At 39.6% G+C, this 72,089-nt stretch overlaps 2 protein-coding genes across 2 annotated transcripts; both read left to right on the top strand.

Annotated features, from left to right (window-relative positions):
• Positions 1 to 12,137: 12,137 nt before the first annotated feature.
• Positions 12,138 to 12,291, top strand: LOC119808072 (thymosin beta-4-like). Its single transcript, XM_038320400.1, has one exon. It carries the CDS (start codon positions 12,157 to 12,159, stop codon positions 12,289 to 12,291), a length of 135 nt encoding a protein of 44 aa, XP_038176328.1. The 5' UTR covers positions 12,138 to 12,156.
• A 31,836-nt stretch (positions 12,292 to 44,127) lies between these two features.
• Tmem229a (transmembrane protein 229A) lies at positions 44,128 to 45,237 on the top strand. The gene has a single exon (XM_038317929.1). It carries the CDS (start codon positions 44,128 to 44,130, stop codon positions 45,235 to 45,237), a length of 1,110 nt encoding a protein of 369 aa, XP_038173857.1.
• Positions 45,238 to 72,089: the final 26,852 nt, after the last annotated feature.

Raw genomic sequence — 72,089 nt, 5'->3', positions numbered from 1 at the left:
GATCCACCCAGAGAGTCAGTCACAGCAAAGACTGCACCAAGACACCTAGACTCTCCTGGCTCCATTTGAAGGAAGAGATGGACAGGCACCAATGCAAGAATTCCTCCAACAACCTGAAAGGCAACAGTACATCATCAGAATCCAGGGATCCCAAAACAAGAAGAATTGAACACACTAAAGAAGAAATAGAAGAAATCGACCTTAAATGGAACTTTATGAAAATAATAGAGGACCTTAAACAAGAGGTGAAAAACTTCCATAAAGAAATGGAGATGACAAACAAAAAGGTAGAGAAAATGGAGAAAATGATAAATCTCTCAAAGATACCCAAGAAAAACAAGAAAAAGCAAATCAAACAAGTAAGGGAAACAGTTCAAGACTTGAAAAATGAAATGGAGGTAATGAAGAAAACACAAACCAAGGGAAGGCTGGATATGGAAATTCTGGGTAAATGAACAGGAACTACAGAGACAAGTATTACCAACAGAATACAAGAGATGGAAGAAAGAATCTCAGACTCTGAAGTTACTATAGAGGAAATAAACTCACTGGTTAATGAACAAAACAAATCCAACAAATTCTTAACACAAAACATCCAGGAAATCTGGGACACCATGAAAAGTCCAAACCTAAGAATAATAGGGATAGAAGAAGGAGAAGAATTACAACTCAAAGGCCCAGAAAACATATTCAACAAAATTATAGAAGAAAACTTTCCCAACCTAAAGAAGGATATTCCTATGAAGATACAAGAAGCCTACAGAACACCAAATAGACTGGATCAAAAGAAAGCATCCTCGTGCCATATAATAATCAAAATACAAAACATACAGAATAAAGAACAAATATTAAGAACTGCAAAAGAAAAAGGTCAAGTAACATATAAAGGGAAAACTATCAGAATTACACCTGACTTCTCAATGGAAACCATAAAAGCCAGGAGGTCTTGGATAGATGTGCTGCAGACCCTAAGAGAACATGGATGTAAGCCCAAACTACTATACCCAGCAAAGCTTGCATTCACCATCGATGGAAAAAACAAGATATTCCAGGACAAAAACAGATTTAAACAATACGTAGTCACAAACCCAGCCTTACAGAAAATACTAGAAGGAAAATCACAAACCAAGGAAGCCAACAACACCCATAATTACACAAGCATCTGACAACCCTCCACCAGCACAACTCAAAGAAGGGAAACACACAAACTCTACCACCCAAATAATAATAATAATAATAATAATAATAATAATCATCATCATCAGAGTTAACAACCACTGGTCATTAATATCATTTAATATCAATGGACTCAATTCACCTATAAAAAGTCACAGGTTAAGAGAATGGATACGAAATCAGGATCCAACATTCTGCTGTTTACAAGAAACATACCTCAAACTCAAAGACAGACACTACCTCAGAGTAAAGGGATGGGCAAAGGTTTTCCAATCAAATAGACCAAAGAAACAAGCGGGTGTGGCTATACTAATATCTAACAAAATTAGTTTTAAACTAAAATCAATCAGAAGAGATGGAGATGGACACTTTGTACTCATATCAGGAACAATTCATCAGAAGGAAGTCTCTATCCTGAATATCTATGCCCCTAATATAAAAGCACCCACATATGTAAAAGAAACATTACTAGAACTCAAAGCATACATCAAACCCCACACTCTAATAGTAGGAGATCTCAACACTCCGCTCCTACCAATGGACAGGTCAACCAGACAGAAATTTAACAGAGAAATAAGAGAACTATCAGATGTAATGAACCAAGTGGACTTAACAGACATCTATAGAACATTCCACCTAAACAGAAAAGAATATACCTTTTTCTCAGCATCACATGGAATCTTCTCAAAAATTGATCACGTAATTGGTAACAAAGCAAACATCCATAGATACAAAAAATTGTAGTAACCACCTGTGTACTATTGGATCACCAAGAAATAAAGCTGGAATTCAACAACAATTCTAACCCTAGAAAGCCTACAATCTCATGGAAATTGAACAGTCAACTACTGAACCACCCCTGGGTCAAGGAAGAAATAAAGAAAGAAATTAAAGTCTTCCTTGAATTCAGTGAAAATAAAGACACATCATACCTAAACCTGTGGGACACTATGAAAGCAGTGCTAAGAGGAAAGTTCATAGCACTACGTGCCCACATAAAGAAAATGGAGAAAGCACACATTAGAGACTTAATAGCACAGCTGAAAGCTCTAGAAAAAAAAAAGAAGCAGAGTTTACCCTGGAGGAGAAGAAGATGGAAATAATAAAAATAAGGGATGAAAACAACAAAATAGAAACACAGAAAACAATCCAAAGAATCAATGAAACAAAAAGCTGGTTCCTGGAGAAAATCAACAAAATTGACAAACCCCTAGCCAAACTAATCAAACGGCAGAGAAAGAACATGCAAATTAACAAAATCAGAAATGAAAAGGGGACATAACCACAGACACAGAGGAAATTCAGAGAATAATTAGATGTTACTACAAAAACCTGTATGCTACAAAATTGGAAAATGTGAAAGAAATGGACACTTTTTAAAGTAAGTACCATATACCAAAATTAAATCAAGCCCAAGTGAACAATTTAAATAGACCTGTAAGTCACGAAAAATTAGAAGCTGTCATCAGAAACCTCCCTACCAAAAAAAGCACTGGACCAGATAGATGGTTTCAATGCAGAATTCTACCAGAACTTCCAAGGAGAGCTAATACCTGTATTGCAAACTGTGTTTCACAAAATAGAAACAGAAGAGTCATTGCCAAACTCCTTTTATGAAGCTATAGTCACCCTGATACCAAAACCACACAAAGACTTAAACAAGAAAAAGAATTACAGACCAATCTCACTCATGAACATCGATGCAAAAATTCTCCATAAAATACTGGTAAACCAAATCCAAGAACACATCCAAAAAATTATACATTATGATCAAGTAGGCTTCATCCCAGAGAGGCAGGGCTGGTTCAACATATGAAAATCTATATGATGTAATCCATCATATAAATAAATGGAAAAAACATATGATCATTTCATTAGATGCTGAAAAAGCATTTGACAAAATTCAACACCCCTTTATGATAAAGGTCTTGGAGAGATTAGGGATACAAGGTTCATTCCCAAATATAATAAAAACAATATACAGCAAGCTGACAGCTAACATTAAATTAAATGGAGAGAAACTCAAATCCATTCAACTAAAATCAGGAACAAGACAAGGCTGTCCACTCTCTCCATACCTCTTCAATATAGTGCTTGAAATTCTAGCAATAGCAATAAAACAGCATAAGGGGATCAAGGGATATTCAAATTGGAAAGAAAGAAGCCAAACTTTCGTTATTTGCAGATGATATAATAGTGTACATAAGCAACCCCAAAAACTCTACCAAAGAATTCCTACAGCTGGAAAACACCTTTAGTAATGTGGCAGGATACAAGATCAACTCCAAAACATCAGTTGCCCTCTTATACACAAAGGATAAAGAAGCAGAGAGAAAAATCAGAGAAGCAACACCTTTCACAATAGTCATAAATAGCATAAAATATCTTCGGATAACTCTAACCAAGGAAGTAAAAGATCTATTTGAAAAGAACTTTAAGTCTTTGAAGAAAGAAATTGAAGAGCATGCCAGAAAATGGAAGGATCTCCCTTGCTCTTGGAATGGGAGGATCAACATAGTAAAAATGGCAATTCTACCAAAAGCAATCTATAGAGTCAATGCAATCCCCATCAAAATCCCAACAAAATTATTCACAGACCTTGAGAGAACAATAATCAACTTGATATGGGAAAACAAAAAAACCCAGAATAGCCAAAACAATCCTATACAACAAAGGTACTTCCGGAGGCAAAAAATTCATGACTTCAAAATCTATTACAGAGCTACAGTAATGTAAACAGCTTGGTATTGGCACAAAAACAGAGATGTTGACCAATAGAATCGAATAGAAGACCCAGATTTTAACCCACAAACCCATGAACACCTGATTTTCAACAAAGGCGCTAAAAGTATACAATGAAAGAAAGAAAGCATTTTTAACAAATGGTGCTGGCATAACTGGATGTCAACCTGTAGAAGAATGAAAGTAGATCCATATCTGTAACCATGCACAAAACTCAAGTCCAAATGGATTAAAGACCTCAATATTAATCTGACCACACTGAACCTGATAGAGGAGAAAGTGGGAAGTACTCTACAACATATGGGCATGGGAGACCACTTCCTACATATAACCCCAGTAGCACAGACAATAAGGGCAACATTGAATAATTGGGACCTCCTAAAACTGAGAAGCTTTTGTAAAGCAAAGGACACTGTCATTAAGACAAAAAGGCAACCTACTGACTGGGACAAGATTTTCACCAACCCCGTAACAGACAAAGGTCTGATTTCCAAAATATATAAAGAACTCAAGAAACTAGACTTTAAAATGATAATTAACCCAATTACATAATGGGGTACTGATCTGAACAGAGAATTCTCAACTTAAGAAGTTCAAATGGACAAAAGACACTTAAGGTCATGCTCAACCTCCTTAGCGATCAGGGAAATGCAAATCAAAACAACTTTGAGATACCATCTTACACCTGTTAGAATGGCTAAAATTAAAACCACTAATGATAGCCTATGCTGGAGAGGATGTGGAGTAAGGGGTACACTCATCCATTGCTGGTGGGAATGCAAACTTGTGTAACCACTTTGGAAATCAGTGTGGCAGTTTCTCAGGAAATTCGGGATCCAGGATCCAGCAATACCACTCTTGGGAATATACCCAAGAGATGCCCAATCATACTACAAAAGCATTTGTTCAACTATGTTCATAGCAGCATTATTTGTAATAGCCAGAACCTGGAAACAACCTCAATGCCCCTCAATGGAAGAATGAATAAAGAAAGTGTAGAATATGTACGTATTAGAGTTCTACTCAGCTTTAAAAAACAATGACATCTTGAATTTTGCATGCAAATGGATGGAAATTGAAAACACTATCCTGAGTGAGGTAACCCAGATCCAAAAAGATGAATATGGTATGTACTCAATCATAAGTGGATTCTAGCCAAAAATAAAGGACATTGAGCCTATAATTTGTGACCCTAGAGGAGCTAAATAAGAAGGTGAACCCAAGGAAAAACATCTAGTTATCATCCTGGATATTGGAGGCAGACAAGATTGTCAGGCAACTTGGGGGTGGGGGTTGGGTGGCGGTAAGGGGAGATGGGGAGACAAAAGTGAGAAGGGGAGGATGAGGAGAGCTTGGGGTGGGACGGTTGGGATGGAGGAAGGGTGGATATGGGAGCAGGGAAGTATATATCTTAATTGAGGGAGCCATTTTAGGGTTGGCAAGAGTCTTGACTCTAGAGGTGTTCTCAGGTGTCCATGGAGATGTCCCCAGCTAGATCCTTGGGCAGCTGAGGAGAGGGAGCCTGAAATGGCCCTTTCCTATAACCATCCTGATGAATATCTTGCATGTCACCATAGAAGCTTCATCTGGCAATGGATGAAGCTAGAGACAGAGACCCACATTGGAGCACTGGACTGAGCTCCCAAGGTACAAATGAGGAGCAGAAGGAGGGAGAACATGAGCAAGGAAATCAGGACCATGAGGGGTGTGCCCACCCACTGAGATGGTGGGGATGATCTACTGGGAGCTCACCAAGGCCAGCTAAGCTGGGACTGATATAGTATGTGATCAAACTGTACTCTCTGAACGTGGCTGACAAGGAGGGCTGACTGAGAAGCCAAGGACAATGGCACTGGATTTTGATCCTACTGCATGTACTAGCTTTGTGGGAGCCTAGTCTGTTTGGATGTTCACCTTCCTAGACATAGATGGAGGGGGGAAGGACCTTGGACTTCCCACAGGGCAGGGAATCTTGACTGCTCTTTGGACTGGAGAGGGAGGGGAAAGCGAATGGGAGGAGGGGGATGGGGGGGAGGGAAATGGGAACAGGGGAGGAGGTGGAAATTTTTAATTAAAAATAAATAAATTTTTTAAAAAAGAAAAAAGAGCACTGGCCTTGCAGGCAAAAAGCCTATGATTCCATCCTAGCACTGTTTAAACAAGAAATAAGCTTAAAATGTTCCAGAGATGGCTAAAAAGATGACTGACTCTTAGACACAATGGTTTCCTATTGTGTCAGTAAAATGCCTGAAACTGTCTGAGAAATTCTGCCATTCAAGAATTCTGTACTCACTCAGATATTTCATTACCCAAGAGATTATGACAAAGAACTTTCTGGGCTATAGCACTAACAAACTGACCTCCCAAAGTTGTGTGAGCTCCTAGTCAGGTATCACTACAAAGAGTCTGGTAAGAGCACACCACAAGTGATTTCCTTGGTGATAAAAGCTAACCACAATCATAAATAGAAGCTGAAGTTATAAAACTGGTAACTTGCAAAGACTAAAGAGTGTTATTGGATAAAAGACAAACTCTTCAATACTTTTTAATTTTTCTAGCCATTTGCACACAATAGCATCAGGTAGTTGATGTAGGAGGTCCTTCTATCTCTCTGTTGCTTTCATTGGTTAATTAACTAGGAAAAGTGCTTGGCCTGATAGGTCAGAACATAAGTAGGCAGGGAAGACAGAACAGAATTGTGGGAGAAAGAAAACAGAGTCAGGCAGTCGCCATGAAGCTCCTGCCCAAGATGGACGTAGGTTAGAATCTTCCAGGTAAGCTACCACCTCATGGTGCTACACACATTAATAGAAATGGGTTAATCAAGATGCGAGAGTTAGCCAGTAAGAGGCTAGAGCTAATGGGCCAGGCAGTGTTTAAATGAATACAATTTATGTGTTGCTATTTTGGGTGTAAAGCTAGCCATGCGGGAGCAGGGCGGGACAAAAAGCAGGCCTGCTCACATCATCAATTCAGGTAGTTTTCTGGTGTATTACTGGAGAAACAGTAGACTTTTTCATACATTTATTTTATACAAAAATTACAGTCTGTGGTAGGGCAGAAGAATGACCCCTCTAATGAATCCCACATTTGGTGAATAGTATCTCAAATAGAAAGCTAGACTTTGTGCATGCAGTTATTACTAAGACATGGTTATTCTGGTTAACCCAGATGGACGGCATATAATCACAATGTTTCTAAAAGACAAAGAGGGTCCAAAGGCAGAGGACCAGAGGGACACAGCACAGGAAGAGTGGCTAGCGTGATGAAGCATGGATGGGTCTGAGGATGGAGGATGCTCACTACATGTAGCAGCTTTAGAAATGGAGAAGTACAGGGAAGTAGATTCTCCCTGGAGACTCCAAGCAGAAACTGCATTGACACTGACTTTTTCTGCTGTGAAAATTCTGTCATCTAGAAGTATATGATAGAAATATTAAAGTCACAAGTGTATGATGATTTGTGACAGCATAGAAAGAAAACTCACACACTTAAGCAAGAATGAAACATTGTGATATTCTATTATATTAATGTGCAGTCTTTTCATAGCAGTTCTTATAAAGAAAAATTTAAAGATTAGCAAAAGCACATTTTTAAATCTTTGTTCCTTCTATTTTGAAAGTTGAAGAGTGATGGGTACATGAGCTTTTCCTTCCTAATTTTCTTTCTAATTCATAGAGTTTCTTTTGAAGTCTCTCCCTAGGCTAATCGTGACCTGCTCTCAATAGCAGAAAGTGTCATGATTTAATGCCTTACAATACTTCCAGGAACTATTTTTTACACTGAGTAGGGGTTATTTTGCTGTTGTTTATTTGTCAAACACACACATGCCAAAAGATTCTTAGCTGTGCCAGTAACTTAAACATTTTTTATCTTTTAATTTGCATCGCCTCTGCTTTACTATGCTATGAAACCATCTTTGCTCTGTTACTTTAGGATATTTCTATGTTTTTATCAACAAGGTTCTTCTGATTTTAAATCTTAATAGGATGGTCTATAATCAAACCCCTTAGTCTCAAAGACCTGGTACATCTATCACATTTCTCTTTTTGCCAATTATTCATTGTCAGACATCACACCATGTATAAGGAAGAAAACAAACCAAGGCTTAAAATACCTGAGTCTAAGACCCACCTGAGTGACCAACTCCTGCTTGTGTTACTTTGGGAAAGTCACAACATGAGGATAGAGCATGCATAATCATTACACAATAAGAGGATTATCAAGATCAGTGTCTTCCAGATTCCAAGGTCTATGATGACCACCAAGGCAGGTCTATACTCATGGAGGAGAAAACTCTCAGTCACACCAAAGCTAAACCAAGACAGCTAACCCATCACCAGATCCTGGAATCACCCATGACTTAGCAATAATGTGTTCAAGTTCTCACTTTTCTTTTTCAGGAAGATTTTGCTTCTGTTGTTTGACTCAGACATCTACAATTCTCTCCAAAACCAGACAAGAGTCAGAACGCATCTCTAACATGGTCAGGAGTCAAAGAGGACACATTCCATTTGCTGATCCATTACAGATCATTTATCCATTCATTTCCCCTGGCTCACATTTTTGAAAGTACCAAGAACATATCACCCCACTGACTTTATATTGCCAGTGAATTATAATGCAGGATGTCATATTGCTTAACTTGTGTTCCTTAGGCATTTTTGAAGAGCTGGCTTATTAGCAAAACTGCAAATGAATTATTAAGTTCTCATGAAATAAGTTTAATGTGTTTATCAATAAGCAGAAAAGTATCCAACATGTATTTAAGCAAAACTTTTCTTTAGGAAGAAAACTTTGAAAACTAAAGATGAAAAACTATCAAAATCTACCCCTAACAAACCCTCCCAAACTTGAATATATTCCTTTCTAAAAGGGAAGACAGAATCAAAATTATTAAAAAATATCTTGGGTGGCTCAGATGACAGTAAACAGGATGTCTCTCCAGCCACACCTCTCTTGAGCATGAACCCACCAACACCCAGCTCTCTTCTCCCCCATGTCTCCCCATGCTTGCAGGAAGTAGCCAGACTTGAGCTGATGCCCCTTTATCCATACAAATATCTGGAATGTAATCCCAGCCCCTGGCCTCCATCTTTGGAAGCTCCTTTCCCTGAGCCCGTCAAACTTAGGAAAGGTCAAGACTACTCCCAGGGGCTATTTAAACTGCCCCCAGAAAATAAACAAGTGATCTTCCCTCTTCCTTTTCAGTGATAGTGTTGGCTTTTCCTCCTCGAGCCACCTGAGAGTGCAGAGGTCCAATTAAACCTGGATATCTTTTAATTTGGTTTGATTTGGTCTGATTGGAATTATTTGTATCAGCAGAGAGGCTCAGTTTTTAGGAATATTTCTAACAAAAATGAAAATCAAATCAGCAGATAAGCATCACCTTTCTGTTGACTACAAAACAAGTAAACTAGCAAACACAGTATAACCATGGCAGAGGGAAGGGATTGCTCTGAGCTTTCTTTTCATCTCTTACTCAATAGACTTCAGTAGGTTGAAAATACCATCATATATGGCCTTTTCCTTTCTAATGCTCTGTCCAGAAACACTTTCCAGGAATCTATCTGTAGTTGGCTTCTTCTTTCACTTCAGATTTAAGTTTTCAGTGACACACATTCTTGTGTATTTTCAGTTTCTACTCCAGGTACACCAATTGCTTATTCACCCACTTGCTCCCTAGACAAGTGATGGAGGAGGTTACTTTCATTGGTTAATAAAGAAACTGCCTTGGCCCTTTAATAGGACAGAAAATTAGGTAGGCGGAGTAGTCAGAACAGAATTCTGGGAGAAAGAAGGCAGACACTTCAGGCAGTCGCCATGCCTCTCCTCTCTGATTCAGACACAGGTTAACATCTCTCCTGGTAAGCGACCACCTCGTGGTGCTACACAGACTACTAAATATGGGTTAAAGCAAGATGTGAGAATTAGCCAATAAGAGGCTAAAACTAATGGGCCAGGCAATGTTTAAAAGAATACAGTTTCCGTGTAATTATTTTGGGTAAAGCTAGCTGGATGGCGGGAAGTAGCCAGCCCCGCCATTCCTTCTACAGACAAGTGCTCATTCCCATTATCTGCAGATTTCTTCTAACTACATAAACTCCTTTTACCTGTAAAGAAATTACTTGTATACCCAAAAACTGATTAAGTAAATACTTAATACAGGAACAAAAATTTAGAGATCTATCCTGTTCTCACAGTCTAGACTTTAGAGAAAGAGGCAAGGAACACAAATGATTTTTGTTCAGGAAACATGGTACAAAGTGAGTTCTTAGGAGTTTTACAATCTCTTGGGAGTCTTACCATCAGCAGACCAGAGTAAAAAACTGGAGGGTGTTGTCTTCAGCCAAACACACCCTCTTCAAAGTAGCAACCCATTCTATAGACAGAAATATCACCCTTCCACCCATCCTCCAATTTGCAGTTTACGAGTTAGATCTAATTGTCACTCATTTCTCAAATATTTGCCCTATCATCTGTCACTTCCCCCTGCAGAAACCATATGAAGAAATACTATGAAAATATCTCCTTCTCACAATAAAAGTCTAAAATATCTAGGCTCAGTCTCTGTAAATAGCTTACATGAGAATGTGTGTGTGTGTGTGTGTGTGTGTGTGTGTATTTACAAATGTAAATCCCAGTGCATTATATTTAACTGAATAGGGAATAAAATGCAAAGAAGTTTCTGCAAAATAAGCTTAGTAAGCAGGCAGTCTTGTTTTTAGTGAGCCAAATTATCTATTTATATTCCTAAGCTGCAATTAAATCATTTAAAAGATTGTTTAGCATGCAGGCAGTTTACCGATACATCAAGTCTTTTCTTGGTATCAATTTTGTTCCATTATGTCTCTATTTTTAATGAAGTCTTGATGGATTCTTTTTGATGACCCTCTTTCCTAGAAACATGAATAATTTCATCTGGCTGACTGTGTTGTTTAAAGCTCCAACATCTAGTTGCAACATTTTTGTGAATGCATTTAGATTTAGATATATGAAATTAAATGAAAGAAAAATTATTCCAATTTTTCTATCACCTTTACAGTGTTATTTCTCACTTGATTGCTGTGGGATAATGCTCTTGTACCCTGTAAAGATTTGTCACTTGTATTAGTTTAATAAAACACTGACTGGTCAATAGCTAGGCAGTAAGTATAGGTGGGGTGACCAGACTAAGAGAATTCTGGGAAGAGGAAAGACTCAGTCTGTAGTTGCAACCAAGACACAGAGAATGCAAGATGAGAAGACCTCACTGAGTAAGGTACCCAAGCCACATGGCTAAATGTAGATAATAATTATGGGTTAATTTAAATTGCAAGAGAGAGTTAATAGTAAGTCTGAGCTAGTAGGTCAGTCAGTTTATAATTAATATAAGCCTCTGTGTGTTTTGTTGGGACTTAATGACTGGGTGACTGGGCAAGACAGAAACTTCTGTTAACACTTGATATGTTAGGCAGTAACTTTGAGTATCTTACCACTGCCAGAAGCTTTTGTTACATATTCCATTTGAAATTAATTTCTTTTAGGTGATGAGCCTTTAAAAAGTTAGGGTATACATGTATTAATTTTCACATTCCTTAAATGAAAATTACTTCCCTCCTCTTGGTGGAAAGTATGGACTTTGAGTTAGATGTACTTGTATTTCTGGCCATGGTCTTCACTTGCAACCAATGCAAAGTTGAGCAAGCTGCTTAAACTCTCTGAGATCTCTAAACAGATAATAACACTCTGTAAAAATTAGCAGGCTCCTTACTTTGGCACTATTAACATTTTATACCACATATATGTTTTAAATCTGGGTTTCAAACTAGCCTTAATCTCTGTGTATATGCCTCTAACCTCCACTGTTCTGGGATTACCATACCTATTTCTTTAATGTGTGTCTTAGGATAAAACCTATGGTACTGTGCATGCTAAAAAAGTACTCTACCAAATAAGATACTTCATCAGTCCTATACCACATAATTCCTTATTGTAAAGATAGTATTATTGGATGGCATATACTTACTTGATAGTTCTACGTCTTCTGATCATGAACCAAAATTTCTCCAAATGTTAATAAAAGATCATGGAGAACTACTGTTTCATAAAATTATTGGTTGATTCTGCCAAACATTGTTTAATAAACATTTTAACATTAATATGCATTAAAATATAAGGTATTGACAATCGGCAGCGGCCTCTGAGCTGATCGGAATCTCTTTGTTCGCACTCCTCGTTCAACTCCTTCCAGCAACCATGTCTGACAAACCTGATATGGCTGAGATCGAGAAATTCAATAAGTCGAAATTGAAGAAGACAGAAATGCAAGAGAAAAATCCTCTGCCTTCAAAAGAAACGATTGAACAGGAGAAGCAAGCTGGCGAATCGTAATGAGACAAGCGCCACCAATATGCACTGTACATTCCACAAGCATTGCCTTCTTATTTTACTTCCTTTAGCTGTTTAACTTTGTAAGATGCAAAGAGGTTGGATCAAGTTTAAATGACTGTGCTGCCCCTTTCACATCAGAATCAGAACTACTGACTAGGAAGGCCTCCCCTGCCTCTCCCACCCATCTGGCTGGCTGGCTGGCAGGGAGGGAAAAGAACTTGCATGTTGGCTAGGGAAAAAGTTGGGTGGGAGGCAGTGAAATATAGAGTAAAATTCAAGATGGTCCAAGGTGTCCTACAGGATGTAAAATGTAGTTTAATCAGAGTGCCATTTTTTTGTTCAATGATTTTAATTATTGGAATGCACAATTTTTTAAATATGCAAATAAAAAGTTTTAAAACCTGAAAAAATATATAAGGTATTATCTAGAATGTTGCATGTCTGTATGTGATGTACTTAAATGTATATGTATCTTTGAATGTGTCTTTCACATTGATTTTCCATCTCATATAAAGGTGTATCAGTGATCCCAGTGCTCTCACATTCTGCTAGGTCAGTTGTCCAGCTAGCTCCAGGGATCCTTGGTCTCGGTCTCACACTGTATAACAAGAGCTTTAAACACTGTGGGGTTGGAAAGATGGCTCAGCAGTTAAGAACACTCATTGCTTTTGCAGAGGACCCAAGTTTGATTTCCAGCACCTATATATGGTAATTCCTGTAGATCTGATGTCCTCTTCTAACTTTCATGGGCACCAGGTATGCCCATGGTATACAAACATACATGTAGGCAAAACACACATCATACACATGAAATAAATCTAAACACCAAGCCATATTCCCATCCTTTATCTAGTACTTTTCCACACTGTATCAACTTCATAGTCTCTGTAATCAAGTACCTGACAGGGAAAAAGGAGAAAGGCTTTACTCTGCAAGGTTTCTGAAGACTGAAGTCCGGGAAAGCAGAGATAGCACAACAACTAAAGCAGCTTTGCCTGTGGTGATGGGAGTCTTCAAATCACGATGGTAATGAAGAAGCAGAGAGTCAAAGCAAGAAGCAAGAAAGACCATAACCCTTAAGAAATGGCACTGCTCCTTACTCTGCTGGGAACCAAGTGTATAAACACATAAGTCTATGGGAGATATTTTACATGAAACCATAATATATACATAAAACATATAACAAATTTAACCTTCTTATTAATGAATCTGGATTCACAAGATAAAACACCACCATATGGTACAGAAACAAAGAATGAGAAATCACCGAGAATCAAAAAACAGACTAATTATAAGACAGCTTTGGTCATCACTTAATGGGGAGATAATTTAGTGTTAATATGACTGCAATTATCAGCATTTAGTTATGTTTATTTTAGGACAGGTAAAACCAGAATAACTGAAAGCATGCATTATTTCAGCAAATATTAGTTTCAACACTGGTTGGTATTTTATCTTTTAGTCTCGTGAAAAGGCAGTCATATAAACTTCAAACTCAAAGCAAGACTGGTTTCTAGTGGGTGATTAAAGGGATCCCTGCAGATGTCCAAGCAGGGAAGCAAACCACGCAAAGAGATAAGAATGAATGCAAGGCCAGTACTGGTTGATTTCTTCATCCTGGATCAGATTTCCCAGAATCTAATCAGTCATTCTCAATGTATTAAAGTCCAGTACAATGTGAAAAAAGTTTTCTGGTGTGATACAGACTCCATTGCCCAAGGAAGCATAATTACATTGAAACTCAACTTAGGGTACGTATCATGTCTTCCAAGAAAATGGGTTCTAGAGAAATATTACGCTGCTAGCTTACAAGCCTAAAGGTGATTTGATCTATTATTCACCTCTGGTCCTGGTTGTGGGAACTTCAGGAAGCCTCTGGCTATTAGGGTCATTTAGATTTAAACCACCTCTGGTCTTAGCTGTAAGAGCTTGATATGACCTGGCCCAACAGATAATGCAGATCATTATCCTATTTATCATTCCCAATTCTCAGCTTTCTGGATGGAAGAACAGGTTTTTCATCTTTCCCACTGGAAAGACAATTCTGTGTGCTTAACATTCCTGGTTTCTCTGGAGATCTGTGGGCTCAAGGACCTCTGTGTTATGCTTTCAACAGCTGAAAATGTAGAACAGGCTCAGCACAGCTAGATCTGAGTTAAAATCATAGGTCTGGCATTGGTTGATCCAGGAACCTAGGTGAGTTCACAACCACTATGATTCTGTTTACTCACCTGCATATTAAGAAAGAATAATAAAAATGCCAGTGGGTGGTGGTTTATGGGGGTCTGATTTCTCACCAAGGATGGAGACATAAACAGAGAAGCAGAATGTAATCTTTGACCAGTGGCATTAATGAGAGTTACTATCTACTATCTACCTGCTGTGAGCCACTCCTCCATCTAAAAGTACGACTCTCTTAATGTTGAAAAACAAACAAGAAAGCTAAGACAGACAGAAATAAACTGGGAAAATGGTACACAGCTAAACGTATTCCCACTTTAAACAATCACCGGCACATTTCACGTGATTAAAGGTCAATGCCGTCACTTACTATTCTCTACTCTACCTTATTTTCAGTGATGAAGAATTAAAGTAAAATTTTGAAACATTTATGTAATTATTCTTTTTTATTTGAAAGTTTTCTTTTCATTTTACACACCAACCACAGTTCCCCCTCTCTCCCCTCCTCCTGATTTCCCCTCACCTTTCTTCCACCTTTCCCCTACCCAACTGCCCATTCATTCCTCAGAAAGGATAAGAGTTCCCATGGGGAGTCAACAAAGTCTGGTGTAATAGGTAGTGATGTGTCCCGCCACCCGGCTAGATTTACCCGAAATAATTACATGGAAACTGTATACATTTAAACACTGCCTGGCCCATTAGTTTCAGCCTCTTATTGGCTAACTCTCACATCTTGCTTTAACCTATATTTAGTAATCTGTGTAGCACCACAAGGTGGTGGCTTAGAAAGATTCTTAACCTGCGTCCATCTCGGAGAGGAGAGCTATGACATCTGCCTGAGGCGTCTGCTTCCTACCCAGCATCCTGTTCTGTTTACTCCGCCTACCTAATTTTCTGTCTTATCAAAGGGCTAAGGCAGTTTATTAACCAATGAAAGTAACACATAGTCAGATGACCCTCCTCCATCCCCTTTTTCTGTTTAAACAAAAAAGAAGGCTTTAACTTTAACATAGCAAAATTACATATAACAAAACAGTTGTCAAGCAAGAATTACAGTTATAATATTTATATCTATTTTATCTTTTATCATAACTAAGGAAAACTATAACTGTAACTAACCATTCTTCAACTCCATCAAAGACTCCAGAAGGATATAATATTACCTAAGTAAACAAGAAGTAAGCAACTTCCAAAACTCTAGAAATGACAGAGATATCTTGCTGCCTGGACAGTCACCCAAAGTTCATCTGTACCGTTGGGGCATCAGTCTTCAGCCTACAGGCCCACAGAATCCAGCAGACATTTTCATGAAGCAGGAAATTTCAAAGGCAGTTCAGTCACTATCTGCTGTGTCCTGCAGAATGTCTCACAGACTCTTTCATGATTCAGGAACCTCGAAAGACCATCTCAACTTTAGGCAAGTTCAGCAGTCCTCTCTCTGCGGGCTGTTTGTGTCCAGTTTATGCAACAGTTCAGGCATGAGCAGTTTCTTTCCCATATGGCTAACAACTCCATAAGGAGCCTCTTCAGTACCCATCTTCCTCTTGAAGTAGATTGGTGCTGCCATGAGCAGATGTGTCTCATTGTCATGAACAGTCCTAAGTTATTAAAACATTTAAAATGTCATATTCTGTAGTCTTTGAAAGATATGAAGAATGCCTATCTAACTGAAATATATCTCTATATATCTAGAAAATCTAACTAACATGACTATAAGCTTGATTCTTATCAATGATTATCCATTAACAAGCTATATTTCCTAATTATACATTACATTTTTAAATGAGCTACACAATCACAATACCTTAATCAATATTAGAAATACATATACATATAAAAAATTGACCTTAACTTTATACCAGTAAAACAAAATTTATATCAGTGTAAATTATTCATATCTATATCATTTCCCCCTTTAAATGTAAAAGAACAATTATAAACAATATTTGGGAATGTGGACATAGTTATTTCTCTCCAAAATGCTTCGTGCTGAATGGGGGCACTGTTATTTAGGTCTTTCATGGTGTAACCTGTGTGCCAGGTTCATTTCAGTCAGCAGTTGAGTGAAGGAATTTTCTGAAGGTGTTCACAGCAACCTTTCAGGAGGGCATGGTCTATCATACCATATTGGGATAGAAGCAATCCACAGGGTCTCATCTTCTGTGAAAACAAAAGAAGACCCTCTTTTCCAAAGCATCATGCTCTTAGATCCAAATTCTGAAGTCAAGATACCTTTAGAACATATATGCAGGTTCGGCTTGGCAGCCCATTTAATGAAACGGTTTTTTGTACTTAGCTCCTTCACAGTCAAAAAATTCAAAGAAAACACAATAATATACAGAATCCAGACTCTCTGTGAATTTTCCATTTTTACATGGCAGATAAATTTGAGGTAAGAACAACTTCCTCCCTGTATCAAGTCTGAGTAAGGTATCCATCCATAGGGAATGGCTTTCAAAAAGACAGTTTAAGCACTAGGGATAAATCCTGAACTCATTGCCAGAGGCCCCACAGACTGTTCCAGCTATACAACTGTCATCCACATTCAGAGAGCCTAGTTCAGTTCTTTTTAGGTTCCCCAGCATCAGTCCAGATTCAGTGAGTTCCCACTAGTTCAGGTAAGCTGTCTCTGTGGGTTTCCCCATTGTGATCTTGACCTCTTTGCTTATATTATTCCCCCTCCTCCTCTTCAACTAGACTCCGGGAGCTCGGCCCAGTGCTTAACTGTTGATCTCTTCATCTGCTTCTGTCAGTTACTGGATGAAGTTTCTATGACGACAATTAGGGTGGTCATCAATCTGGATACATGGCAAGGCTAGTTCAAGCACCCTCTTCATTACTGCTATAAGTCTTAGCTGGGGTCATCCTTGTGGACGCCTGGGAATATCCCTAGTGTAGGTTTCTCATTAACCTCATAATGGTTCCCTCTATTAAGATATCTCTTTCCTTGCTCTCCCTATTTGTCCCTGCCCCAACTCAACCTCATGTTCCCTCATGTTCTCCTCACCTCACCATCCTCTTCACCCTTCCCTCTCCTCCTTCCCACATGCCCAGTTATTCTTTTTCAATAAAACCTTAGGAGTCAGTTATCAGGGTAAGAACCTGAATGATCAGAGAAGTGGCAAAGAAGCAAGCAGTAACCTCCTCTCTCTTTTCCTCTCCTTCCTTGATTGAAAAAGGGCCAAGAATCTTTCTAATCCCCCCCTACTACTTCCTGTGTCTCTCTATATGTCCTCAGTCCTCCAAAACCTCGAAGGCTACTTTTTTGGTCAGCTTGTAGCTAGCTAATTCAAAGTAAACTTTATTGTCAGTCTCAGGAGTGTCAGAGTACAATTAAAATATTCCACAACAGACTAGTTCCAGCAGACTCCCTTCATCATTGAGCATCTATCGAAACACAGTCCAAGAATGGATTCCTGTGAGGGAAGTTCTGAGTGCTTGTAAGAAAACCCCAGGAAAACAAAACAAGAGTCTTATGACCTCAGTTTCATCAAAACATGAAATTATTCTTAGAATGTGTTTTCAGGCTCCACCCAGGTGTAGCTATTCATTACAACTGACTATTGTTACTTGTTTATGTGCTTCTAAGGAAAATCATGTGTTTGCCACATGCACCCACCCTGGTGATTATATACAGCTTGAACACACGAGAACTTTATTTAGGTGGCCTTTTATAATCCTCAGGGTATAAATTGTCTGATGCTCTGAATAAAGTTGGCTAGTGGCTTAGACTTTAGTCTGCCCCAGTTTTTAGGCTCTCCTCTCCCAGGCTCATGCTGTCAATGAGAACAACAAACAATTGAGCTGATATTGCATCAGTTACCTAACATATGTAAGTTGGTTGGATATGTCCTGTCATGTGGTAAATACTGCCATATAAGAATTAATTATTACTATCAATATTATGAAACCTTCTCTTCACTTCTCCTATTTATTCTTTTCTTTTTTCTTCCTATCAACCTCTACAACATTGTTCATCTTCTGGCCTAGTGGTTTCCAAACACAGTGTTTGTCTATTTAAGAATTTCCTCGGACTAGAATTCAACACTCTAGTTGCTAACATGAGATAGCAACAAGAAATGGAAAAATTTTGTCTTATTAATCATAACACTAAGGTGATTAAGTCAGAAATTACTTGTCATGTTTTTAAATTTATTTGTACTTGTTTGAAATTACAATAGAATTGCATGATTTCCCCCTTCGTTTTCCTCCTTCCAAACTCTCCCATGTGCTCCTCTTTTTATCTGTAAAATCCATGGCTTCCTTTTTGTTAATTGTTGCTACAAATGTGTGTGTGTGTGTGTGTGTGTGTGTGTGTGTGTGATCCCACTTTCTCTGTATCACCCTTCTTATCTTGATCTTTAGTTGAAGCACTCCTTACCCCAAATTTCTCCCTTCCCCCTTCATAGAGCCTATGTCTTACCATCTCTCTCTCTAGAGATCCTGCTCTATATATCTACCCATGATCCCTATCTTTTTTCTGACTCTTTATTCTCTTTGAGAAATGTCCTTCCATTGTACTTTTGCTCTTCATCATCTTACTTCAGTTTGTTTTACACTTCAATATGTCTTCACTGAACTATTACATGTTTAAAAAGCTAACATGAAAGAGGGAAAAGCTCACAGGACTTCTGTCCCACAAAAAATAAAACCACAGGCAGCTAAGGAATGCTGAGATCTGAAGAAATCATCTTCCCTAGGGAAGATTACATCAATCGGTTATCCAACAAAAAATGGTTAACCCTGAAAATATACATACAAGTAGCATTAGACAGGCTAAGCGGGTTGTATTTACATATTTAGGAACACACAGACATAAACACAGATACACACACACACACAGTGGAGTTATATCACATGGAATGATAACAGCCCCACCCCAAGAGCCATAGCCTCTAACACTCTAGTGTCACACATAGAAAACCTTCCGTTCAAGTATTGGTCAGTTGGTCCTAAAGATTCCCCCAAACAATATAGACTATTGCCTTTTTTCTTCATTGTCTACAAGAACTTGAGGGCAAGATTCTTTTGTTGAAGACACTACACATTTTAGACACAGGACTTGAAGGAATCTAGCTAAATCTAACAAAGAAGCCTCCTCCTTGAGGACTAGCCCTTATCCAACATTTCTGAGCAGCTGCCATGGGAGAAAAGCAATAAAATGTCCCACCCTGCCGTAAAGCCTATGAAATACCAAGACCAGCCTGGCAAGAAATTCCCAACAGTGCAATAATAAGACTTTTACAGTGTGGAATTACCAACAGCTGACTAACTAGACTGAACACTTGCTCAATAAATGGGAATTGATGAGTAATACTAAAAGCCAAGCCAAGTACATGTGGCTAGAAAAGTCATCAACCCTAGAAGAAAGCCTACTACAGCTATTTTCCTCAACCAATATAATTCCTAACTTTATTATAAATATTCACCCTTATACCCACAGATAAGGGTAGCTTTCACCTCTATTCAGAAATGCAAACTGATCATGGGTGTCCAACCCCTAGTGATTCATCTCCAAAACAAGCCCTCACCTAAGGCATATTAAGGCTCAAGGAAAGCAATGAAATGGAGAATGGAATAATTATAAGAGGTAGAGAACCAGAATGCCTACTAGGAGACAATGTTGTCTATATACAACAGGGTAGTTGCTCCCATGAATTCTTAACAATGTAGTTGCCTAAACAAGAACCGCATAATGACACCACCAGTTGACAGAAAAAAGTAGAAAGAGGAAATTTAACAAAGTCTCTATGTGTGTGCATCTAAGGGTGTGTGTGTGTGTGTGTGTGTGTGTGTGTGTACACAAGCCAGTAACAATAATAACGAAAGTCATAAATTTGAGAGAAAGTTGGAAGTAGACATGGGAGGAGTTGCAAGGTAAAGAAAGAGAGAAGTTGTGTTTCCTGTTCTAGAGGCAGTGGAACCTGGCAGAAAGGAGCCCATAAATGAAGGGGAATAAATTCTCATGTGACAGCCAACTTTATTCAGAGCATCAGACAACTTATACTCTGAGTTTTAAGAAGGTCACCTGAGTAAGAATACAATCACAAGGGCAAGTCACATGTGGCAGACACATTTTTTCATTGAGGCATGTAAGCAAGTAGTAATCACCTGCTGTAAAGAATAATCTGAAGTAAACTCACTCCTATCTGCTATACTTGAGAGGAGTATGAAAGTGTAATCCAAGAATAGTTCCAAAGTTTTGAAGAAACTAAGATCACAAGACTTGTTCTGGTTTCTTGGTGTTTTCTTCTAGGCACTCAGAAATCTCCTCACACAACTCCATTCTTAGACCATGTTCTGACAGAGTAAGAATATGTAAATACAATATTTATTCATGAAATTATCAAAATATTAAAAAGCTAAATTAAAATAAATTTAGAAATTGAAACAAAGTGCTATATGAGAAAAGAAAACTCTAGTGAAGCTATTGCACACTGAAAGCTGAGGATGCAGAGACCAAAGCCTATGCTCCCCGAGCAGGTAAATGAAAGACATAAAACAAAAAACAATTTTGTGATTTCATGTTTTAAAACTGTTGTGTTGGCAGTGTCTGTGACAGACTAAGCTGCCATGGCACTAAGTGTATGAAGTTACATGTGTGTTTTGTGCAGTAGCATGGCTTTGGTAGGGCCCACCAAAAGCATCCACTTTGCCCAGTTCCTGTTCACTTTCTCTGTGTGTGTGTGTCTGTGTGTGTTTACATATAACTTAAATGCACATATATTTACTGTTTACTGTTAAATACTATAATTGTCTATTCATTGTATCTCATTCCAGACTACAAAAACAGTAAGTCTCATGTTTTAAACTGGTATGTACTTTTAAGTCTTTTACAAAACATATATGTACTCCAACCCTGCTTTAAAATATATTAAGCTGTTCTCTACTATTGTCAGTTCTACGATTAACTTTCTATTGGAAGCAATTTTTTTCTTCTTTCTGTCTTTTACAAGTATAAATCTTACCTGTTAAGTTGAGAGCCAGTACAGCCAAGCTTGGATGCAGCTCTCCAGGCAGATTCTATACTGTATCTGATAAGCAGCCCTCAACTGTTCAGAGATCTGGGAATATGGCATTTAAATATTTAATTATTAAAAGACTTTTCATAACAAAGAGAGACAGGCAGGCTCCTAGCAGCAGCACTCTACTTCCTCCAAAGAAGACAGAAGACAAATGGGCACAAAACAATGTCCATCTGCAATTTTCCACTGGATAAAACTGCCTTTCATCTAAACTGAAGATCTCCAAACAGTGGACAGAATCACTGGAATTTACAACCTAGCTGCTCAGGTCCAGGTAGGCTTGTCTTCCTACAGATTTCTTAGCCCACAGGATATTCTGGAGCCTGACGGGCCCTGCACTGAACAGCAAAAAACAAATATGACCCTCAGTGACCATGGAGGTACTGAGGAGTAGCTCTAGGTGCCAACCAAGTAAGTTCTCTGTCTTTTCTTAATCAGTAACTCAAGTAAAATTTTATCCTTCTCAAAGATTTCTGATGCAGTTTGATAACTGAGAAGTTTTGTCCTTTAAAAGGACAGCCTCACCAAACAAATTTCAATAAGATACAAGTTAACAAAATTCTCTCTCAAGCTACCTTTCATAGTATTAAAGGTAGCTTTTTCATTTTTTCATTGTGCAAAAATGTGTTCCAGGATGTGTCCAGCACCCAGATTTCTCAGGTTCTCACACATACAAGACAATGCCCATAAATAAGCAAAAAGCAGTCTTGGGAATCCACTGTTCCAATTCCTTTAACATGTTTGCCTAACCTCCCATCTTTTTATTATAAGAAAGAGATGGGAATGTAATGGTCTGTCCTGTCCCTTTAAGAGACAAGCCCCGCCCACTCCCCCCTGCTGTTGAGATGTGTAGGTCTTCCTTCTGCTTCCAGCCTGCACTTTCTCTGCCCCTGTATCTCCTCAGAAGAGGTGGCAGTGGTCTCCTTTCCTCTCTCTATTTCCTCTCTCTCTCTCTCTCTCTCTCTCTCTCTCTCTCTCTCTCTCTCTCTCTCTCTCTCTCTCTCTTTCCCCCTTCCCTTTTACTAAATAAACTATATCCAAACTCACTCTGAATGGTGTGCCTATCCATCTCTGTCTCCCACCTGCTGCAGCTTCTCGTCGGATCAGGTTGCCCTTCGTGGCCCGCTGATGCCCCTTGGGAAACCACAGCATTTTATCTAAACCATTACACCTACTCCTCTCCTTCTCTTCCCTTTCCCTCCCTCCCTTCCTCCCTCTCCCCCCCCCCTCTCTCTCTCACACACACACACACACACACACACACACACACACACACACACACACACTTGATTTTAAAAAATGTACAAAGTAACTCCAAAGATACCTGGAAATAAGATATAATCCAATAAGGTAAAATCCAAAACCAATATGGTTGCACAGCCGATTTAGTACATTTCCTTTCCAAGTAAATGAGATTTCTATTAAGATTCCTAGGAAATTGCAGGTTTGCAGCTCCTAAGGAACAAAGGCCTTAGACAGTCGTTAACTGTGCAGGGATTCTCAAGCTGGAGTTCTGGATTCTGGATTGCTCAGAAGCCTCATCTGGCTTTCATGGTGAGCTACTTTTCTCTCCATTGTCATCCCCCCCCCCCAAATTTTGCCAGCCTCAATCTCAGTATCTGGTTTGAGGAGATAAGAATCTGTCAACCAGGAAGAAAGACTGTCCATAGCCATCTATTTACCCCTCCCCTCCTAGACTGTCCACAGTGATCCAAGCAAAAAGCAATGATACAGTCGGGTGGTGATGGTGCATGCCTTTAATCCCAGCACTCGAGAGGCAGAGGCAGGCAGATTTTTGTGAGTTCGAGGCCAGCCTGGTCTACAGAGCTAGTTCCAGGACAGGCCCCCAAACTACAGATAAACCCTGTCTTGAAAAAAAAAATAAAAAAGGAAAAAAAGAAAAGAAAAAGGCAATGATACCCCGATGCAGTCAGATGCACCTACCCTTAGGATGGTTAGATTCTAGGAAACCATCTGCCTTACTTGATGTTTTTTATTGTTGGGAAAAGACACCATGACCACAGAACTCTATAAAGAAAACATTTAATTAAGGGGACTTGCTTTTAGTTTCAGAGGTTCAGTCCATTATCATCACAACAGAGAACATGGTGGCATGCAGGCAGATGGGGTACTAGAGCTGACAGTCCTTACATGTTGACTCAGAGGCAGCAGAAAGTCAACTGATTGTCATACTAAGTGAACCCTGAGAAAAGAGACCCCAAAGCCCACCCTCACAGTGACACACTTCCTCTAACAAGGCCACAGGTCCTAAGAGTGCCACTCCCTTTGGGGGCCATTTTCTTTCAAATCACCACACTATCTAATCCTCTGCTAGCCCATAGCAACCCCACACATGAAAAAGCAGTCTGTGTTTTCCAAATGTATTTTTAAAATGTAAGAAGGCTTTACAGTCTTACTTTGGAATGAGTCCACATTCAAGGGAAATGCCTTCTTTCTAACCTAAATTCTGCCTCATAATGCACAGGCTTCTTTTACACTATACCTCAGATAATAAAAGACTACTCAGGCACCATCTTCTTCATGCTTATTTTGTTACTCTGAGATTTACTCTGGCAATTTCTCTTTTACAGGCTAATTCTAATCCCAGGTCTATAGCCTTTTATAATATTATATTAATTTCCCAACTCCTTCAATTATTATTATTCCCACTGTAAATCTTCGAACCTGTAAAAATTCCTCTCAAACTTTAACCTAAGTCCTATTCATAGTTGCAGATTTAACAGTGTATCTAACTTGAGAAAGAATGGCTCACAGCACCACCTTTGTCCCAAGCAAGGACTCATGCTTTAGCCCACCCACTGTATTTCAGATTTAAATACTCCCTGAGTTAAGAGATTCTTTCTGTTTTCAAAAGACAAAGAGAGTTTTGTGCAATTGCTCAAAAGCCACATGAATAACATGAAAACAAAGAGCTTCTCCATTACAATCTGTCCTTTATGGTTTGGGAATTTTTATTTGGTTTGCCATAATCTACCAAAATTCATCTGTGGGAAGAAGGGCATGGGAAAGAGGCAAAAGAGTGGTGGTTTTTGCTTTTTGCTCTTGAAAGGCCAGGCCCAGAAATTTAGCAAATGGGGATGGGCACAGCATCCCAGAGAATGAGTTCAGAGCAAGAAATTGCTTTGGGTTAGGTTTGAATAGAAACAAACTCAAGGATAAAACTGACCATCACAAACACTCAAAAAAAAAAAATCTGGGGTCCAAAGTGCTTAGATTCAAGAGATTCTCACCACTGAAAATCATAAAAGTGTGTCAGATGGTCATTCCCCCCCCCCCCAGACAATCTGGAAAAATATGTTCCAATGAAAGAAAATGCCTTTCAGCTGGCAGGGCGCTCTGAGAGACTGGGTTATTCTTGGTGAGCATTCCGCTGTTCTAAAAAACAAGGAAAAAAATAATGGGAAATTGGAGTTCATCAGTATTATAAACTAATTACAGGGGGGAAAGAAACAAAAAGAAATATCATTACATGCTAATAAATAATGAAAATAATTCACAAGTCCTTGAGACACTGTAATTGAAAATGATGTTTTGTTTGTTTGGTAGAGTGTCAGGGGCATGAAATCTAGAAATCTAGGCTCCAAAGCATCTTGTGCCTCACACACAGAGCAATTTTCTGTAATAAATAAGAACTGCTCCCACGATATTATAGAAGATTATTGGCCCATTGAAAGAAACAGTTGCAAATACTTCCAAAAAGAAGAAAAGGAACTAAATCTCTATGAGATGCAATGTTCCACCTCCTTCCTAATACGATAATTAGAGATTAAAACTACAGTAAAGATAGTGTGTCATGGCATCATATCACAATCATGACAGTCTAAGGAACGACCATTGGAAATGTGTACTGAAACAGGCCAATTCAGAATTGCTGGTGTGAGTACAAGTAGGCACAAGCAACGTGTTATGATGGCAACGTTCAAATCTATACACCCTTTTACCAACGCTACCTTACCCTGAAGATAGATTTCCACATAGGTGAGTGATTTATGTTCAAGGCCTTTTAATTGTAACATTTTTACCATGCCAAAAGTTTCAAAGCTATGTAAGTCTTCATTAGTAGGAGCTTATTTGGATAAGTAATAATTCATATAAGTGGCGCAATACCACTTTTAAATGAGGATGAGATCTTTATGTTCATATCTGGAAAGGCTTCCATACAAATTAAGTGGAACAAGGTAAAAAAAAACTTGTGTATGAAACTGGTAGAAGTGAGATGCTGTATGAAACTAAATTGGAGACAATAACACTTGGAATAACAATGTTAAAACTATACAAATAAATTGTCAGAAAGAAAAGGGGGTAGATGAGAGACCTATCAGAGGCATATTTGGAACCAATGACGTCAATGAACACAGAAGCACTTTTTCAACTATAACATAATATAAAATGAAAAAAAATAAGTTGGATGCACGTAGTAGTATTTGGTGGTCCTAGATCCTTGACATGAAGCATATGGTTTTTATGCTGATATTTTTATTGAAATTCAAGGATGAAATCCAAAAACTTAAGAACACCACATAAATTCCAACCTATTCATTTGTTATTTATTCTGGATTCTGTACTATTTAACCATAAACATGAAAAGGAACCAAATTCGTGTCATATAATAAATTAATTAACTATCTTAGTGCCATGACTATTGAAAGAAAGTAACTTGAAGTAAGATTTATTTTGTTTTACAGTTTAAAGGAATACAGTCCACCATCATAGGGAAAGTGCCCACTATGGTGGGGATGGGCTGAGAGTGGAGGGCTTCTTACACATGGGCAGGATGTAGAGAAACAAAATACTGGTGCTTCATTGGTATTTTTATTATGTCCTGGACTTGTATTCAGGGTGGCTCTTTTCTTATTTCTTCATGCAAACTTGTCTGAAAACAATGTCACAGACACACCCAAAGGTGTGTCTTATTAATCCTCTGTTATTTCTTAATTCAACAAGGTCAATCAAATTAGCTACCACACCTTCAACGATACCTTTTTGTAACTCAAAGTGCGCATTTAATTTCTTAATAGACCCGTGATCTCAGAGAATTCTACTGTGTGGGTCTCTTGACAAATAAAAGAACTTTTAAAACATGTATCCCAATCATAAGAAAATATTTATATGCAAATTTGCATGTTTTACATTTACCCAAATAGAGAAAAAAAATTTTGCCCCCAATACTCAAATAAGGGTGCTAAGTAAGATGCATTCATTTTGATAAGTCATTTTGATCCCCAGTGTCTGGATCCCTTTGCTGAATGGAATTCTGTAATGATGTCTAGCCTTACTGAGAAAGGCTTTCACAACTATATTTGCCACAAATGTGACCAGGAAGAAAGGGGCAAGCATCCAGGTCAGCTTATATATGCATTATATAAGCACACACATTTCCTTTCTACGTATGTTGCCTTTTCCTCCGTTCGTTCTGTGTCCCCCTCACAGTTTTCATCTACAAACTCATGCGTAGGAGTGAGGGCTATATATGAGGGTGAGAAGAAAATGTACTTTCTTCCCTAGAATTCTCCAACAAGAGGAGAGGGTGAAGAAATGGAAGTTTATCTGCATCAGTGGTTATTAAAGTAAAATGTGGGGGGATAGGAAAAATACATATAATATTTTATGCCCATATTATTAGACTGCATTTATATATCAATGAAAGCTAAGAACTATCTTAGCAGCAGCTCATTTAAATTAATATAAGTTTCCAAAGATGAATGATGTCCTATGTACTTGTGGTTCAAATGAGTGACTGATATGGCTCTCCTGAACATGACATATTTTTAAAAGTCCAAAATGGTAATAAAAGAAACAAGTAAGGAACTCAGTGACACATCAACAACTTTGGGCAAATGGAGCAAGTCATGAAGGACATGTCAACGGGAATAGGATGTAGAGAATAGAGAAGCGTTTCCCAAGCAGGAGAAATGCAAAATAAGTTTTGAAGGTAGAAGACATGAACATGGAAAAATGGTGATCTTCTGAATGCCACTGTCAAGCTAACGCCCTTGCATTTCTGCTTATACGGGTGATTAAAAAAATCATTAGGAGACTTTTTGAAAGACTTTTTGAAAGAGACAGTAATGAAATCTTGAAAGCAGCTGTTTAGGGAAGTTGCACTGATAGCATGGTCAATGACAGATGCAAAGTGTAGAAGTCAGTCCTGGGAACACAATTTAAATCATTTGTTATTGGGACTGTCTTTTGTGGGAGTGATGAAGATTCAGATGAAGGCAGTAGCATGAAAATGTAAAATGTATTTAAAGAGACATTGAACAATAAAAATAGACGAAACATAGTAGCCTCTGACTATTAAAGAAGCATTAAGGAGTCAAGGCTGAGAGAACAAACCGAGTCTGGGGAACATCTCCCTTGGTCTTCCTGAGGGTGCAAATACACACAGTGCTTTCTTTCTGTCTCAGTTTGTGATATCCAGTAGCTCATGGTTGCTATTCACTCATACACCTCCCCTCCTACACTGAGCTGCTGAAAGTAAATAGCATGCTTTGCTTGTGGCATATCCAGTACAAAAATTGTTTACATATATGCAAAAATTAAAGGAAAACGAGTGAAGGAAGGTAAGGGTGTATCTGTTTTAGAGTAAGTAAGTAGGGGATTTTATACATGTTAGAAGCTACAGTTTATGATTTAAATGGAAGATTTCTATTTCCACCTTCAGAGAGACCTTTTCTAAGATTACCTTTACTCAGTTGACTCAATACAACCCATGGCAATACGCACTACCATGTATACATTCTCAACACTAGGACTCAACTGAAAAATTACCTCTCAACCATGACTCCCAGATCTCATCAGATACAGATGCTACTTCTCTAGAATTACTGTTTCCAGTAAGAGTTTTGGAGGGCTATCTATTAACAGCAAACGCGGATTTAAGAGGTGTAACTTTGATCTTTCAGTGAAACATTAAAGAATGATTTCTGGGTGATAAACCATGACAGTGGACCACTTGCCCCTTCAAAGTTCAAAACAGCGAAGCCTGCTAGGGATCAGCTGAACAGATTCTAGAGTATCTATTGGAACAAAGGAATGCTACTCAGTCACTACCAGTGATACTATCAAATGCAAAGATGCTGCTAAACTATAAATATGTAACAAGAGCCAATTACAAATTTTATAGTGATGTGCACCATGCCTTCCTTTTGTTAATGCCATAACATGGCATAAAATTTTATATGAAAATATTAACCATAATTTTAAGTTGTTTTATTATGAGTAATACTTGCTTATTTTACTTTCCACTTTTATTTATTTATGCTTCTTCAGTAGACAACTATATTATTTGCAATATCTTTATCTTCAACAGAAGAGGAAATAGGTTTAATTGTATTTAGTTTGTTATGTTAACACACAACCTTACATGAAAATGTTCAATAGTTATTGAATAAATAAACATATATTAACTATGCATTCACATTTAACTATGATAAATTCAATAGAATTTGTGGTATACATATATGTTATATAATAATAAATACATATTATTGAAAGCAGGAGTTGTAGTAGTCATAACCACAGAAGGGAGGGATGTGTCACTAACACAGCCTGCCTCTGAAGAAGCAAGATCCCATAGTCAGACCAAATTACAGCCATAGAAAGAAAGGCAGCTTGTCACCAGGTAGCCAGAAAGAGCCAAGAGCTCAGCCAAGGGAAGTAGGTCATATACTGTCTCAACAGCTTCACCCTTACCTGAGGATCTAAGATATCTAGACTAGAGGCCCACAAGACTGACTCAGCTTCCTTAATCTGCCTTCAGGAATTTTAGGGAAAGCAAAACAAAACAAAACAAAAAAACAGAACAAACAAGAAAAAAAACCAAACAAACAAACACCTCTCACCTGTGAGTACCTGCTGTGTAGGCTGAATGCCTGTCCTGTCCCTAAAAACCTCATACACTGAAATCCTAATCCCCAAGGTGATGGTGCTAACTGGTGGGACTTTTGGGAGGGGATTAGTTCATAAGGTGGAGTTCTTATTAGGATGTGTACTTTACAAATGAGACCTAGATTAGTCTCTCATCTCTGCAACACAAACACACACACACACACACACACACACACATACACACCAGGGAAGAACAACAAAGACATAAGGTTCCTGAAGCTAAAATAGATCCTCAATGGATAACAAATTGTCTAGTATCCTGATGCAAACCTTCTAACCTTCCAAACTATGAAAAAAAATAAATAAATGTCTATAGCTCATCAATTGCTAATAGGTCATTAATTTATAGTATTTTGTTATAGTGACTTGAATGGGTCAAGATAGTCTCAGTCATCAAACAGGTTGTTGCAAACAGCCAAAGTGGGCATGTGGCACCTTAAACACAATGGAAGGATTCTAAAGAGTGACAAAGTGGTCTAAAGTGAGTTGCCTTTGGATCCTGAGAAAGAATTTTATCACTAACACTGTGTGTGAATCATATGATCAGCAAATCATAGTTTCTGTTTCACTTGATAATTACAAATTTTGAAACAAAAACAATGTCATCAAGATAAAGGATCAAATGAAAGGATTGAAAAAACAATAAATGCAATACGTAGGTGTTAGAATGTGAAGTGTGTTGATTTTATTCCTGGTGACTAATGGAAGGAAGTTTTACCATAAAGTCAACCTCCAGAGTAGACTAGACACAGTACTGCAGGAGAGCAGATGTTCAGTTTGTTAGTTCAGCTTCATTGGAAGGAACAAGTAAATCCTACTCATCCCTACCTACCTCCGCAGCAGACATGACAAGAGACAAGGGACCAAATAAAGATGAACTCCAGCCAGCTCAGATTCTGGCTTGCTGTGCATATCAGGGAAGTTGTCTGTTGGGTTCTTGTTTATGTGGAAAAGACCTGGCAAACCTCATGGGTTGGCATGAAATCAGCTCTTTCCAGTTCTCCACGCCTACAGCGCTATACATATCACCAGCCGCAATGTACCATCTTGTTTGCAATGATTAAAAACTAACACTTCAGCTTAAACTACAATCCTAGTGAGAAAGAGCTCAGTGCTGGGCTCTGCTTCACCTTCAGCTCACAGCACAACACTAGCATTCTGTACTACAAATATGTGAAATACAACCATGGGTCTCACACATAGAAGACAACAAAAATATCATGGTTTAGGCATGCTGGCATTTTAAAGGAAGCTAAATGATCTTAAAGGCAACACCAGAGCTAAGGTCCCAGAAAGCATGCATTGCTTCTGCCCATCCCAGTGCAGACAGAGGTTCTTTCCAGATTCCTTTTATTCCCATTCTGGCCAGAATGCAGCAAGCAGCACAAGTGTCTTCCATCCTCACCGTGAAATAGCATCATCTGTTTCAGAAAGGAAGGATGAGGTATGTTCCCAGATTTGGGTGGACTCTGTTACAAGATAATGTCTGATTCTTGGACTCAGATTCCAAAGAGAATGCTTTTACAAGCTGTTTTCAGTCTCTAGAAGTGTTCACCCCCAACTTCTTTTTCATACGTAACCCCTCAAAACTTCTATGTTCACCAATCTCCACTATTCCTACCAAAAGATGAGTATGAGCTTTTGAATTGTTGTTTCAATGGTTAGACTCTCTGGCTGTTCTCCTACACGTAATATATTTGCATGATTTTTCCTATGTAATCTTTCTTTGATCACTTAGTCCAGTGAATGTTCGAAGGGCAGAAGGGAAATTTCTCCAGGGCAGAAGGGAAATTTCTCCCAGCCATAAGGTTTCCCCCATTGCCACAAGTCAACAAATGAGTGTGGGCTAAAACTGTTGAAGTTATAAACCCAATCAAACCTCTTTTCAAGTATTAACTCAGGCATTTATTTAGTCAAGCAGCAGAAATATATAGGACACTATGTAGTAATTTACAAATTGTGTAGTCATTTACAAGGTTGTAAGAAAATCCTTAAGGAAGGAGAATTAGTTAAATAATTAAGTGAAAGTGTAGGGAAAATACTTGAAATGCCAATGGAGATGGCTGATTAAAATAAAATACATGATAGTCAAGGGGGGTGATTTGGGAAGGGTGACAAGTTGTCAAATTATTACTCCTTGGAGGAACAAGAAACAGAGCTGATACCTGTTTTCACTGAATCTGCAGACCGCAGTTCATTCAGGGTGTCTTGAGTGTAAGGTGCAGAGCGGCACAAATGAGATTTGATGTCTGCTTGGAAGTGGCTTCGCAACTTTATTTATGTTATTAGCTATAAAGTGTTGATGAAATGACTTTTTTGACCTTGGGTTCTAGAGAAAAGGTGTGTGAAATATATAAATGATAATATTCAATAAGTCGTATCGTTTAATGCATGGTGTGGTTTGTCTTTGATAAATTTCTGCTAGTGGATAAATCTTTCATTGACAGAGGAAAAGAAGCACTTTTTGTTCAGAATTGTATGCTTCCCTTGAAACTTATAATGGATAAGCCTGGAGGGAAAAGTGGCCCGAGCAGCTCAAGGCAAGGGACTGACATAGATTTTTAAACAAAAAGATGCTAACCTGGATAACATAGCACTCAGTCGCCATTATTCTCCAACCTGAGACAGTCGCCATGAAGCCAGCCACCTGGTCAGACATGCTGAATCTTTCCCGGTAAGCCACCACCTAGTGGTGCTACACACATTACTAGAAATGGGTTAAAGCAAGATATGTGAGAATTAGCTAATAAGAGGCTAAAACTAATGGGCCAGGAAGTGTTTAAAAGAATACAATTTGTGTGTTGTTATTTCAGGGCATAAGCTAGCCAGGCGGCCGGGAGCCGGGCGGGATGAAAATCAGGCCTGCCCGCAGCTCCATACTACAAAAAATAAGAAGCAAAGAGGAAGCATGAAAACAGAAAAGGTGAGGAAATCAACACATCAGTGTGGTTCTGCATTATGTAGGCTATCAGGAGGTATAGGAGCCAGTGAGATGGTTCAGTGAGGGGAAGGCGCTTGCTCGCCACTCCTGAGGACCTGGGTCCAGTCTCCAGAATATACCCAGGGAAAGAGACAACAGCTCCCTCAAGTTGTCCTCTGCCCACAAGCTGTGGTTTTGGCTCTGAGGTCCTCTTGAGCAGCAGAGCTGATGTTTTTCACCCAGTGGATCACCATTTACTGCTGGACTTTGACCAAGTAACTTGAGGCCATCCTTCTCTGAGGGTGCAATAAAAGAAAAAAGCAATATACCTGGCACTTGAAAACTCTGGGGTTTGCCTCTGTGGCCTAATGTCCCGTAACAACCTCAGTTGCAATTCCTTTCTATGTCTCTTTAAACTACAGTTTTGTCAATAAATCGTCAATCACTACAAAACCAGTAGATTAACACCCTCTTACACCATAAACTACCACATCAGCCGCAAGTCAGCTGTTCCAACCCAACACAAACTAAATAGGAAACCAGTAACATGGGCTGAGGAGATTGTTCAGTGGGTAAAACACAGGCATCCTAAGACTGAGAACCAAATTTCTGATCCCCCAAACCCATATTACATGCTTGTAAGACTTTCAACCCTCCTGCAACTCCAGAGCTCGGGATACAATGACAGAGAGGGTTAAGAGGCAATGCTGGGTTGTAGACTAACTGGAGCAGTTAACCCTGAACTCAAGAGGACTTGTCTCAATACATAAAATAAGTGAGAGACTCCTGGCATCAACTTTTGTGCCCACACACACACCATATACATGCAAAAATTAAGTACATAAATAAATAAAATTTCAAAAGTAGAAAACCAATCATTGGTAAGCTCAAAGCAAAATGAATTCAGTGTAGCCCCAGAGGAACTCACAAACCTTAAGGGCTGAGGAGACACCTCTTCATACTTGAAGGGACCCGAAGCATCACTACTGACTCAGTGTCTTGTTAAGGCTGCTGGAATTGTTTAAAAACAAATATCCATCAAGTTTAACTTCTACAGATCTTAATTGGGCTTTTTTAGCAATTTGAGATTTGGAAACCGTCCAGACCAAAAATGGTATGAATCCTGTCCCACCACATGGCCATGTTATATTTATAACCAGAGAAAAAGGAAGTGACATACAGAAAATGGAAATGGACTACAGAGACAGGGAAGAGGGTTACAGCTTGGATCTGTTCTATTTGGACATGGTTTGGATGAATGGCCACTTGGGATTAGTTAAGACCTCTCTACTTGTTACAAAAGTGGGTTACAGTTCACCACACACTCCTTCAGGCCAAACTTAAAATATGTTCAAAGACAGCTTTAGAACAACCCTAACCAACCCCAACCAACCTTTTTATTACGAACAGCACCTTTTGGTCAGCCTTATGCTTCCTAGGGCTTTCTTTCCATTTTGAGTCACTGATCAAAACTGACATCACACATCATTAATGAACTTGCTTGGTCTCAGTTCTAAGCAGCAATCATTTAACAGAAGACTTTGCAAGACAGCACTAAGGGAACAAGGCGGAGGTAGAAACAGCAACTCAAGCCCCTGCTGGACACCAGGTTTTCCCAGGTTCTTGTTGTTGGTAGTAGTAGTAGTAAGGCTTAAAGCAGGGAGAAATTTCTTCTGGGACTCTACTTGCTTTCAGAATTTTTCAGTTTCGATTACATACTACTTAACATGAGTGACTCTATTTTAATTCTGATCTGCTGGAGCCTAGCACAGAAACACAGTCTAAAACATGGTCTCGCATAATTTGCTGGACATTGCCTTCCCTTGTGGATACATTGTCAACTGGAGGAAAGTATGACCCAGGATTAAGTCTTGCCACACTCTCAGTTCCTCTCATTTTGAGTTTCAATCTAACATGCCACTCATGGGTCTAATAGTTTATTTACAATAATGTATGTCTTTGATGTTAGCTTTTTGAAAAAAAAAAAACTCAATCGCTTACTTTAAGTAAACAATCCAAAATCCATCAATGTAAAAGAGTGAGAATTTCAAAACAAAACAGAAAAAAAAAGACATTCCATTTCTATCTTCGAGTTTTGTCTTACAATCAGAGAGATCACCTGATGTTCAATAGAGGGTTGCATGCAAACACTTAACACTGATTTTCAGCCTATGGTAAATGAGAGAAACACTGTTATACTGGTGATTAAATATAATACTGAGAGTTTGTACTATGATCTTTAGCCATGGCCCCCAAATGAAATAAAATTGAATACAATGAAGAATGGGCCAAATGATCTCTCCATTCATTCAACTAAATACATTGCACACTATTTTGTAACTGAGACCCTAATATAAACATATTTATTGCTGTAAAGTAAGAGGCAGCAGTCACTGTTCAGATGCTTTTTGGTCCAGACAGAGTGCAGGCTGTCGAAAGCAGAGACTCTTAATCCCTTTCCACCTGAGAAACTCTTCTGTGACCCAGGGCACACAGATATATAAAGTACATATATAAATCAGATATTTAGTGACAGTGAATCATATGAAAAATTATTTAAAAATAATTTTAGCATACATATAAATATTAAAGATGAAATACTAATGAGAATATCTTCATTTATTTTTATATAAAAACTTAAATCTTGGATGAATTTTTGATACTGCAATACATAAGAGTATCTTCACGTTTTCCATAACTGATTGATATTTTGATTTTATAGTCGTCAATACTGGGACCCATAAATACATAGTACAAAATGTGAAAGTATGCTTATAGATATTGCAGAAGTTTTAAAAAATTCTATCCTAATCGCAAGCCCAAATTAATTTAATCATTCTCTTTTCTTTTTAAAAAAATGAAACTCAGACACAACAGTTCAAACACCAACTTTTAAAATCAAACATTCTAACACATCACAGACCAAAGATATACTAATCACATGCTAATGAATGAAGGCAAGTAAACATTCAAAGCCTTTGTTTTCTGTAACTAGGCATGAGAACCACCCTGCATTCCCGATAAACACGCTATTACTATAACTTGTATGATATAATAATGCAAAATCTCCAGGATATCATGGCATTTCAGGTAGCATTTGCTGATGTTGTGTGATGTGAGGGCACACGCAGTGCCAAGTGCATGTCGTGTGTCTAGAACAGAGGCTGCAGAGATGCTATATGAAATGACATGGGAAAGCATGAGCAGAAATAACTTGGATTGATTTCACCTCTGAGTTTGAATGTATTTATGCCTGTGTCATGTTTCAGAAAACTGTACCATTTTGTGCCCTACCCCCATGCAGTTAGGTCGCCCTAGAGGTCACAGTCCACCATCTATGAGTTTGATCTGATGCAGGGAGTGACAGTTGGCCCGTTGTCTGCTGAAGCTACTGATTGTAAAATTCTATAGCGAAGGCAGCTCCCGCCCAATCGAAGAGCAAGGCATCAGCAGAGCAGAGCAAAGAAAGCAAGTGAAAGGTCTCACTAGATAGGGAGTCTCCGCTGTGTGGCTTTAGGACAAGCTGCTGACACCAGGAACTCAGGAACTTCACATCCCAAGCCACAGAATGGACACCTTTGGTGTCGACATAAATGACAACAGAGATTTTTCTTGGAGTAAATATATTTATATATAGAATACAACTAAAATGAGAATATCCATTTCACAGAAAATAAGGAATATTTCCAGAGATATGGAGATATTAACGGCAGAAACTGAGAGGACCACATGAGCTCTTTCGCAAAAGTGGCCCAAGAAGGTAAGCAGACAGTTGTTGGGTGGACATCCTCTCGTAAGTATTATGTATGGTTACTTTGACCTTTGGACCAGGTTGTGACTCTAGAATAGTCTTTTGTAAGCCCTCCCTTAATAACCCGGCAGCTTGTATATCCCTTCGCCGTGGTTGACACAAGTTGCTTCATTTTCATATTCCTATGCCAACAACCTTTGCATTGTTTAGTGACTTGGTCATTTTCTTGGACTCTGCGAAGTCTGTACACCTGCCTTGAGATTTATCCTTGAAATATATATGAAGTCGCCCAGCTTCGGGCTGAATGGCTCCAGAAACAGTGCCATTAGTTGTCACTCATACGTGGAGAGATGAAAAGAATGGATTAGAGGGAACCAGAGGAGTTCAGAAACCTGTCCAGTGTGTGGGTGTGCCATAAAACTAAAAACACTCAGCAAAACTATAATCTAGTAAACTACAGATAGCTTAGCTTTAAAAGAATATTTCCAAAAATCTAGAAAACCTTATAACAGCAACATTTCACGTAAAGGAAATCTGTGAAGGGGCTAGGGATTTCCCTCAGTAGTAGAACATTCACCAGTCATAAACAAAGGCCTGGCGGTGAGCCAGAGCACAAAAATAGCAAGCAACAACAACCACGAACAACCCACAGAAACACATAATTCATCCTTGTTAGTTCTTCTAGTCCTCTTTAATTCTTTCTCTTAGAATTTGCAATAGTTCTTACCCATTCTAGGCTACTAGAAACCCACACATGTTTGGGTCCTCCCATCTTTTCAATAATAAACCTCTAAGACACCATAGTACATATAATAATGTTCCTAGAAATTTCCAGAAATGTATTAAAATAAAGCACTTGAGCTGTGAAGAAGACTTAACACAGCCATAGTTAAAAATAAAAGAGCATTTTTTTATTTCTATGGCATACATAATCTACCAACTAGAATTATGATGAGTAATATTATGCCAAGATCCCTTAATTTTCCAGAAATGTCATGAAAAATGTGGGCCCTACATTAATGACATATCTATACAAACATGACTTAAGTCAAAATTTCAATATAATGCCTTTTTGGTAATCTTTCCTATGTATAAAATAAAATTATATATCTCTTTGGACTTCCTTGGACTCTCTGAAATCCTAAACTTAATTAAATTCATAAGGATTTTGATTTAAAATTCCATTTTTGAAGGCTTGTCAAACTTATCAAAGTAAGATCATAGACTACTATAAAATAAAACCCAATATTTAAGAGGAAAAACCCAGAAAAGTCATATAGTTATGGGAAAGGGAACCCTCTCTTTTTATGAGAGAGGTTAAGTTTTCTTAGGTAGGAAAACATAAGATAGGAAGATTAAAACACAGAAAAAAATGATAAAACACAGAAAAAAAAAACCTATGTAGACCAACTACTCAGAAATATGTTCTTTTAAATAGAAGGAACTGAGAAATATTCTACTGAGACCAAATCAATGATTTTTTCAGGAAAATGTTAGCATCACTTCAACACATGATAAAACTCTATGCATCACTTGACTTCCAATAGCAAGACTCAATTTTTACTGAAAAAAAGTAAAACAAAACCACTCATTTCCTTCTAATAATAGCCAAGTCAATCACAACATAAATTATTTATAGGAAGCCTTCTTTATGAATGCTTCACAGCCTTCAGTCACCACCCACGGGGATTTCCTCCTCAATCACATGGCAGCTCGTGATTCCATCTCCTTTAGAAAAAAAAATGCCTTTTTGTTCCCACAACAAAAAATATCTATCCTGATATTCATAAACTTCCATAAAACATGCTTTGCTTTTCTTAAATGACATTTCCTTTGTTTCTCATTTAATTGCTATGTATTAGTGGAAATTTTAATCCTAATCAATTGTGCCCTACCATTGTGTGGACAACATTTCAAGAAATAAAGTTATTAACATAAGAAACTTGTCATACTTATTAACAGACCTAAATGCATTTACCACCTCAATATCATGTTTAGATGCCGAAGCAGGTTTTGCTTATTATTTAGCTTTACTATTTCAGTAATTAACGTGAATTGCTAATGAAAACAAAGCTAGCTATCATAAATTATATTTTGTAAAATCAAAGTAAAATTTTTATTTTCATTAAACCTCTGAGATATCTTACAGTGATCTTCCCAAAGGTCCCTCCAGATTTGCTTTGGTCTCATCACCCACATAGTACCCAGGACAAAGAACATGGATTGTTTTATTCCTTGACTTTAGTACCAAATGCTGCAGAGCATAGAGAATAGTATCAAAATAAAAGGAAATGTTTTGTTAAAGAAACAATGACAAAGATAATAAAAATGGAACCATAGGCTAGGGTGTGGCTCAGAGGTCATGTTTGCCTAATATGTTTGAGGCCCTCAGTTGGATCCCCGGCACAGAAGAAAAAGGAGGGAGAGGAAAAAGCAGGAGAGAGAGAGAGAAAGAGAAAGAGGGGGAAAAGGAGGGAGGGAAGGAAGGAAAGAAGGTAGGAAAGAAGAAAAGAAGGAAGGAAGGAAGGAAGGAAGGAAGGAAGGAAGGAAGGAAGGAAGGAAGGAAGGAATTGAAAGTCAAAGTCAGGAGACTGGGCAGGACTCACAAACTTGTGTGGTTGGCTGAGACTCAGTTACTTGTTACAAGATTAATTTACAATATATTTATATGTCATGTTTGGTTACGTATAAAGGTAGCTGTAAGCCAAATGTCACTCAGCATATCTTAGCCTAGTCAACTTCCTTTGGAATGTTTTCAGCTCTTTGCTCTCTGAACATTCTCCTTTTGATCTTCCAAAGTGTGCTGAAATCTTGGATGGTAATTTGAGAGGTCACAACAGCCTTGTACCCATGGCCACTAGGTCTCAAATGACCAGAGATCACAGTTCTCTGAGGTACCTGGGCCTTCTATTCATTCTCATGCTACTTTCTGGTCACACTGACTAATATAGTCATAGGTTTTGTGTCATTTTATAGCCAAGCTGACCAGTCCCATGAGGCATTGGCCTCACATGAACTATTATACCTATACAGATGTGTTTACTTGGGCATTTTTCTAACCTTTGAGGCCAAAAAATTTCATACCATCTACATTGAGGCATTTATTATGATAATTATTATTGTTGTTCACAGAGATTTCTGTCCTGCCCAGTCCCACATCTCTTTAGTCCCAAAGAAACACAGAGAAACCTACATTAATTATAAACTGATTGGCCTATTAGCTCAGGCTTCTTATTAATTAACTCTTATGTCTTATTCCAAAATTCTTGTCTATGTTAACCATGTGGCTTGGTACCATTATCAGTGAGGCATTCTCATCTTGCATCCTCTGCATCTGGGTGATGACTGCAGACTGAGCCTTTCCTCTTCCCAGAATTCTCCTAATCTGGTTGTCCCACCTATACTTCCTGCCTGGCTACTGGCCAATCAGTGTTTTCTTAAACACATACAAGTGACAAATCTTTACAGAGTACAAGACCATTGTCCCACAGCATATCATTATTATAATTATTGTTGTTGTTGTCGTCGACGTCATCATTGTTGTTGTTCTTGTAATTATTGTTGTTGTTGTTATTGAAATACTACTAAAATTTCTTCTCTCATGTAACATATCTCGACCACAGTTTTCCCTCCCTCTACTCCCCCCAGCTCCCTGCCACCTCTCCTTTACCCCAGTTCCATTCCTTCTCCATCTCCCATGAGAAAAGAGCAGGCCTCCAAGAGGCAACAATCAAACACAACAAAACAAAATACATTCAGACAAGGTAAAAGCCCCCACAATGAAGCAGGGCAAGGTAACTGAACAGGAGGAAAAGAGTCCCAACAGCAGGCAAAAGAGAATGACATTTGCTCTCACTGTTAGGAGTTCCACAAAACAAACAAACAAACAAAAAAACCCCAGCAAGTTAAAAGCCATAGCATATACACAAAGGACCAGGTTCAGATCCATGCAGCCAGGTGCTCTGCTTCAGTCTCTGTGAGCCAATATGAGCTCTGCTTATTTGATTTAATGGGCTGTATTTGCCTAGTGTCCTCCATCCTTTCTAACTCCTTTCTTTCATCCCCCTCCTCTTCAGGATTCCCCAAGCTGAAGGAACCTGATAGAGATCTCCAATTTAGACCCCCCCCTTCTCTCTTTCTCTCTCTCTCTGCATAATGTCTGGCTGTGAATGTCTGGATCAGCTCCCATCTGCTGCTGGAAGAAGCCTCTCTGATGGTAAGTGGACAAGGCACTTACTTGTGAGTATAGCACAATACCATTAGGAATCACTTCATTATTATTATTTTTTTTAGATCAGTTGTGTTTGGTTCTAGCCTAGGCCTCTGGGATACCCAGTCTCTGCTCTTTGCAGCAATGTAAGGTGTGTGCTCTCTCTCAAGGAGCAGACCCCTTAAAGCTTACACCCAAGCGACCTCAAGTTGATGTTATTTTACTGTAGCTTCCTGATTCTTCCATTGCGTTCCCCTCATAAACATGCCACCATCTCCTAAGAGCATGTTGAGTTTACAAATTTATTTTGGCAGCTTTGTCTCCTGGCATGAAGAAAGCCCAAAACACACAAAAGATGCTTCAAAGCATTTTGCATTTGAGGAGACACTGATGTGAGGATTTTAATTATAAAATAATCGTGGATCATTGAACCCATTCCATAGCTTTAAAATAAGAAGAAATGCTTGCAAATATAGCAGTGAGATGTTTACAACAAAAAGAAGAACAAGGAGATAAAGCAGAACAGAAGCTGGCGTCATTATCAAGGCGGCCAGCATTTCACAGGCTGGAGACTGCTCCCAAGTGTGAGTGGGTTACCGGCTGATGGAAAGGGTGAGAAAGAACACTCTGGAAGGGAAGTATCTCTTCATGCGGCCCTCAGGAGACACTAGTGTGGCTCTTCTCAGGTGAATTTCCCTTAAAAGAGCAATTATTGTAAGAAAGCCTGACCCATCAGCCCCTCTGGCTTCCTGTCTCACTAGACATCCCTTGTGCACACACCTCCAGCATTGTCATGCACTCAGCCATGAGATACTGACAGAGCCCAGCAAAAATCAGTGCCACGCTCCTCTACCTCAAGGCCTGTGAGTGCTTGTCTTCAACATTGCCCAGACAGCTTGTTTAAAGGGAATAATACCCTGACTTGATTCTCCGCAACTTATTTCTGAAGAAGACATTGAATTAAAAGAGCTGGAGGCAGTGCAGTTTTAATTGTGTTGGACCTTGTCTCATACTTACTGGCTTCGGCTTTAGTTTTAAAGCGAGCATCTCTCACATTCTAAGGCGTTATAATGGAGACCACAATGAAAATATGAAAGAAACATGGGGAAAAGCAGATATCAACTGGGTTTATAGTTTGACTTTGCATCTGCTATATCTGTATTGTATCACTTTAAGGAAAATGGGAAATTTTCAGAGAGAGGCCCAGATTTTCAGAACTCTCACACACTTGATGAAAGTCACACTACTTGACAATAGTGAACTCTCAAATTTTTACTACATACTTAAAATATATACTTATATGTGCAAAATATAAATATATATAACACACTTATATACAAGTATATATAATATACTTAAAAATTTAGCATAAACTATACTATATGTATGTAAAGCTTGCATATATTTTATTATACTAATATTTTACTGATCACATATAGCATACAAAACCAGAATTTTTTAAATGGTGAATCAAAATACTAAAAGGGGGAGTGCTGGCACATGGCAGTAATCTCAGCATTCAAGAGACTGACACAGAATTACAAGGTCAAAATCAGACCCTGTCTCTAAAAGTTATATACATCTTAGAAGCTCAGTGCTTTGATGCAAAAGACTTCCCTCCTTGCTTTGCAAGTTTTCTTGGAAATGTTAGAACAGAAGACATATATCTCTGAAGTGTAATTTGCTATTTTATAGCAATCTAAGTTTAACCTACCACTCCTGAATGGGTGGGTATATACTGTAGTGTTTTGTTGTGATGGGGTGCTTTCTCTTGACTAAGTGTCAATGGTAGAGTTAAAGAGCAGTTGCTTGGAGGCAGAATAAAGTAAGCCAAAAGCAATTTGACCTTTGTGTGAAGTACTAGGCGATCACGATATTTATTATTAATATTCATCTTAAGTATAGCAGATTGCTTCACATCAGTTCAGTCTTTCTTTTTGGCTTTTGCCGCTATTGTTTTTCGTTGTGTTTTGCTTGCTTCTGTTTTCAGTGGAGGGGTTCTCAGTATGTAGTTCCGGTGACGTGACCTCGCTCACCTTCCTGGGTACAGGGATTACAAGGAGGCGTCAACAAGGCTGGCAGGTTCTTTCCATCGTTCTACCCAGATTACACATCCTTTATAGAGAACGTGCGTCTTCCTACACTTTTTCTCTTCCTCTGGGGGTTCAGAAATCTGGGTACCCAGTCCTGTTGCAGTCCTACAGCAGCCTTGAGTCTAGTCTGCTACCTGACAGTTTTGTCCTTGGTGTGACAACTTCATCGCCATCAGAAAAAAAAAAAAAAAAAAAAAAAAAAAAAAAAAAAAAAACTCGCTAGCAAAGCTGAGGGGAAAATGCCTTCCTTGAACTTCAGACAGGGCTGATGGTCATCACTAGAAGGGTGTTTGTTCTAGTCTTGCTCTCTTAGCTAACTCACAGGCAACTTGACTACCACAGACAGTAGCTTCAATGGTTCAAATGAATAAGAAGAAAGGACAGGAACAGGGTTGCTTCAGAAATAGAAGAAAATGCTTATTCTCCAGAAGAAAAACAGCTCAATAAAGCTTTTTAGCGAGGGAACATTTGAACTCCTGACAGAGTAAAATTATCCAGTTTCTGCTTAGACAGAAACTGGGAGAGGAGGGTCGTTAATGATATAATTTATATCAAAGATACCTGAGGGAAGACAGACAGGGGAGGGAAGAGGAGGAGAGAAGATGGAGAGGAAACAGGGAGGGGGGTGAGGAACGTTAGGAGGCCGGAAGGAAGAAGCAGGAAGTGTGGGGGGAGGGGCAAAAGAGAGAAAAAGACAAGGCTTGGTGCTCTATTTCACTTTGCGTTTCTGAGATGACCTATTTCTTCAAGAAGAAAAACTCAACCCCGGTCTGTGCCAGTAGCAGCAAGCACACTGTTGAAGGGACCTCCAACCTACTGTAGCCAGGACACAGCTCACCAGGCCTGGCATTAAGTAATTTAAAAAAAAAAAAAATTCTCCTGGGCTTGACCCCTAGAAAGCTAACTTAAGGAAAGACGGATAGAGAGGATCCGGCCTGGGGGCAGCACTCAGATGCAGGCTGCTCTGGGGAAGCACGCGTGGAGTCTCCGGTTAACACTCTGTGACTGGGACACAGCTGGCTTTGCATAAGGACATTAAATATACAGTACCACAGTTTGGTCCTGGGCCCGGTCTCCGGCTGGTGGCACCTGGCCATTTGTCTCCGCCAGCCAAGGCCTGGCCCTGGTTTCCACGATACCGGGAATGCCCCACAGTTCGCCTTCACACCTGTTAGGGGGTTCTCCACTCTCGCCACCAACCCATCAGCAGCCCCCCGCAGCACTCTGCCGGGCCCGCAGAGATGGCCAGAAGGGACTTGGCGGCGCGCAGGGCCTCTCGGAGCCGACCCCTGTGAGCCCTGGCGCTGGAGGCTGGGCGGGGCGGGGGCCGTGGAAGGCGGGAGAGGTCGAGCCGGGTATGGGAAGGGCCGGGGGAAGGGCCGTCTCCGCTCGCGTAACGCTGCCGGAGCCTGCGGCAGAGGCGGCGGGGCTGAGCAGTGGAGGGGATGGAGTTGCCACCAGCCACGGCTCTCTTCCCCGCAGCCCCGGCATCACCTCCCCTCGCCCGGCCGTGCCACTCCTTAGGCCGCGCAGGGTGATCGCGGGAGCGGGTGGGCAGCAGCTCGCCCTGTACTGGAGAGGAGGGAGCGGTGGGGCTACGGCAAGGGGACTTCTAGTGTCCCGGGCGACCCGCGCGTCCCCCAAGCGCCCGGAGACCGTGATCCGAATCGAGCTACGCGCGAGCCCCCGGGGCACGGGAGAAGGTGCGGGGCTCGGCCACTCGGTCCCAAGAACCCGAGTAGCCCATGGCGGGCAGCGACGTGGCCTGTGAAGGGCCAACGAGGAGGGGAGGCGCGACCCGGAGTCCCGGGGCTCCCGGGGGGCTGCGCAGTCAGGCAGCAGCCAGTTGCCCCGAACCGTTGTCCGCTACTGATGCTCCGGCGGAACGCGGAGCGCTGCCCGCTTGGATGCGCCTCTACTTCTACGGGATGCACGGCATCACCCTGGACGTGCTGGTGTCCTCGGCCAGGCGCTTCGCCCGCAGCCTGGATCTGCGGATGTTGGGCTTCTCGTCGCCCTACCGCTGCCTCCTGCACTCGCTCACCCACTTCGCCCTGGAGCAGCTCTACCTGCAGCGGCCGCGCTGCCCCAGCGCCTTCCTCTTCAATTTCCTGCTCTACCCCTGGGCGCACGTGGGGTTGCAGACCCTGGCGGGTCAGGCACTGCTGCTCAGTCTAGGCGGCGGGCCGGGGGGCGCGGCGGCGCCGGGGGCACTCGACCTGGCGCTGCAATACGTGCTGGCGCTCTACCACGGCCAAGTGTTCCTGAAGCGCTTCCTGCGTTTGCGGTACCCGCGGCAGCTCCAGCAGCAAACCAGGGACACACTATCGGCAGCCCCGGACGCCCGAGTCCTTATGGAGGCTGGAAGCGGGCAACAAGGACCCCGGAGCCCCAAGGGCGCAGAAGGAGCCCCCAGCCAAGGTCTGCCAGACCTCCTCCGCTTCCTTTTCTTCGGAATGCACGGCTTTCTGGATGAGATCTTCTTCACCTTCTTCTTCAATGTTCTGGGGCAGGGAGACGGATCCAGCAGTGGGCACACATCGCTCTGGTCCTTCTTCATGTATGGCAGTTGTAGCTTTGTGGTTGAAAAACTCTACTTCCACCTTCACTACAGCCGTGGCTGGGGCACCTGGAAGCGGGTGCCCATTTATGTGATCTTTATCTATGCGTGGGAGTTTTCTTGGGGTCTGGGGCTTCGCATGTGTGGGGCCTGTTCCTGGGACTATTCTCACTATCCGCTCAATTTCATGGGCCTCATCACGTTGATGTATTTACCTGGTTGGCTCTTCCTTAGTGTGTACCAGGACCTACTGTCCAACGTGTTGTGGAGGGTACAGTATGTTCCAACAAACTAAGACTGGAAAATAAGAAGAAAGGAAGGAACCTGACAATTGGATGCAATTTATTTTTACACATTCACAGCGAGGTGGCTTTGTTTTCGGTCTTTTAATTTTTATACACTTTACTAAGCTCTTCCAACTTGTTTTACTTGATGTTTCAGTTTTCCAGACTGCTCAGAATCTATATGTAAAGTTTAGTACTTTGAAGTGTTACTCAAAACTAACTCAAATTGTTTAACTCATCAATAATTTAAACCTTTTCGAGGGCAAACAACTAAACCACTCTATCTTAAACATCAGAAACCGGTAATAGTCACTGAACCTCGATGAGTGATAACCGCTTATTTTTCTGTTCTTCCGTAAACGTTTTCGGATCAGAGATTAGTGATTTTTACAACTTCCTGATTTAATGAGTGGTTTGCTTTCTTTGTAATGCAATTTCATTTTGCTTTCTTGCCATGTTGACCAATGGCAGCTGAAAATCTGTGTCTTGTATGTTCTTCAGAAACTTCAGCCACAGCTCTTAAAGTGCCTCTGTCTAGTCTACATGTGAGAGGAAGACCGCAAGGGTGAAAACATCCCATGAACACATTTTTGACAAGAGCAGTCTTTTGTGTCAACTCCAACAGGTGACACTGTGTTGGTGACATTTGGTCACCGTCTTGGAAATGATTGCTTTCCAACGTTGGCTAGCCTTAAACACTATTTATGTTAACGTTACTCAGAACACATGTTATCTAAACTTTTGTAACTGTGCAATAACCTAAATGTTTGCCCTAGATGTCCCAGGGTCAAGTGAAATTATACCACCTTCAATGGTGTTCTAACTCTAAGGCCCCTTTTTCTACATGGAGCTTCAAATATAGAAACAGTATCGTGGAATAAAATAAGTCCGAATTCTCCCTCTAATTACATTAGGCCTAATTGTTTTCTCTATTTCCTGATGCATTTTCACCTTCTCTCATAGTCCCCCCCCCCCCACACACACACACACTCACACACTTTTTTTTCCTTTCAGGCCCAGAATTTGGGGTCAAGCACCTTATAAATGCATGATAGCTTTGGACAGCTTATGATTAATTAATGTCTAAAAGCTCCAAAGTTAAATGAGATGATGGAAGCCATTCTAAGAAATTATAAATTATATCTAATTGATTAATAATGTACTCTGAGGGTGTTTGTTGTTTTATTGTACTCAGAGGAGTGAGTGGAATACAGTGTAGCTCAGCCAAGGATGACTAATAACCTCTCAGCTTTCAGTACAAAGATAATTAGGAAAACTTAGAATGCGTATTAATGGGTTTTGAATTGTCCAATTGCCTGTGCTGTAAAAAGGGATGGTTTCTATTTCAAAAAGAAAAAGAAAGAAAGAAAGAAAGAAAGAAAGAAAGAAAGAAAGAAAGAAAGAAAGAAAGAAAGAAAAGTTGGCTAGGTGAATAGCAAAGAATGTATGTTTAGGTTTGATGTCAGTTGCATCGCATTTGATGCTCTAATCCATCCTGTGAGGTTGTGAGCTAAATTATAGATGTCACAGAGTCAACCCCACCTGTGAAATGGAAGAGGGCAAGCTAATTGCTCTCATCACTCACAACTTAAAAGTAAGCTCCATACTTGCCAAAGGTTTTCTCTTCGGTCCTTGACGATGCTCTGTAACAGGTCAAAGGTGTCTGAAAATACTGGGGGGGGGGGGGGATATGGAAGTAGAGACGGGAGAGTTAGGAAGATGCAGGACGAGATATTTGTAATACAAATGTGACACATGCAGGAGAACCCGAGGGAAGGGTGGCCCCACTGCACACCCCACATTCCTGTGAATGTCCACTCAGCTCCTTGGCTGCTGAAATGCTTATTACTTTGTTCCCACTCTGTCCCCATTGAACTCCAGCATAAGCTTCTATCAGAGCCACTGAGAAGCCTGCTAACCTCCTCCGGCTCAGAAATCTCCCACTTAGGAACACATGCCTTCTTATTTTCCTCTTAATTCTATGCTCATCACCGGGGTAGAGTAAGGTTTTCAGTCATTGGACTTATACAGGAAATAGTTACCCAGCCTTCAGTTATTAGTAGACACTTCTCAGGATTGTGTATACACAGTAATGAACCAAAAATCTCTGTCCTTATAAAGCTGGAAATGGACCGTATTGATTCTGTGAAAATGTACTCCTTTTTTTGTGTTTGTTTTTTGGTTTTTGCTGTTGTGGTTTTTTTCAGGACCACTGTTTCTGTAATAGGTGATGAGCAACAGGGCTTAGAACTCTCATCCATCCAGTCCCTGGAACTTAAAAATCCATTCTTCAAAAAAAGTAACAAGACTAACAGCCCCCCAGCCCCTAGCTCCACAAAGTGCTAGCTGTGAATACAGGAAGTGATTAGGCTGGGTAGTAACACCGTATATTGTCTTAGGGCTTCTCGTTTTGTGTTTGCTCAAATTCTTAAAGAAGGCATTTTGCTGTGATCTTTGACCCTTCAGGATAAGGGAACCAACAAATCATTTAACTTCATTATTATTAGTAGTTTAGAAGTGGAAATATAAGGCAGTATGGTAGATAATATTTAAATAGCATTTGCTCTCTGACAAAACTTCTCTAATATATATATATATATATATATATATATATTAGACAGATATTGAATTAAGAACACATTCTTACATTCTATGCCTTAAGTGAACATACATACAGTATATATTTTAAATACATATTTATGTATGCATACATATTCACTTAAATTTGCAACAACCTTGCTTTTATAGATGAAGGCAATAAAACTGAAGCCCAAATGGATTCAGTTAACTACTTGAGTTATACTGCCTTTAAGCATTTATATTTGAGTTAGTGGATGCTGAATTCCAATCTGTTCTTAACAGCAGCTTGATTGTGCCTCACTGGCCTCAGTGATTTGGGTCTTGTCCAGACTGTTCTTCCCTTGACTTAGAGATAACACAAACAGCTGTATAAAAGGTAGACATTGTTTGCAAAAGATTCACGTTGGGTTTTTTTTTATTATGTGGTACATAGCAAATGAATTAATATCAGGATACATAACTGACAATCAGCCTCCTTTTCCTCCATAGATAATGCCTTTATATTCAAGAAGTGCTCTGAAAGGAAGTTCCTTCTATAAACTAAGATAATATGCAACATAAAATGCAAAAATAATATGCTAAGATTCAAGGTGGGTCATGATCACAAGCTATGAATATACCTATAATCAATCACTGCTAAACATTAAATATTATATTTAGAACAGATATCATTGTAAGGACTAACCCCAGACATGAGAAAATTTGTAGCCAGGTGTGTTAGCACACAACTGTAATCCCAATACTGAAGATGCTAAAGTGGTAGGATTGTAAATTTGAGGTCACCCTAGAACACATAATGATATCTTGTCTTTACAAAAACACTACTTTTTACAAGACATACATCCTGAATTCTACTGAAGAAAAAAATATTCTTAGTAGAAAGACATTAAAGTAGCAAGTGTACTTAATATATACAATGCTGAGGTTTCTTTTTAGAAGTACTTGAAGTTTTAAGTAAATCCTATTGATTTCTGTGAATCTAAAGAGGAGTATGTGCTGTTAAATTTTCATGTTACTAATGAATACAGAAGTACAGATATCAAAGAAAAACTCCAATAAAGTTGCTAAGACACTGTGTTATTTCAAACATTTCCATGATTTGGTGTACTTGATTATTTTGTGTTCTGGTAATTGACAATTCATACTGCAACCAAGCAACACACACAATTTAGAAAGATATGAATTGTTTTGCTATTTGAGAAACATACTTAATTGGATAATCCTATCTCCTAAGAAATATTTACAAACATTTTTTATTGTTTTGAATTTGAAATAGTCTCTGTCAGTTTGGAAGCCCTTGTTCTGTCGAATGCTGAAGCAGTTTATGGGACAGCTTTGGCTTATCTGCCACTTTGAAGGTTCATAAAACATCTATATGTCTGAACATAGGCTGTACTCATGACACACTTAGTAGTAAGTCATCGTACAGAAGTATCTGACCTTGCAATAAACCCACTGTTTACATATTTTAAAAAGCATTACAACTCTTTACCATTTCAACTCTAAGAGTACTTACTAGAGCTAAGTCCTTTACCAAAGGAAAATTTTTACAAAAAAAAAAAAAAAAAGGAAAACATCATCCATCACCCCTCACCTCCCTCCATGAAACACATAAACATCTATTCTATGGTCATGGAAGGTGACAGTAAAGGATGGTTCTGTTCTACAGCCAGGACTTTTTTTCTACTCACAGAGTTGGTAGCAGAGGAAGGAACAAAAGTAGCAATTGTCTCTGTGTCTAATGAACCCATTCATTAGACTTGGCCTCGTTCTGATTTTCACACTGCGGCAGCAAACCATCACACAGGCAGTTGATTCCAGTCACAAGCAACCCAGACTGCAAAGCACTCGGGGATGTGGGAAGAGAAAGCTTTGGTGAAAACGCTTTCTCATAATGTAAGGGGAAATGTAAATATGGGTAATATTCTCTTTAATTTTAAAATGATCCTTTCAAGGTTACCAGACAGGGAGGGGAGTAAGAAGAACTCATTTTTCATATACAGAAATGATTAATTTTCTTTGTACTTCTGAAGTTTTTTAGACTGTAAAACTTCTCACAAAACAATTTCCCCAGCTGGAAATTAGCATTTGTTGACTATAATTAAGGTTATTTAAACTTTGCAAGAAGCTTTGCCACTTAAAGCACTGGATCTTTGACCCACAGGGGGAGTTTGCCTCTCTAAGGGTGATTCTATAACTCAGCTTAGATTTACTATTCCAGTTTTCATTGTATTGTGTCACAAAGATTAAGTAGAAGGGAACACTGTCACCAACAGAGGCACCAAGTCCATTCTCAACCAGTCAAGGAATGAACTGGACTTCTAAAACATTAGGAACGAATAGCCTGCCATTCATTCCATGGAGTTCATTCTTTTGTTTGGTTTTACAAAATTCTTTCACCTTCGTTGAAAATTTCCATGATTAATTTTCTTGCTACTCTCATGACTTCTATTATTTCAAATGATAGAGGGCTTTGATAATTATTGCTATTTCAGAAATTAAAAACATCTTGGCTACAAGGGTAGTAGGTTAAACTCAGGAACCCTGCATGAGTCACTGAAGTCTCTATAGGGTTAAAACAAGGGTAAGATTTGACTACTTATTCTCCCGGCCTACAGTAGAAAATTTTCTGTTAACTTACCCATCTGCACAAGAAAAAGGAATTTGGGCTGGAGAGATGGCTCAGTGGTTAAGAGCACTGGCTGCTCTTCCAGTGGTCCTGAGTTCAATTCCCAGTACCCACATGACAGCTTACAACTGTCTGTAACTCCAGTTCAAGGTCATTTGACTCTCACACCAATGAACATAATGTAATAATAATAAATTAAAAGGTAATTTAAAAAAGAAAAAGGAATTTAATAGACAGAGATATGACTCAGTAAGTAAGAGTTCTTGTCACATAAGAATGAGGACCTCAATTTAGATCCCAGTATCCACATATAAATCTGGGTATGGCCATGTGGACCTGTAAGCTTGCTGAGACTTGTTGGGCCACAAACACAACTTCAAATTCAATGATAGATCTTGTATCACTGTAATAACGTAGACAATGATTGACCAGGACACTTGGTATCCCTTTTAGCCTTCTCTCCTAAACCTATGCTCCCGCCTATGCATTCAACCCCTATCCCCAAAATGCACAGAGACCAGGAGGCCAGAGGTGTCAAAGAAACAAGTGACTAGCCAAGAACTGTTGAAAGCCAACATGCCCATTTAAAAAAATTGAGAAACCAGAGGGATCAGAAACACCAAGAGAGGTGGCCCACAGAACCAATTGACCGGATTCGTGGAGACTCACAGAGATCAGGGAGCCTATAGGACTCTGACCGAGGTCCCCTGTATATATGCTATGGCTGAGTAGCTTAGTGTTCTTGTGAGATTCCTAACAATGGGAGTTGAGGCGGTCTCTGACTCTTTTGCCTACTTATGGGACCTTTTCCTCCTCCTGGATTGCCTCATCCAGCCTTGATGGATGGTCTGTGCCTGGTCTTATCATGGCTTGTTATGCCATGTTTGTTTGATGTCCCTGGGAAGTCTGCTCTTTTCTGAGGAGAGATGGGGTTGTGGATCTAGGGGAAGGTAGAGGGTAGGAATAGAGACTTGGGAGAGGAAAGAGAAGGGAAATTGTGGTTAGGATGTAATATATGAGATAGAAATAACAATAATAAATTGTATTTATTGTATTAAGAAAAATCTTGCTATATATTTAATCACCTTACAATACAGACATATTTTACCACATGTCTTTAAATCCTATAGTGCAAATAAACAATTCTATAGAAGATAAAATCCTGACCCAGGCAGGGGTGGCTCATGCCTTTAATCCCAGCACTCGGGAGGCAGAGGCAGACAGATCTCTGTGAGTTTGAGGCCAACCTGGTCTACAAGAGCTAGTTCCAGGACAGGCTACAAAGCTACAAAGAAACCCTATCTTGAAAAAAACATATATATATATATATATATATATATATATATATATATATATACACGTATATATACATACATACATATATATACATACATATACATATATATACATGTATATATACCTGTATATATATATATGTATATATATATATATACCTGTATATATATATATATACCTGAACTTCAAATATTTTGAGAAAACACTATCAGTAAACAAAAATGGGTTGATTGTGAAAAATAGTCACAGCCTATATTTTTGCACCCTCATTAATTTTCAACAAAAGTTGAATAAAATTTGCTCTTGTATATTAATGAAGGAGAATTATTTTGGGGTAATATTTTATTAGAAACAATGAATGGACAAGAAGAAAAATTAAGTGAGTTTCTTAGAGTACAACAGAACAAGCTTGTAGACGGAGACTGTGCATTGGTTTCTTGGCCTCCCAGACCTGAAAAATCACACAGGAACTATATTATTTACAACACTGCTTGACCAATAGCTTAGGCCTATCCTAGATAGCTCTTACATCTTAAATTAACCCATTTCTTTTAATCTATGTATCGGCAAGAGGGTATGGCCTATCAGTAAGGTTCCAGTGTCTCTCTCCTTCTGCAGCTGCAGGGCATCTCCCTCACTCTGACTATCCTCTCTCTCTACTCTGTTCAGATTTCTGCCTGGCTTTGTTCTGCTCTGCCGCAGGCCAAAGTGGCTTCTTTATTAACCAATTGTAATAAAACATATTCATAGCACACAGAGGGGACTCCCACATCACAAGCTTTCATAGTTCATGTTCTTACGATGTAGAGTTTTACAAAATCTGTCCTTCTACTTGCTCATCATGGTGGTTTCCACAGCCAACAAATGAAACAGGAACACAGAATAGGAAGAGCAGTAACAGAAGACAATAGAGAAGGTGGTGTTCAAGAGCCTTGGAGACAAGAAAATGTTATTTTTATGATCAAAAATATTTCATAAAGATTAGTGATAGTCTAAACTTGCATTCTAAAAAAATGTTAAATTCACAAAACACTGTACACTCTGTTTTGTTGGACAACAAATAAACATTTTATTGTGTTACTATTGACCAGTAAAATTTTTTAATTTTGTATAATAATGAAGTTATTGAGCCAAACTTTAATAGTTTTAATAGTAAAACAGTTAAAGTTTCTTCACAGTGTTCAGGAAAAAAAAACCACAGCTAATTATAAACCAAAGATCATAGAACTTTAAATCTTAACGAGACATGAGATCATCAAGTTTGGCTACTAATACCATAGTTTCACCCAGATCTTCAGGACACAGGGCCACCTGCCATCTTCTTGACCACAATCAATAATAGTTATCATCTAAACTACTCAGACCTCTATAGTCAAACCAACTTTCCCACCCCATGACTTTGCTAGAAAATTCCTAAATGGCCAGTCATGGTGACATACTTCAAATCCCAGCACTCTGCCATTGCAGGTAGGGAGATATTGGGTGTTTCAATACTGGACAGCAGTAATTAATAATTCCTCCAGATGACAAAATGTAATATCAATTTCATCATTTATGGATATACACAAGAATCACTTTGTGCCTGGAAGAGGGGTCTAGATTAATTTCATGTATTCTTCCCTTTTCTGCTTAGGTGTTTCCTTAAGCATAAGGCTCAAGTAAAGTTTATCTACATCATGAGGGTTTTTTGTTTGCTTGTTTGTTTCGTTGGTTGGTTGGTTGGTTGCTTGCTAGCTTGGTTTTTTTGAGACAGGGTCTCTCTGTGTAACAGTCCTAGCTGTCCTGGAGCTAGCTCTTGTAGACCAGGCTGGCCCTGAACACGCAGAGATCTGCTTGCTTCTGCCTCCTGAGTGCTGGAATTAAAGGTGTGCGCCACCATGGGGTATTTTTAACTGATAATCTAATCAAGGACTCCAAACTGTCCTTTAAATTATTTCTTCCAAAGTGTTAATTTCAAAGAAAGATGAGGTGAACCTTAACTGTTGTAGTTGGCTAGTATGTTTTGCTATATCTTTCTTCTATAAAAGCCCACCTTAATCACTTTTTCCTTCTTGAGCTCTCTAGATTATTGTTGTTTTTTAAAATGGCATACTGGATTTTGGTAAGTTTTAAATATTTTGAAAATGAAATGAAAATAAAATGTTTTAATTTGTTAAATATTTATTGCTGGGAACGGCATGTGGTACATATTGTTTTCACTTGTGAATTTTATTAGCATCTTGCTATTTGAACTCCAAATACTATAGATGGATTGTATTAGGCAGCACTATACAAAAACAAAAACCAATGGGAAATAGAGAGGGGAGACGTATGGGTGGATTTTTAGTGTGTGTGAATGAATGCATAGGCAGCATTTGTGTATGTGTGTTTGGAAACAGAAAGGGAGACAAAGACAGAGGGAGAGACATACATGGAGGAAGGGAGGGGAGGAGGGAGGGACCAAAGGATGGAGGTAAGGAGAAAGGGAGCAAGCAAGGGAGGGAGGATGTTTATTACAAAATTTCAAATCCCAAGATCATAGTCAGTGAGCTGGAGAGCAATGAGCTGGTATTAAAATTTCAGCCTCAGAGCAAAATTGGGAAAGCTAGTGGCAGAGTAATAGTTCAAAGGCCTTCAATTTGTAACTCAGGAATAGCTGATGTCTCAGTTTGAGTCTGAAGGTGAGAAAATAATGATATGTTTCATTTCAGAAGAACTTGAAGGAATTCACTCTGGTTGTCAGCCTTTTAACCTTATCCAGGTTTGAACGGAGCCCATAACTCAGCAGATTGCAATATACGTTCCTCATTTGGTCAATTTAAGTGGTAAAATCATTTGCCAAAAGCCTTGCTGAAACAGTTAGAGCAATGTTTGACTACACCTGCAGGCATCCTGTTATCAATCAAGTAGACACGTAGAATTAACATCCCAAGTCTAGCATTTGTCAACTCAACATCCATAAATATCTTCTTAAATTGTAAAACAATGATGGAATAAATTGCAAAAATACTAGAAGATAGTGATTCTATGCTCACAGATAAACAGAATTAGTGTTGTCGAAATGATCATCTTATCAAAAGCAGTCTACAGATTCAATATTATCCACATCAAAATGCCAATGGTAATTTTGACAAAATTAGAAAAAGGAAATCCTAAAATTTATATGGAAATACTAATGATTATGAATAGCTATAGCAATCTTAATAAAAAAGAACAAGAGTGGAGGCATCACACAATCCAATTTCAAAATATACAGCCAAGCTATAATAGCAAAAAACCACTTTATTGGAAAAAAACACAAGTAGACAAATGGAATGGAATAAAGTTCTCAGAAACAAACATCCAGTTTAGTCAGCTGATTCTTGACAATGCTGTCAAAACATAATTTAGAGAAAAGACAGCCTCTGTAACAAACGAAACTAAATATAGAAGAATGAAACTGGATTCACATTTCTCATGCTGAGCAAAAATGTACTCAAAATGAGTCACATACCTTAATGTAAGACATCATACATTAAGACTACTAAGGAAAATACCTCAATATAATGACAGAAGTTGAACTTTTTTGAATCAAACCCTAATATCTTAGAAGACACCTCCTTCATAATTCAATCACATGTCAATGACCTTCACTTCTAATACCATATCCTTGGTTTTAGGATGAAGTTAGTGGAATACAAAATTAATATCACAGCAAGACGAGATCAGTATGTGCTCAGCATTGTAAAGTTCAGCTTAAAGTATAAAATAATGGAATCAATGATTACTGTATTTCAAGATATTCAGAAAAGCAAGGCATAGATGGAGAGAGTGTGCTAATCGGTTTTCCATTGTTGTGACAAAATACTTGAGAAAACACTTTATCAGAAGAACATGTTTATTTGTTCTCGTGGTTTCAGAGGCTTCAGTCAATGGAAAGCGGGCTCCATTGCTCCAAACCTGTGATAAGGAAAGAATATCAAGGCAGTGGGAATGTGTGGAGGAGAAAGCCAATCACTTCACAGCTGTCAGAATATACAAAGAGCATAAAGGGAGGACCAAAGGATGAGACATATCTTTCAAAGCCATACTTCTGTAAGCTACTTTATCTCTTAATAGTCCGTCAAACTATAATATTATAGCCCTCATGTTCAAACCACTCTCAAAATTCCATTCACTGGCAACCAAGACCTTAACCCATGAGCATTTGGGGATGCTTTATATTCAAACTATAACAGAAGGGAGTGTATTTGAATTAAATATTTTGAGAAACAAGATCTGAGTGGGTGACAGTAACATAAGTGACCCTCACTATAAAGGAAAAGATAAAAGACTAGCTGATGTGGATTTAAGAAAGAATTGTTATATTCCAAATTGAGAAAATTGTGCAAATATGCATTCTTGTGAGAAACACCGCTCGTAAGCTTAGAAGCTAAAAATAACAAAACGGAAGACAATATAAAGCTTCATGGTTAAAACATGGGAACAATTGAGAACTACTAGCTCTAATGGGAGTCCAGCATTTGTCTCCGAAGGATGGCACTTGTCTCTTTACTTCGTTCTCCTGGTTGCCTGAAGAGAAAGACCCGTCCACAGTTTTATATGTGTCAAGTTGGAACACTAGAGAAATTACTTTTACAAAGGTCACAATGGTAGAACAAGGATTTATCGTCTGGCAATCATGACTGCAAGCTGTATTCTGTAAATGTCACCTTTACAAGTGGAATCAAAAGGAAAGGTCAAAAGAACACAGGGAACACAGGGAGAAGGACCTGAGGCTGGCACTGTCCTGGATCTACAAGCTGCCCTGCTCATATTCCAATAAAGCAACTGATAAAATGTTCGAATTCAGGCTTACTCTAAGAATTTAAATTTTTGTGTTTTTCTTTAATAATTTGTCCAGAAAATATTTATTGAGTGTCTACTATGAAATGGATATGGGAGGGTTGTGGGCTGAGAAACTCAGCAAGTCTACTAGTGAGTAGTTGCACTGGTTACTTTGCATACATGTTACCAAAAGGACAAACATTAAGACAGGAAAGGTGCATTTAGACTAATATTTTCAAAGAGTTCAGTCTATGGTGGCTTGAGCACATGCTCTTCCGGTCTCCTGTGGTCGCCACAGAAGAACATGTGAAGGAGAATCTTAGAGGACAAGAAGCAAAGAGAGGAACATGATAGGTCCACTGATAAGCGAGACTCCCGGACGACCCCAGTAACTGCATCTTCTTCTGCCTCTTAAAAATTCCAAGACCCAGGCCTCGAGAAGGAGCCCATATCTGATACCGTCTAAAGGGCCAGGAACCAAAGACTAGATAGCTCAGTGACCTAGTATAGAACCAAACAGGCCGGGGGGGGGGGGGAAGTCAATGAAATGATTCCTAATGAAATTCTGCTATACTTGGATATTAGAGCCTAGCACAGTAGGCATCAGAGAAGCTTCATCCAAAAACTTATGGAAATAGATGCAGAGACCCCACAGCTGAACATTAGGCGGAACTCAGGGAACCCTGCAGAAGAGGGGGATGAAGGATTGTAAGAGCCTGTGGGTCAAAGACACCACAAGAAAATGGCCCACAGAATCAGTTAACTAGGGTTCCTAGGAGTTCACAGAGACTGAACCAACAGAGAGCTTGTATGGGTCTGACCTAGGTCCTCTGCATGTACGTAATTGTTGTGCAGCTTGATGTTCTTGTAGGACTCCTAACAGTGGGAATGGGAATGTCTCTGACTCCTTTTCATCCTACTGGGTTGCTTCATCCAGCCTTAGTATGAGGGGATGTGCCTAGTGTGGTTGAGATGCCATGTCTGGTTGATTTCCCTGGGAGGTCTACCCTTTTCTGAAGGGAAAAGGGAGAGTTGATTTCGAGAAGAGAGGAGTCATGGATGAGGGACGAGGAAGATAAGAGAGAAGGGAAGCTGCAGTGGGAATGTAATATATGAGAGAAGAATTATAAAAGAAAACAATAGATCCATGCACCTCTGACAGTAGCACTACCATATGTGATCCAAGCCTCCAGCCCATGAGATTGGGGAAGAAACCTCATATTTTAAGCATGACAGTACTTCATTTTATTGCATTTGTCACATGAAGCTGGCATAACAAAGCTGGCTACTTTCAACAAGAGAGAAAGATTCTTTTCAAGGTCCCGGAGGCTACAAGCCCCAGATTAAGGAGTGAGAGGCTAGTGAGGCTCTTTTCTTGGCTTACGAATGGCAATCTTCTCACTACTTCATTCCAAAGTTCAAAGAGATTCAGGTATACCGTATCTCATAACAGCACTAACACCTCTGTATCAGAGCATTTCCCTCACGATCTCACTTAACCTTAGTGTTTCTGTAAAGATCTGGTCTCCACATTCAGTCACGCTGCGCTCACGATTTAGTGCATTTAGTCCATAATACTTATGCTCTTGACCCTACGTGGTGATAATTCTCATTATAATTTCTGTTCTATCCACAGATCACAGATGAACCATGGAGACATCATGTACCACACAGATAGGAGGAAACAGGAGCCACAATCCATTCTAGCATATTTTGAGGCATCTGCATCTGTCTCTCAGAAGGTTCAAGACGGGCAGTGTCCCTAAAAGTAAGCACCATTCCATCGTCCGGTCCTTTCGCCATTTTATGATCTAGTTGTCATTAGTTTTCCAGATCTCTCCAGAGAGAGCTCTGTTTTCCTCACACCTAACTTTAACCTTTTTACCCAGATTCTAAATCACTCCCTTGCTATTTTTTATTGTTTTTTTTCTAAGTGTATTTTGTTACTCAGGAAATAACCTTTCAGGGAAATGTGATCAGAAGCATGCTATCTGCTGGCCTTTCTCAGAACTGAGCCAGGCGTTGAGGACACTGTAGTCAGAGCTACCCTTCTGCCTTTCCTAGACTAAGTTTTGAGATAGGGGTTTAAAATATTTTGCCAGCGGTATTCAAGAGCACAAAATCAATTTTCAATGTATTAGAAATTGGTTGCTACATTCCTATTAAGTTTATAGGCTATTTATGCCCATTTCAGAAACACGAATATCTAATGGCATGCCTTGCTGGTCTATAAATAAATCCAAATGTGCCTTAGCAGTGTGAGGCTTCTCATTGGGGGTGCAAAATAGCCAGCATGGTCTTAGTGTCAGTTAGCCAAGAACGTCTAAGTTTTTATTTATTTAAATGTGTCCCCCTATCTGTCTGCCTGTCTGTCTAAACGGGCATATTTCATGCCACAGAGTGCTTACGAGCCACGCTCAGGCGTCAGTTCTCTCCTGCCACCTTGTGGGGTGAGGAGATGAGACCCAAGCTGTCAGCTGTTACACAACAGCTCCCCTCCAGCTGTGCCATCTCATGAGCCCTGGAAGATTTTTTTTTAAATTAAGATTACGTTATATTACTTTGGAAGCTATGTATAAATCAGGTAATTTAAACACAAGATTAATAAGAAATTATGACCTCCTAAGAAACCATTATTTGGGGTGTACATGTTCCCTTCTATCCGCCAACCATTTGTGTGAGATATAATACTGCCCCCCACTAACACTAAAGAATGATCTGAGTACAAATTTTCCACTGAATCAGTTAGGGAGATTTGATGAGGATAAAAAAAATACAGATATTAAACCTTTGCCACCTAAATTATATCTTTGGGTAATATGGATATCCTCACTGCAAGGAATTTTGTTAGGTCACTTGCTATTTCAAAATTATTTAAGGAAGTAAATAATAAGGGTCAGTACTGGAAATCAGTGATTCGAAATGACCTTTCTAAAACAATCAAGTTTGGTTTCCATGTGAAGCCTTTCTTGGATAGACCTGTTATGACTTGATCCCACAAAAGCTCATGTATCAAAGCCCTAGTTCCTGGTGCAACAGCCTTAGAGATGGGAGTTGGAAGGCAATTTATTCATGCAGACTCTAAATCATAGGTGGATGTGTCCATTGACAGAGTGGTAATGGGATGGTGTAATCCAAAGGTAGTAGAGACTTTGGAAGGTTGGGAGAAGTAGGTAAATGAAGGTGTTCCCTAGAAGGGGGTATTCTATCTTCAGATCCTATTCTATGTAGCCTAGCAACCAAGAGGTGACCAGTTACTCCCCCACATCTTCCCAGGATAATCTGTGTTGATCATGTGCCCAAATAGTGGAATCAGCTAAGTGTGAGCGGAAACAGTTGAGAACATGAACCAAAATGAATCCTTCCCCCCTTAAATTTCCTTTCCTCAGTATTTGTCAAATGACAGAAGTGTAACTAACGTAGGTTCATTCAGCACACCATGTGAATTCTGGGAAATTATTGAAGGTCAAATTCATTCCAGTCTTGTCCATTGAACATACTGCAATGAGGAATGCTCCAAGTCTAAACCACTCAATATCCACTAACCCCGTGTGGTAAATGGACATCTGCCCTGTGACTAGTGGGCCTGGCTGGCTACATCCTAACATATATTATCTAACTTAAATTGAAACAGTCCAGTGTCCACTATACTAATTTACAGAGTTATGTGCCTCATGTGTTTACTTTCTAGGGCTCTGGCAACAAAAGGACTTGAACTGTGTGTTTAAAACAGCATATGTTTGTTATCTCAGGGTTCAAGAGACCAGAGGTATGGAGTCAAATCGTAACCAGTTCCCCACTTTCTACAGCCAGGAGGGAACACTCTTTCTCTGCTTTTGCTGTCTTCTGGTATTATTCAGCAGTCTCTATACCACACCTCTGTGTGTTTCCCTGAGTTTGGATATTTTTCTTCCCCTGCCGGAAACATAAATATTGCAAAATCCTAATTCTCAAATGAATAAGGTTAGAAGATGAGTTGAGAGTAGGGAGCTTTCCTTGACTCACTCCTGAGAAAAAAATTTTTAAAAAAACTGTGTAAAAAATATTTTAATTAACATTGAAATCCGAATAATTTCACGCCAATTTACAAACTAACAGAGATGCACAAAGCAACTATTGTCAGTAGCAAATTAAATGGTTTTAAATAAAAGCAGATCTGGGCAATTTCAGTCTCTCCTCAAAAGGAAACAGATTAAGCACTGGTCATAGAAAGTTCTAGAACCTGCAGTCAGTACACAAGTAAGCTGCACATCTGAGCCGGGCCTGCAGACTGTCTCCCGGCCCCATCCTCACCCCACTGCCATCACCTCTCTCATGTGAAGGATAGCTTTCAAGTGTGTATTTTTAGCAAACAGAGTAAGACACCACTCCTAATTGCAGCTTACAGGAAAATGCTGTGAGCAGGGCTGCTGGGTTAAGGACACTCTTAGGTGGGTACTATGGCTCAGGGTAAAGATCTCAGTTTAATAGTCAAAGTTGCTCAGCGAATTGCTAGTTTTCTGTCTGAAAAAAGCTCTGGCTTGCCAGCATGGCAGTTCCTAATCTACATGGGCATTCTGACAAGGATGGATCCTGTGCTTGGCCTGCTTCCACACACCAAACAAGTCATGAAAAGCCCAGCTAACTATAGTCTATACAGATGCAAATAAGCAAAAGGGAAGGCTTTAGTACCACAACTATGGATGAATATTTGCAGCTGTCAATAAATACTGTTTCTCTTACCTGTTCTCTCAAAGATAAAATACATGTTTATTTAACTAAAAATGCTGTCACATGAAAATGCTTCAATAATGCCTAATTGTTGATAATACGTGCTTAGCATACATAACTCTTTCTTGTATTAGTTTGGGGTTCCTCTGACCACTTTGCATCCCGCAGCAAGTGCTTTATACCCTTGAATGTTTATCATTGTTCACAGACAAGCACATTGTAAAATAATTTGATTACAATTTCCAAGTCCTTCACTTTTGAAATGCCTTTTCTGTCTTCTTAGAACTTCCTGCTTAAACGGTCTGGTCTGGAGAGAAGAAGGTCAAATTGTGAGGCAGGAGTACATTCTCCAGCCTATCTAAGGCCACGGTCTCGAGCTCCAGTTCCTTGCTGAACTCTGTTTTCTCCAGGAAAGGGAGCTAAGAATGTTCATTCCATACAAGGATGGCCTGAAACACAAGATACAGCTATACACTGTCACTTTACTGGGATTTCAAGATCTGAAGAGACAAGCACGTATACTGATTAAAATACAGGTACGGACGGTGAGATGACTCAGTGGGGAGAGGTGGTAGCTGCGAAGACTGATGTGAGTCTAGCCCACAGAACCCACACGGTAGACCTGATTTCTGTAGGTTGTCTTCTGACCTCCACACATGTTCGGTGAAATGTTCACACACTTTCTCCCTCCCTTCCCCTCTCTGAGTTTGTCTGTATGACTATCTAACTCTCTCTCACTTCCTTTCAAATTAAGATAGAAAGAAGAAAGGAAGGAAATAAGAAAGAGAGAGAGAAGAAAAGAAAGAAAGAAAGAAAGAAAGGAAAAGAAAAGAAAGAAAAAGGAAGGAGGAAGGATGGAAGAAAGGAGAGAAAAACATATATTAAAATATATCTATAGAAAGACTTTAAATTTTAATATTGATTTTGTCATTTATCAATATGAGTTTTACCGCATTACTAAATCCCTGTGTCCCCAGTGTCCTCTTTTGTAGAATAGAGATAATAAGAGAACCTACTTCAAGAGGTCATGTGTCATCGGAGGACACAGAGTCTCTTTCACAGATTCTTCATTTCAAAATTAAAAAGAACTTAAGAATGGGCAAAATGGTCAGATTATTGATTGGAATTACATCTTGAAAACACCAGAGTGGGTTGACTGGGAATCTCCACAGTCTCAGGATGAGAGAGAGACACAAAGAAAGAAGACATATACTTTCCGAAAGAGTGGGCAGGCTCAGCAGTGGAAGGCTGTGAGTAGCTTCCGCCGCTGGGATTTCAGAGAGGTGTGTGCCTTGAACTCCAGGCGAGTGCCTGAGTGTGGCCTGTGCTAGCAGAAAGGAGAAGACAGGCATGCCAGGAGTCATGTTTCTGATAAGAACTTAGGAAGCCAGCAGACAAAGTCCCTGCTCTGAGGGAGAGACTTTGCGTGTTATTTTTTACATTTCTGACTAAAAGGAGGGTTATGTATTGTTTGTTTGTTTCATTCTAGTTGGTTTTTATTTTACCTTATGTTACTATTAGTGGTGATAATGACAATGATGATTTTAGATGTATGCTTGCATTCTAATGAGAGAAAGAAAGGATGTAGATTTGGGTGGATTTGGGTGGGTGGGGAACTGGGGAGGATCTGGGAAAAGTTGAGAAGGAACTGTACTCAGAATATACTGCATGGAAAAAAATCTGTTTTCAATTTAAAAAGGAAAACAACAAAAAAGGCTGAAAGAAGAAAAAGCACTATAATCTCTATCATTTCACTGTCTTGTTCTCAAACAGATCATATTTATTTTCGCCTTTCAACTAACTGTACTGTTGTTTTTTTTAGGATGTTAAACGTAATTCCCTTTTTTCAGTAGGTCCCTGGCATTGTCTGATGAAGGGAAGTACCTGCTGCCTCTATCAAACGGTGATTAACAGCCACTGGCTCTGCCAGCCATACAGGCTAATATTGATCATCAACCATGTTTCCATTTGAGAATGTCAACATATTAATATTTATATGTCCCCAAACGGGGAGGAACCTCCTCTCTACATCACAAAGGATTCTACTGAGCATTGATCAAGCCATTTGTGCCAGAAGATACTGACATATATATTCATAAGTCTCCAATGTGCCTGGAAAACACGGGGCTCCAAACGGCCCATTTCATTTCTTTTCTTCCTATCTAGCATCCTTTATCAATTATAAGACAATAAACGTGCCATATTTGGAAAGTGTTTGAGTCACAGTGAGGACTCATAATGCTAACGGGCAAGCTTCCAGAGGGCACACATGTTCAGAGGGCACACACAGGTGACTGAAATGCTGCTTCACGGCAGGAATACCAACTGCGGAGAGAAAGGCCGGAATATGTTAGTACACGGAAGAGGGAAAATGAGTAAGGTGGGAGAACGATGAGCAGCAGATGAGACTGCTCCTGCTAGGCAGATGCTCCCATAAGATGAGCTTTCCCGGCCTCTCTTTCTCCCTCCTTGCTGAAAATAGAAAGCTGTCGGTTTTCCCTGCTGCTCCAAGATCTTTAGAAGTGCAAGGTTTACTCTTCAGAGCAGCTTCAGGGGCTGAGTAACTCATCTCTCCCTTTTACTATGCCATAGTGCTTGTGATCAAACAGAATCTGAGAAGACAGAATCTATCCTGTCAAGCAGTAAACAAAGAAACTCTCATAATAGCCCAGTGTTCTCACATAGCCTCAAGCCTTTGCTGTCCTGGTATGCTCTGGGCTTTAGAAAGGCCTTTAATAACCCTGAATGTAAAAAAAAAAGCAACAGTATAGAACAATGCTGGCAGTGAATGTCTTTATGTTTGCTGCAGCCCTCTGTCCTCTGGTCATGACACAGTGTCAGCAGCTATGACTACCTGAAGGAGACCCGCATAAGATTGGTCCTACCAACTGTCAGTCATGGAGAGGGAGGGAATCACTAGACCTCATCCCTTCCCGAGGCTCTGCAGACAGTTGATAGTTGCTGGGCTTTGGGGAGGAGCAGAGATATTCATTCGGTGGTGTAGGTGACCACAAGTTACCCATGTTCTTGCAAGTAACCCCGCACATACACTTCCAAAACCCTAATTAACCTCAGTTTCACCAAGCTGAAACTTGGAGCTGTTTCTTTGGTTTGCTGCTAGTGCTGCACTGGGAATGAATAAGCATTTTCTCAGTCTTCGGGGGAAGTCATGCAATGATGCTGTATAGAATCATTACGATACTATTAAAGCTTCATTTTAGACGTCTTAGCACAGTCCTGTAATTGGTCATAAAATGATTCTAAAAGGGTCACAGGGTAAATATTTTAGGCTGTGGGGCCATTGCATCTCTGTCTGTAATGTTCTACTCTGATGCTGTGGGGGAGAGCAGTCCTAGACAGCCATCAGGGATGGGTGTGGTGTGCTCCACTGGTGGAATATATAAGACAGAAGTTGGACACTGGCTTAGTATAACATGTCTCAGACCTCTGCCATGTCATAGTTACCTCCACAGTTTTTATAAAGTGTGTAATTGTGTATAATGGCATTTATTATAAAAACTAAAAGTTCACTTGATCATTAGAATAAATTAATAATTATTACTAAAGAAAGAAAAGCAATATTATGTTCAAAAAGAGGATCGACATTGTCACGGAGTTCAACGCGTCCCTTCTGAATGTTCTTGGTCTCACTGACAGAAGGACTGAAAAATAAATGTAAAGGGAACCTGAGGACTGTGTGTGTCCATGCGTGGGTGTGTGGGTACGTGCGTGCGTGCGTGCGTGCGTGCATGTGTGTGTGTGTGTGTGTGTGCGCGCGCGCGCGCGCGCGCGCCGCGCCGGGTGTTAAAGAAAAGCAACAAGGCAGGCAAACTAGAAATCTTGTAGTTGCCTCTGTGAGAGAGACGGAGGGAGAAGAGAACAAATAAATCTTCATTTTTAATGTTTTTTAAAAAATAGTAACTTTAAAAGTTTTGCTTTGAACAGTGTATACAATGCATATCTACAATGTTTCACTTTGCCCATTACCCTCTCCTGCTTCTCTCCCACCCCTGCTGATTCTCCTATTCCCAAGTAGTCCCTTCCCAATTACACCAAAAAATATATATACACTTTTTAGAGAGTACAAATTAAAAAGATGCTTTGGAGGACAAGACGAGCACACTAGGACAAAAGAATGAGATCCCGGGGCCTTTCTTCCTTGTGCTTTTTTATAACATAGCAACCTGGGTAACCCTGGCCAGCCAAAGAGGGAGTCTTTAATCCTAATATCACTTGGTTTAGCCTTGGAGCCCACTATGAGCTGCTCCTGGTGGCTTAGAAGGTAGAATGCTGCCAGGAGAGAAAGCATGATAAGTCTCCTTCCTCTTAGCTTTGGTTCAAGAAAAAAGAGCCAATGAAATGAATGTGCTTCGCATATATTTCCTTTTATGATTTTACATTTACTTTATATTGTTTAGAGACCTTCATATGTGAAGAGCGGCCTTCACGTCATTTCCACCCCAGCTTTGTAGCCCGGAAAGAAGAATGAAGAGCATCTTTTGATTGCTATTCACTGTGTAGTTATGCAAACTCTGGGCCCCTGCAGCAGCTCATCTTGGCCTCACAGTCTGTCACAAGTGTTCTGTGGACCCTTCTCTGTTCCTGGGAGATCTGACTGGCTGAACTGTAACCTAGCCAGTCCTTTGAAAGTGAAATACAACCAGATCGAAGAGTTCTCATTATAACGTTTGAAATATGCCTCCGTTGAAATGTTTTATTCTCTGCTTTCCTGCCACCCGGGGTGTTACTGACCACCAGTCAAGCTGTCGGTCTCAGAGAGAGTTGGTGTGCTGTCATTCATGTCTTAAACAGCATCTGGGGAGGAGATGGGCATTGAAAGCACTTTCTTCCCCCCAGCTATCTCCTATCTTCAGCAATATCACTGAGTAACCCACTGACAACCTGTCTCCAAAGAATGAACAATAAGGAAAGAGTAGGGTGGACAGGAGGAGTTATTTTAGAACACTCACGGAGCATGTGCAGAGGCCTTGTATTTCATCTTTAATGCTGAAAAAGAGCCTTCAAGTAATTATCATTATTAAAATTATTATAATAAAAATACTAACTGAAGCTTGGGGAAGATTTAGTGCTACAGATGAAGTTCAACAGGCAAGCTAGTCGGTGTTGTTACAGGTTCGCCCATCAGTTCCCTCCGCCTTAGACAAGCAGCTCCTGTTCCACATCCACCCCACCTATCTGACGACCATCTTGGTGGCACTCATGTACCTTCTGCTTGCTTGAAGTGCCTGCCCCTGTCTCTTCACCCAGTTGATGCTAAGTCATTGATCAAACATCAACTCAAATCTTCTTTTGTTGTTCCACATAGCCTAACAGGCCGGTCCATGGATGCACTAGTCATAAATGCTGTTGCATGTGGGGTGACAGATGGATTGTTTCCTGGCTTCTCTGCTATGATGCCTTCTCCTGAAGTCAAGGAATCAGTAGCTCACACTGTTCCTGTGGTAAGCTATAGTTTAGAGTTAAATGTCTCTCAAAGGCTGAGGGGGTGATGTTGGGAGTTTTGGAAATAGGAAGAGGATGGAGTCTCATAAAGGAGCCTCCAGTTGTTAGAGTCATTCCCTTGACATGGTTTTTGGGACCCTAACCCTCCCCTATCTGAGTCTTTCTTTCTACGCCCTTGCTGTAAAACTCCACCTAACCCACCCCACCCCCAACACACTCTAATGAGCAGACTCACCAAGAACAAAACACAACTGGATCAACAGACTCATACGGAAACCTTCAAAACCTGGCATCTAAAATAAGTATTTCAGTACTAGAGAGATGTCTCAGCACTTGCTGCTTTTGCAGAGGACCTGGGTTCAGGTCCCAGAATAGTTGGCAATCCTCTATACCTCTAGTTCCAGGTGATCTAATGTCTTCTTTTGAATCCTGTGGAAATCAGATGTGCATATGCATACATGTAACCAAAATACTTATTCTCATAAAATAAAAATAAGAAATACTTTAACAACATTTTTATTGATTATTTGGGGATTTCACATCATGCACCCCAATCCCACTCATTTCCTATTCTCTCTATATCTGCCCTTCACCTTTGCAACATCTCTCCCACAAAAAGAGAATTAAAAAAAATAAAAATATTAAATAAATTAAAAAACAAACCACACTTCACTCCATCACCTCTTTATTCATCTTAGTGGCATCAGGAGCTATAGTGTGTCACACAGTATACTAACAACCTTACTAGCAAATGTTCATTACAATGAGTTGTTGGTTTCGTTCAAGGCCTCTGACTTCTGGTACGGTATCAATACTGGACCTTCACCAAAACTACTCTCAGAGACCCTGTTGTTACACTGAGTCATGGAGATCCTATGGCTCACAGGATCAGTCCCTTCGTGTGCTCCAGTAGGTCATAGATGGGGTAGGCATTGGGGTGGGCCAACTCAAAACCCTGGGGGTGGGCCTGGGTGGTAGCTGAGTTCATTAGCCCATGCCTACCTTGAAATGTACCTGCTCAGGTGAGGGGTGGATCAAGTTCTCCCATGCCCATTGTGAGGGTGGGACCATCTCTCTTCAGTACAAGACCAATTCTCTCATGAGGGTTAGGACCAGCTTTCCAGTTGCAGTGACCAATGGCAGAGCCAGATCTCTCAGGGCCAGAAAGGGTCAGGGCTGACTCAGTACAGCCTTCAGACACACATGGTTCATGTGGCCCTGGTGGTAACATGGGCTATGGACATCAACACAGATCCCAGCTACAGCAAGACCATAGACCCAGACATGATCGTCAGCAACAACATGGCTCCAGATATCACCATGATACTGTGTGGCAGCAGAGGCAACTCGAAACAGTATGGCCTTAGCAACGGCACAGCCTTTGGATACCAACATGGCCACAGGTGACATTCCAGAACCCAGGCATCTATATGGGCTTTGGTGGAAACATGGACCCTGGACATCAACATAGACGTGACTGCATTAGGACCATGGATCCAGACATGGTCCTCAGTAGCAGCCCTGGCCCAGTTGTCACAATGGCCCCAAGTGGCAGCACAGGTCAACCAGATCAGTATGGCCCTGGAAGGTGCATGGCTTGGACATAAACCTTATCTCAGGTAGTGGCACAGACCCTGGGTGTCTATGTGGCCTTCTGTGGTAGCAGGAGCCACAGACATCAACACAGACCCTGACTGACTACTATAGACAGGGCTAGACACCAGACATGGCTCTTGGCAGCAGCTCAGGCCTGAATGTCACCATGGCACCCAAAAGAAATAATTTTAAAAACAAATATTTCATCTTAAAAGTTGATTTTGTCAAATATATTATGAGAATCTAACAGACATAGTCATAAGTATATTACATATGTTTATATACATATATTCAATCACTTCATTTATATACATATATACACACAGACACACACACACACAATTCTGGTTGTTTCTTATTTTATTCTTAGCATCAATTTTATTTGATATCCCAGACCATCAATTTATGTTCTAGGAAGATGAAAAATAGCTGTTCTCAAGGAAATACCTGTTTTGAGTGAGTTTTGCTTCATTGAGATAAACAGACAGTAATTTTGTGCAGGCTCAGCTCTTGCTACGTCTCCTAGAGGTCATCGTTTGTGAGTATCAGGATCCATTCCTTTCTTGTTCCGTGGCTTTGCATAGCATGCCATCCAACGAGAATAGAAACTCAAAACCTTTTAACAAACACATGATTCTTAAAATAACCATGCCTATACTATATGGAATAATTTTACTCCATGCAATTGTGCTGTATGAATTTCAGGAAACTGGTGAGTTAAAGAATGAAATTTCTTTAACCAACATGGCTTAGAATTCATCTGTCAGTGACTAATCTCCTGTCATCTGGGTTTTTCATCTATGATACATGAATGAAAAATTCATCCAACATCTTATATAGTCAATAGTACATAAATATGCATCATTTCTATTAGTGTGACAAACATAATTTGAATGTTACATGGTCTTAATGAAGATGATCTGCATATTAGAAATACTTCAAAGAAAACAAGAAGGAAAGCATGGTCCTACATATTGTCTCATCTTAAAGCAGGACACCATTTCTTTAGCACAGCCCTCTGCATCCATGTAGTACAACTATATTAAGGAAATTAGAAAGTAATTATTTAATAATAAACTTAAATTCATATTAAAGCAAAGCGTATATGAAAGTAACAAACATAAAATTATTAAAAAAACCACTAATCTAGAACAATATAAAAATGAAGGGTGAAAATAAATAAATGATACTTTATTGACATTCTAACAGGCATTGTTTCCATGAGAGGTATATTTTCAAATAAAAGTGTCTTCACAACCTACAAGTGTTCACTCAGCTACTGCTTCTCAGTGAGGTTGAGGCATCCTAAGCGCTCCATCTATAACTGCACCTCCTCACACGGACTCTTAGAATGCTAGCTTCCCCTTCTGTACTCCATTTTCCAGAGCACCTAGTACTTTTTTGCATTCTTCTGCTGCTTGATTATTGCAATTCATTACTTATCTGCCCACTACAGTCTCCAAGAACCGAGACCTTTCTCTCTTCTCAGGAACACATTTCTACTGTCTAGACCAGTGCCTCCCTCATATTGGAAAATCAACGCATACATGCTGAATAAAACAGAATTAGGAGTGATGTAGTTATGAAAGGCCTTCCAATAAAAGATTCTAACTCCAGAGAGACTGGAAAATTAGAACACTGTTTCACCAATGGAGCTGGTTAATTCCCACACAGCATACTAGTCGTTTTAAATGTTCAAGAATTACGTTATATATCGTAATTAATAAAATTCAGATAAACTAAAATTCTTGAGTTTTGTTGTTCAGGCAAGCACAGCTGTGAGTTTATAACTTCAGTGGTCTTGTTAGCTACAAAGACACTGATTTGCTTGGGTCCTTCCCAATCTCTGGCTCTTACAATCTTTTGACCTGCTCTGCCTGAATGACCCCTGAGCCTTGGGGAAAGGCACAGTATTCAAATGCAGAAACTTGAACCTATGGCCTACTACTGAGCTGTACTTTCAGACAGAACTACATATTTAACATAAATTTGAGATCTTGGAGTTTTTCAATTAAATGATTTTTATTATTAGGATTTTTGTTTTTCTGTTCCAGAATTTTAAGGTCATGTAACCAGTCATTTTGAAGGATATTTTAGTACTGATGACACTACCCAGCTTTGACATGTTTAAATTGGATAAATGTGTTCTTATATACTTTCAACAAAATGAATGAGAATGGCAAATACAATATAATTAATGACAGAACCTTGCTTTATTTATTTTTTCAGTCTTGAAGCTGGAATTGACTTAATACTATATGGTACTTATTTTATAACAGTGATTTCAAAGATGTATAGGAAACTTGTAGAATATTCATTGTACTAAATGTACATTATGATTCTTTCATACCTGATATTTAGTAATTTTACTTGGAAAAGTAAAAAGGAGAAGCAATTGTGACTCTTGTGATCAGGTTGTGACTCTTGTGATCGGGTTATTCATTCTAAAATTAAATTTCTTAGTTCTTATTTTTGTTCTTTTGTCAAGAACCTATTTTAGTATTAGCATAATTTATATTCTCATTTTTTTGAAAAAAAAACATGGAAAGCATCCTCCTCAATTAACTTTCTTATTATAGAAATTAGAAATCATCAGGACTCCGGGAAGCTTTAGACTGAGAGTTGTGGTTGTTGGTTGCAGATGTGCGACCCCTGCCCAGAACAATAGCCAAGGTGGGCTCCTCTGTCCTGGGAGTGTTTCTAAGCAAGAATAAGCATCAAAACCAAGTGAGGAGTTTTGTATTTTAATTTGATGCTGCTTTATTTTTATCTGGAGCCACCTTCCATTATTCAGACTTAGCAGACAATAAGATACATAGGGAAAGCCTCAGGTGATTCTAATGAACAGCAGAATTTGGAGACTACTTTTTCTATGAGACATTTGGACTGACCCAACACTGCCTAAGGGTACCAGGAGGAGGAGAGCCAGCACTGTAAGATACAGTTTGTTAAAGAAAAGTTAAATATTTATTGGGCATTCTCCTTAATATTTTACCTTTCATAATGCAAGCTGTTAAGAGCCACCTGCTCAGCCACTACCTTGACAGCTAAACTCTCTCCTTCTTCCTGGTTTCCTGAGCAGGGTGTTGTCAACATAGCAATCACTTCTTCAGTAACTGCCTGGGTGGTAACTGTGGCAGGCTGAGCACTTTGAAGACTACATAGGCACCCCAAGAAAGCTCCAGTCTAGCCCAGTAGGCACAGGGGCTGTGGAAGAGGCTGTGACTCCCGCTTTCAGACTCCTCATTTCTGTTGCGATAATGTCAATCATCTCTCCCCTGCTGTCCCACAGCAATCTCTAGCTCCAAGAGACTTCCCTTCAGCTACAATGGATATGACAAGCCTTGGAAATTTCGGCAGGATCTCGCCTAAAATCACCACAGATGATCCTACCCACCTTACAGCTATTATCATGGGTTTCTAAGGTATAGAACACTTCTAATCATTTGACATAATAAAACTTGATTCACAGAATGAAGGCTATGCACACGCCCTGATTCTGATTGGTGGAATTTGCTCACACTCAAAAACCTGCCCTGACAACTTTGCAACTGTTTAATCCCCTTCTTTTACAATTTCCCAAGGCCAGTACAGAAGACTTCTCTCTTGTGCACAACCCTGACCAAAAAAAAGAAGAAAAACACTCCTTCAAATGGTCTTTTAAATGCCCATTGGGGATCTAGACCAAAGACAAAGTGGGGTAAGCTGCCGGCCCAATGACCAGAGAAATCCACAAGGTTTCCAGTCCCAAGCACCCACAGAAACAGGCATCTTGAGAGTGACTCCCAAGGCAGTCATATGGCC

Source organism: Arvicola amphibius, chromosome 2 (genome assembly GCF_903992535.2).
Source record: "Arvicola amphibius chromosome 2, mArvAmp1.2, whole genome shotgun sequence".
NCBI lineage: Eukaryota > Metazoa > Chordata > Mammalia > Rodentia > Cricetidae > Arvicola > Arvicola amphibius.
The sequence above is the reverse complement of the archived record's forward strand: the minus strand, read 5'-3'. Positions and strand labels throughout refer to the sequence as shown.

Bases quoted from the DNA above. Each gene is read 5' to 3' on its own strand.
- LOC119808072 (XM_038320400.1), top strand. From the start codon at position 12,157: ATGTCTGACAAACCTGATATGGCTGAGATCGAGAAATTCAATAAGTCG.
- Tmem229a (XM_038317929.1), top strand. From the start codon at position 44,128: ATGGCGGGCAGCGACGTGGCCTGTGAAGGGCCAACGAGGAGGGGAGGC.